Source organism: Equus caballus, chromosome 25 (genome assembly GCF_041296265.1).
Source record: "Equus caballus isolate H_3958 breed thoroughbred chromosome 25, TB-T2T, whole genome shotgun sequence".
Classification (NCBI taxonomy): Eukaryota; Metazoa; Chordata; class Mammalia; order Perissodactyla; family Equidae; genus Equus; species Equus caballus.
In genome coordinates, this window is record NC_091708.1 from 39,558,064 (window position 1) to 39,627,793 (window position 69,730).

The following is a 69,730-nucleotide window of genomic DNA, read 5'->3' on the forward strand; positions in this document are numbered from 1 at the left end:
GGCAGCCTGTGACCTGAGGGCCTACCTTCTCATGGCAGAACAGAGGAGCTGGAGTGGGAGAGACATGAAGGAGGAGAACGGGTCACCACAGACACCCAGAGAGCATGTGGGAAGGTGCATCCGGGGGAAGGTCACAGGCCAAATGTGGCAGAGGGGTCAAGGACACGTGCACCGGTGGTCTCAGTGGGTGCAGACTTCCTGGAGAGATGCTGAGCACAGCGGAGGTGAGAAGTGCAGGCAGCAGGTGTGGACGCCCTCCTTGGAAGTCCAGCTGTGAAGGGGACAGGGAGGGACTTGGGCAGAATTACTGGGCTGATGGAGGGTCCTTTATGTGGGAGCCTGGAGCATACTGGGAGAAGCAGCGGCTGTTCCCATGAGAGGGGCATCATCAGTGACATGAGGCGCCTGCTATAGCAGGGGAAGGACAGGACCCAGAGCCCAGGTGGGCAGCTCTGCGGGGTCTGGAGGACACGGAGAGGGTGGGGCAGGCGAGGGCAGGGCAGGTGTACCTGCAGTTGGCCTCTGTTCTCTGACGGAGACCCCTCTGCTAACTGGAGGCAGAGTGACCATCAAGCTGTGGCGGATGGAGGTGTACACTGGGCACTGTGAATGGGAGACCTGGCTGCCCAGAAGGGCACAGTGGGATTGCTGGGGGCTGGGGCCTGTGCCAGATCAGTAAACCCGAACACAGTGGAACCAGCCCTGCGCTGGCTCAGTGAGCAGCCCTCACTGCTCAGAGCCACGCCAAAGTGGGCTGCTGGGGACAAGAGATGGACAAGAGGTTTGCACTTTGGGGGCTGGCCTTTAGGTGTGTAAAATACTAGTGCCTGCTGGCTGGGCTGGCACGGGGGAGGCACGGGGGAGGCTAATGTGATGTCTGGCAGATCACCACGCCTCTACCCACTCCCCAGCCGTGAGCTGCACTGGGCCAGAACCATATCTGTCCTGGGCCCTGTTTTATCACGGGTCAAGCATAGGAATGATCCACGAGGCACCTCAGGCACCCTCACTCACTGCACGAACCAGGGTCTCCCAACCTGAGACCAATGCAGGGGCTGGCTCCCAGACCAGCTCCAGCCCCCGAGCGGCCCGGCTCCCCTGGTCAGGGATGACACAGAGACGAACACACCATCAATGTTTATTGTTCAGGCCTCCCCAGTAGGCCAGCACTGGGGCTAGGGGGCTGGCCTCCATGAGGAGCAGTTGGTTTGGGGGCCCGGTGTGGCCACCCTAATGCGCCCTGAGGCCTGGGGGTGGTCCTGGGGCCTGTCAGTCCTCCTCCTAGGCTCTCCAGGTCCAGAAGTCCTTGTGGGGTCTGGGGCTTGTTAGACCGGGAAAGCTGCCTTCGGGGAGGAGCAGGACATGTGGAGAGAGGTCAGCAGAACATGTGGGGATAGGTCACGTGCTGCCTCAGAACCTGCTAAGTCCAACATCAGCATGTGACAGGAGGGAAACTGAGGCAAGACGGGAGAACCCAGAGGAAAAAGTGACAGGGAGTCTGAAGGCGGGGTGGGAAGGACCAGCATCTTTCAGGCCCTGAGCCGGAGTGGGTGAGAGGGAGACTTCCATGTACTCGTCCCTCCTGGCTTCTGGCAGTGTGAGCAGGGGCTCTGGTGAGTCGGGGTGAGTCCTGAACAGCTCCAGCACACAGGGCTGTGTGCAGGGCAGCCAGGCTTGAGGGGGCTGCAGTACCTGGACCGGTCCTGCGGGGCCCCACCTTTGGGCCCTGCCCTGGAGGGGAGGCAGAGAGGGGGCTGCAGCCTCATCCCTGCTGGGCCTTCACTGAGTCTTTTTGGTCACCTTCTGGTTCTTCAGCAGCACATAAATGATGAACACTCCTGGAATAAACAGACCAGAAAGGCCAGGTCAGATTCGGGCTCGAGGCTGCCGGGAGGCTTGAGCAGGGCACAGCATGGTGGAGTGACCCACACGCAGGGCCAAGCACCTACCCAACCACCCTCCAGGCCACCTGGTCATCTCCCTGGTCATTCATCAAGCCACACATCCACCTACATTCATTCAATAAACACCTACTGAGTGCCTACCGCAGGCAATTTGCTGTATTTGGTGTTTCAGATTCTATGGGGAACAAGATCCACCCAACTACCCATCTACTCATCCACTACCTGTTCACCTCCCTACCTGCCCACCCAACACCCATCACCCCCCCACCCACCCCTCATCTAGTTATCGGATTGTTGACTCAGCACATACTTTCTTGAGCCACTCAGTGCCAGGAACCTCAGGCCAGGCCTGTGCTGGGAGCTGAGGACACGGTAATGATGAAGCCACAGTCCCCGCCCCGGGGAAGCCCACCCACTAAACCACGGGAGACAGAGAGGTGCAGCAATCATGAGCCAGGGTGACAAGGGGGTGAGAGGTGATTGAGGTGTGAGCAGTGAGGATGGCAGTGGTAGAGGGAGCAGGAAGAAAGGAGACATCCCGTTTGAGTCCAGTGAGCCTGAGGCATGGGAGACTGATTTGCAGCCCTGAGGGGGAACAAGAACACCCCAGGGGGTGAGTTGGGGACAAGGAGCCTCAAGCAGATGTACAGCAAGTGCCAAAGTGTGGCAGCACATTCAGGGGTGGGAGAGGGTCATGGGGACCCCCAGACACTCTGCCCAGGGTTAGGGGGGTGATGACTTACCCACAAACAGGAGCAGCAGGAGGCCGGCGGCCAGTGGGATGGCAACAGCATAGGCTCGGGGCAGGAAATACTTGTGGATAACATGCTGGCTGTCGATGAATGGCTGCCACCGAGGGCAGAGCTCTCATGAGCATCCTCGCCTTGCCAAGCCCCCAAGCCCAAACATCCCACCTCCTCCATCTCAGGGGCTGACCCCATTCAAAGCACGGGACAGCATTTGCTTTTCTTTAAGATGACGGCATTTTGGGTGCCCTGGTTTGCTTCCTTCCTTCATTTATTTAATAGTTGTTACTGAGCACTTGTCTGGTGCCCACCCTAAGTTGGTGCTGGGGACCTGGCAGTGAACAGAAGGCAAAGGACTTGCCCTAAGGCCCTTACAGCGTCGCAGGGGCAAAGGGTACCTGAGGAATCCTTGAGTGATTCCCAATCTGGGCTCCAAGGTTTTCTTTACTAATATTTTCTCCAAAGGATACCAAGTTCTGCAGGATTCTGCCTTCTGAGAACACTGCACTTCTTAAGCAGTAATCAACAAGTTTCCCCACAAGAAAAAAAGGCTACAGGCTCTCAACAAACTCCATTAGCACTCGTCATGCCCAGAAGCCAGCGGGATAACCAGAAGGACTAGAATTCCCATCAAAGGCAAAGCAAATCAGGAACAGGGCTTACAGTGTAGCGGTTAACGATGCCACCTTGGGCCCGACCCTCCTCCCTGAGCCTCAGCCTGATTTATAAAACGGGGACGCCACTAGCGTCTTCCCCATAGCGCTGGTCTGGAGCTTTCACGAGATATGCAGGCACTAGCACAGTTAAATGATGCCAGGAGTCGGCTTCAAGATCCAGGGTTGGGAGAAGCTGAGAGAGGGCGGGGCAAGCACACGTACCAAGAGAATCACCCAGGCGGTGTAGTAGGTGAAGATGATCAGGCTAACGGCGACGAGCCCGAGTCCCACCACCTGGTCTGTCCCCGTGGCCTGGAGAAAAGGGAGGGCTCAACTGACGAAGTGACTCTCCATCCAGGGGCACTAACAGAGGCGGGTGTCGCAGCCTGATTACGCTCTAAGCTTCCCGTTCACTCAACTGACGTGTCTGACGCGACTGACTAGGATCAGTTTCTCCGCTGGGAGAGAGAGTGCCGCCCCTCGGCGTTCTCATCCGTACGACGGACCGACGGGGGAACAATTCCGGTTCCGACTGCCTAAGCCCTGGCTCCTGAACAGACCCGGGACCCCACCCCTAAACGCCCCCGAACGCCAGCACTCGGCCCTAAGCTCACCATCTCACCCGCCCTCCAGCACCAGAGCGGCAAGCCACGTCCGGTTCTGGATCCGGGCCCTTCTGGCCTTGTGCCGCGGGGCACACTGGGAGTCGTAGTCCTTAGGCCGGCCCAGGACTACGTTACCCAAACAGGTAGGCACCGCCTTCGCCTTTGCATGTCGGGAAATGTAGTCTCCCAATGGAATTGTGGGACTTGATGTTTCCGAATCTCCGCAGGGAAGGGGACGGAGTTGGGAACCCAGACTGATTGGCACTCGTGGCTTCAGTCCTGTCTAACTCGCTCCAAAAAAACCCCACCGATCTTTAAATATTCCAGAGTCCAAAAGCCAGTGGCGGATGGAGGTGGGGGGTCGGAAGTCCCATTTGAAAATTGAGGCTCAGAGAGGGACCAGGACTTGCAGGAGATCACAACTCGAGTCAGTGGCGAAGCCGAAACCCTGATCCGGGGGTCCTACTTCCTCGTCCCGATGCCCTAATTTGTCTGTTGAGGGGAAAGTGGAGAGAACGTTCCTGGGGTGGAAGGAGGAGGGGTGCCCGAGCCCGCAGGGATGGGGAGGATTTCGATTGGCTGTGAGACGGCGCCCTCTTACCATCGCCTGGCTTCCCTGGCGACCCTTCCGGGTGTCCCCTCTTCACTGCACGGATGAGGCCGGAGTGACCCTCCCTCCCCTCACCGGCTGCCTCTGGGGTCCTGGGTGACGCGGCAGCCCAGGCAACAGCCTAGACAGATCTTGGGACTGGCCGCTTGTTCAGGCCCCTCCCCAGGCTTGGAGGCCCTTTCCTCTGAGAGCAAAGGGAGCTTGGGCCTGATCTCCTTTCGCGTCTCCTCCAGCTCCGGCGTCTGGAACGGTCTTCCCACAGCTCGCGGGGCTGGCTGCTCCTCACCCATCAGGTCTCACTGGGATGCCACCCATCCCAGGGAAGCGACCTTCGCAGCTGGGCCAGGGTTCCCTCGTCAGTGCTCCACAGCCCCAAGCATGTCTCCCTAAGGACACTTGTCCCCGCATTTTCGTTACCTGATTTACTTGCTGTTCTGGCCCACCTGACTGAGCTCCCTGAGGATAGGGTCTGTGGTCACTGCTGTGTCCCTCAGTGCCTAGAATGGGGCTTAGCACAAAGGAGCTTTCAATCACCCAACAAGCTTTAAGATTCTGTGATGTTTCTCGATCCTGGAATGCTAGAGTATAGCGTCCAGGGACTCCAGGCCTCCTGAGGGGTTGGGTGGAGGCTCAGCCTGCTCTCTCCACTTGGGGGGCAGGGGGAGGGGGGTCTGAACCTGGCATGGTTCGCTCTTGCTGGTAGCATCTGTCTCCTTGGGTCCTCTGAGTCCGTCTCTAACTATAGGGACTGCCCTCCTGAAGCTGACGGAAGCGACCATTTTTTCTCCCTACCATTTTGTATACTGATTTTTCACTTAGCATTACTGTGTTCCAAAGGAGCAACCCTTTTTGGCCTACAGGCCCATTCCTTCCCTGTTTCTCAGAACAGCCTTTGGCCTCAGCCGAGAGCCAACTTTTCCCTCCCCAGGTGTGCACGGAACAGACAGACAGACTGAGAAGCAGCCGCCAGGGTTCGCAGGGGCCAGGAGGAGCAGCAGCACCGAGAAAGGGGTTGGGGTACCACAGTGCTGCAGCAGGGACTAGGCCTGCAAGTCTGGTCCTTTCTGGCCTGTCCAAAGCCACAGAGGCTTCCTGCCACTCCTGGGCTCCTTAAACGCCCCGGGTGACAGGCTTTCCCAGAGCTTGGCTAAGCTGCTGGCTCCTCTAACTTGAGTCGGGGGCAGGGAGCGAGGGGCCTAGGCCTGGAGAAATGCCGGCGGGGGGCTCTAAAGAGGCTGGGGAAACCCTCGGCACCTCCCAAAGCTCAGGCTGTACCCACACTTTCTCATTTGACCCACCACCCCGTTTGCAGCTGCGAAAACTGAGGCACAGTCAGCTGCCCTAAGGCATGCTCCTCGGAGGCCACCTGACTGCTGGGGAGGTCCGCAGAGCAGCAGTTAGGACTTGGGCTCTGACGTCAGAGTTGCCACTTACTACGCGTGAGACTGGCGAGAAACTGCCCTTCTGGGCCTCAGTTTCCTCCCAAGAAATCTGGAGTAATAAAGGTAGTAGTAACTGTGACTGCACCCAGGACGTGGAGAACCTGGCCACCTACATCTTCCCACCCCCAGAATTGTCAGTTTATCCATCTGGATTCCTTCTGCCACAGTCCTTGACCCCGAAGTCAATTCAGTAAAACAAACAAAAAACCAACATGCCATAACAAACAAAAACTGCAACATTTAATTTCTTCCCCCAAACCAAGACACTGATACTAGGCTGATTTCCCCTTACAATGTTATTTTCTACAACAGAAGCAGACACAGATACACAAACACAGCCCACTGAATCGAGGGTAGGGTTGGTGGTGACAACATTCTGTTAGAAAGAAGGGGAATTTTAAAAAGAAAAACAAAGGACCTCCCCTCCCCCCCATCTCCCTACTCACCTCCCTAAAGAGAGGAAAACATGGACATTCTCCGTCCTGGCAGATCATGCCATGTGGTCAGTTTGTGGGGTGACCAGAAAAAAAAAAACCTAAAAATATTGTAGACATTTTTTTTTTTTAAATCTTCTAATAAAAACGTTAAACTGTCTTTCAGGAAGATTCCAAACGGGCATTGCATAGACCAATTCCTTTCCAAAAATATCTTTAATATATTCTCTCTCTCTATATATATAGAATTTCAAGTCCAGGAGCTGTGGGTGCCTGGTGGGAATTCACTGAGCTTGAGGGGACCAGAGAGCCAAAGAAAGGGCTCCCACGTGGGGATGAGGCCAAGACTCCGGGACTCCGGCTCCAGCCAGCATTAATTGGGTTGTGGCCGAACTCTCAGTCCAGTTACCCTGGCCCAGGGCCTGGCATGGGAGAATGTAGCAGGCTCTGTTTCCTTCTGGGTGACTGTCAAGTTCAGACCTCGCCTAGGGTGGGGCTGGGGTTCCTGGTTTCGGGGAGTCTCCCCAACACCAAAGCCAGCTGTTTTATGCCTAATGCCCCAGAACTTCGAACGCACCCCAAAGGCACCTCCCCAGTGGACTGAGGTCATGCAGACACAAAGGGAAGGGCAGCGCTCTCCCATCTTCCAGGGATCACTTTATCTGCATACAGTGCAGCCAGCTCCCTTTCAAAGTGCCAGGTGTCTGTGGGGCAGGAAGGGACCCGACGAGCTGACCAGAGGCTTCTCCAGCCGGGGCAAATGCTCCAACCTGCCTCAGTGGGCACCTCTAACATTCATTTTCTAAGAGTCAGGTGATTAAAAACGATGACGACAACAAAAATCCTACAAATGCTCTGGTCCCAATGCCAGGAGGTTCCAAGACCAAGACTCCAACTGCAAGCTAACGCAGAAGGGCAAGGACCGCTCCCAGCCTGGGGAGGACAGCCCCACCCCACTGCACCCCTACCAGAGAGAGAACCAGGATACTGGCCCCCCATCCAGATCCCCAGCCCTGCTGGGACCCAGCCAGCAGGTAGGGCAGAGAACAGAACTACCTCCCCTCATCCGGGGAAGGAGAAAATATCAAACTGTGAACGCTAAAAAAAAAAAAAAAAAAAAGGAGTAAAAGAGAGAAGAGAAAAAAAGGAAAGAAAGCAAAGTATAGGGCAAAGTAAACACCAGCCTGCTGGGTTTATACAAAATGAATGAAACTTAAGAGCAGCGGGGGGAGGTCTGTCCAGGGACCGGCTGGCTGGCAGCCAGGACCCACCTTCAAGCCAGTAATGAGGACCAGGGGGGAAAGTGCCGAGAGCAGAGGCTTTAGCGAGGGGTGAGGGGCAGGACAGGAGGCAGGGCCAGACTGCTCCCCGCTGGGAACACCCCCCTAAAGGACCCGCCTCTCCCTTGCCCAGAGAGAGGGATGCTTTCAGAGAAGGGCTGGGGCTTTTCTGGCCAGGAAGCCAGCTCCAGGCCAGTCCAGTCACAGCTCACCTGCCTCTCCAGCATCGGCCCTGGCCTGGCCAGATGACCCTGAGGGGGAGAAAGGGGGCTTGGCTTGCTAAGCCCAGCCCAACCAGGCCCCTGACCTCCAAGGGCTTGGGAGGCACCTTCCCTGGCTTCCTATGGGAAACCAGCTGCTCAGGACCCAGCCCTGGGCAGAGGAGCACCCCCTTTCTCAGCATGGGTCAGGCTTGAGCTGGAGCTAACAGGTGGGAGGAGAGGCAATGCCCGGGTCCAGCCGGGTGGCTAGAGCTGGGCCGCTGGCTGCACAGCAGGCAGCGCCCAGGAATTCTTGGGAAGGGCTCAGAGGAAGGGCAGGCGGGGCCAGTGGGGCTGTGCTGGAGACGAGCATGTGCAAAGTGCAGGCTGCCAGGGCAGCAGGAGAACATTCGTTGGGGGAGAGGGTCTCAGTCTGGAGTGTAGGTGGGGTCTGAGGTCTTGACTCCCAGGAAGAGGCCGCCAGCGGGTCCCCCAGGACACAGGGAAGGGACGGCTGAAACACTAAGCAGTCAGAGGGCCACGGTGGCAGGATTCTGAGGGTGGACTGGCCCCCCAAGGACAGGGGGCAGTGGAGCAAGGCCCTGCCAGGGCATCGTTGAGCCAGTGCTCCTGGAGTGGGCTGGGACACAGGGCAAGAGGCCCCTTGGCCACAAGCATGTTCGCGTGCGTAGGAGCTGCTGCAGGTCCTTGCCAAGGGGCCAGGGCAGTCTCCCTCGGGCCAGTCCTGGCCATCTTTCTTGCCCACCTGCCTCATGGGCCCATGTGTCCTGCCCTCTAGTGGTTCAGAGGAGAATATTCACAGTGGTGCCCGGGCCCTGGCAGGCCAGGAGGCTCCCGGCATGGATGAGAGGACAGTGGAATGATGCTGTGGGGCAGGAATGGGGCTGGAGTGCATGGAGGAGGCACAGATGAGATGCAGTGCGGATGGTGATCCGACGGGGAAGGTCCCTCGTGGAATGACACGGGTCTGGCCGCCCACAAGGCAGGGCCCTTCTCCAGCCTGAACACCTGCTCCTCAATGGCTTTCAATCACGACCGGCTCGTACACCCCAGAGGAGACCCTGTGGGAGAGAGACAGGTCAGCTCGTTCTCTCTGATGCTCTTTGGGCTAGGCCATTCCTAGTACTTCACAAGCAGGCACTGTTAACTGGCTCCATTATGCAGAGGGAGAAACTGAGGCTCAGAGAAGTTGAGTCACTTGCCCAGGGTGACAGAGATGGTAAGCACCAGAGTCTGTGCGATCGCAGAGCTGGCCTAAGCCATTCCTGGGCATCAGCGGCTTACACACCGGGCTGTGCTGCACCCATCCTCACAGCAACCCTGGCAGGGAGGGACTGTGCCCCACCCCACTTGACAGATGAAGAAACTGAGACTCACAGGGATTATTGGGCTTGCTAAGAGGCAGATGGTTGGGGAGCCTGATCAGCTTTTCTCCCAGCTGAGGCCATGCCCACCCAGGGGTACATGGACATTTGGGGCTTGGCTTGCTGCTCTGCTATGCCCTTGATGTCAAATAGATTGGCTCTTCCCTGCCCCGAACCCCAGTCTCCTCATCTTCAGAGAGGGCTAGAGAAGGGTGTTCAGAAACCTCCAAAGAGATCCCCTCTTTTCTTCTTGCCCACCTGACACAGGGGCAGCCCAGGAAGCTGCACTGAGATGGTGGCTGCAATTTCGAGTCCTGGCCAGCAGGGGTCAGCAGAGCAGCGCCAGAGGGCAGGTCCCAGGACCCTGGGCCCAGCTGTCTCCTCCCGCTCTGGCCCCAGGTGGCACCTTCCCACCCAGCCCACAGGAACCTGGGGCAAAGCCTTTGGCACAGCCCTGCACGTGGGAAGCTCCTCCGCTCACTCAGCAAGCCAGCCACACGGTAAGCGCGCTGTCGACAGACGACTGAGAGAGCACTCTACCAACCGCAGAGTTCAGGCCAAAGCTTGCTTCGACCGCCCCCCCCCCCGTGAATATCATTAGGGCAGAAATTTGTGTTGCTCACCGCTGTAGCCCAACTCAGTGCCTGGTGCTTAGCTGGTGCTCAATAAATATTTGTCCAATAAATAAATGAGTTACTGTCATCATTTTTTAGGGGTTCCCAGATCCAGGAGGAAGAGCAAGAAAAGTAGGGCCCAAAATAAAGATGTATGAAGCCCCTGCTGTGTGCCAGGCACTTTCCAAAGGTTACCCTGGAAATCCTCAGGACCAACCCTGGGGGGTCGTCTCGGGTGTCCAGGTGAGATGATGCGGTCCACACTATTTGACAGATGAGGGAACTGAGGCTCAGAGAGACGTGACTGGCCCCAATCACACTGTGGTGACAAGAACTGGCATTCAAAGCCAGGTCGGTGGGCTGCAGAGAACTTGCTCTCACCACTGTGTCCCCTACAGCCACCCTGGTGCCCACCCCCAAACCTTCACCCCTACCTGTTGGCCAACTGGATCCCACTCAGCGTGGTGGAGCCATCACGGCTCACGAACAGCCGGAGGTTGCTGTCTGTGGGGACACACGGGAGGATGGAGGCTGAGGGGGGGGCAGAGGCAGCCAGGGAGCCCCCGGAGCAGGCGGCACCGTCCCACGAGCCCACCCGGCGCGGGCAGCTCACCCTCACTGTTGCTGCCATCCGTGAAGTCCTGGCTCTGCATGATCTTCTCCACGATGTCATCCGCGTCGATCCGCGTGTCATCCACCCAGGTCGGGTGGCTCTCCATCGAGTCCTTCTTCCGCCTGGGGCAGGGTGGGGCAGAGTCACAACAGTCAGGGCAGTAACAGGGACAATGAGGACCACAGCGCACACCCACAGCACCCAGGATCTCCATGTGCACGTGAAGGCCCGGGCAGGCTGTGTGCACTTAACCCTTACATCAGCTGGCGGAGCACGCGCTGCTGTCAGCTGGGCCCGTAGATGAGGACACAGAGGTTCTGAGAGGCCAGGCGGTGCGTGAGCGGGGGACCTAGGGTACACTGAATCCCACACAGCAACCGCTAACTGGGCATGCACACCACCAGGCCGGGGCAATGCCCTTGAGGAGCATCAGCTGGTTGAACTGTCACCATCCAACCCTGTGAGGCAGGGACCCTGCTGTCCCCGTGTTACAGGTAAAAAAGTGGAGGTTCAGGAGCCATCGGGAGGGATCTGTTCTCCAGGAGCACTGAGCAGTGAGACTCACCGAAACGAGCGGTCGGACAGATGCGGGGGCCGGGGCGGCCTCGGCGGCTTCTCGGGGGGTCGGTGCTCACGCTCGCTGCCCTCGGGGCCCTCCACAGTCATGCTGAGGCCACCAGAGGCGCTGCTGCTGGTGGACGTGTTGCGGCGGTGTGTCAAGTCCGAGAGGCTGGAGGAGCGCGAGTGCTCCGTGCTGTAGCCTGTGGGTGGTCAGGGCGGTTCATGATGGGGGAGCCCGGGAAGGCGCAAGGCCAAGGGTGCAGGGCTGGGCGGGCACACTCACCCGAGATCTTGGACTGCTGGCTGGCGTAGCTGGAGTTGCGGGAGTGCCCGGAGTGGAACACCTCCTCGGGGCTGGACAGGTTCTGGTCCGGCTCCTCCGGCACCCCTGGAAGGCAGGGAGGGGGCAGGGGTTACCAGTGGTGCCTGGCCTCACCCTTCACACGTCCTCTCGCTGAATCTGGAGTTGGAGAGGACGATATGTATTTCCATTTAACAGACTGAAAAACTGAGGTTCAGAAGGGCAGCAACCTGCCCCAAGCCACCGTTCACCATCTGAACCCAGGTTCACTCACTTCACAAATATCTGGTGGGGACCAGCTCTGTGCAAGGCACTCGAGTGACTGCTGTGAACAAGAGACAGGGTGTCTCAGGCCAGTGGGGAAGAAGAATGCGGAACGAAAAATGACCCACAATTAACCACAATTCACTGAGTGGTGCAGAGCAGGGAGAAGTGCACGAGGGGTATCTGACCCAGTCTGGGGTCACGGAAGGCTGCTCTGAGGAGGCAGCCTTAATGCAAGATCTTCAGGAGGCAGGGGAGGAAGCAAGCTAGATAAGGCATCAGGGAAAAAACCTTCCAGACAACGGGAACAGCATAAGCAAAGGACCTGAGGCTTCAATGAGCTTGGGTCATTGTAGCTAGAGTAGAGCAAATAAGGGGAAGTGGAGTGGCTGACACCCTGGCCCAAGTCACCCCTAAGTCCAACTTTGAAACAACCTTTCCAGCACTCCCCAGCAGGAGGTGCAAGGGAAGCCAATGGGACCCCCCGGGGCCCTGTGAGTACCCCCAACCAGCCCTCCTGGTCAACACACCCATCCCCTCTTCAGAGAGGAGCAAAGCCAGGCCATAGGCTGGACCCCAGGCCTGCCCGTGTCCCCACCTAAAGCCATGTGGTCTTTCAAGTCCCCAACAGGTTCTCTGCACGTCGGGGGAGGGGGGAGCAGAAAGCCAGCTACACAGACATGTGGGGGTGCCCACTCTGCCAGGTGGGCACCTCTTCTACTCTGCATAAAGGCATCATCTGTGCTGGGGTGGCCTGGTCCCCAGATCACTCCTCTGGGGATCCCCACCCTGAAGCTGGAGAGAGCAATGGTGCTGGGAAGCCCCCATTCCCAAGTGTGGTCCCCAGGCTGAGGCAGGGAAGCACCCCAGCTTCTGCTCTGGCCCTCACCTGCTGGATCTCCAGGAAAAATGGGAGTGGAGTAAAGCTGGCCCTTGAGGGCAGAGGGTCCCTCACTGCTCCCAGCCCCCAGGGGCAGAATCACCCAGCAAACATCTGCTGAGCCGCCCGAGGCCCTGAGCCCTAATGGCTCTTGTGGCACAAATGAGGGCCCTCACGTGCCCTGCTGCTCACTAATTAGCTTGGGGCAGTCTGCCTCCCAGCTCTGAGCTCACCCCCTGGAGGGGGTGCAGGGGCCGAGGCTCACCTCAGGGGCCCTGCCTCACCCTGCATAGCACACCTGGAGCCTCCTCTCACGGCAGCACCTCCTCCTAACTGCCACACTGTCTCCTCTGGAGATTCAGGCTCATTCGAATTTTTTCTAACATTTAGTAATAAAGATACTTTAACAGAAACGTAGTGCTGGGAAATACACAGAGTATGTACTATGTGCCAGACCAGGCACACACGTTTGCCCAGTTAATCCCCAAACCCAGGATGTGGTTACTACTGCTGATTCCATTTGACAGAGGAGGACACTGAGATCCAGTGAGGCAAGATGGCCAGACAAGGTCCCCCAGCAGGAGGGAGAGCAAGAGCTCAGAGCATGTCCCCCTGCCAAGAACACTGCACCCCACACCCGAGATTCAGCTCAAATGCCACCTAGTCAGGGAGGCTTCCCTGGGCCCAGAAGGACGCCTTCTGTGCCTCTCTCAGCCAGCTCTTGTCACATCTGTAGGTGGACATGTGTTTGACTTATTTATTGTCTGACTTATGCCTATCTGTCCTGCTAGACCACGAGGACCATGAGGCCAAGGACACCACACCAGTCTGGACCCAGGGCACTGCTGCGATCCTGGGGCCAAGCACCGAGCCCAGCACACGGGAGGGGCTCAGACAGCATCTGCCTAACGGAAGCACAGACGGGGGCAAACACCACCCCACCACCTCTCTCTAGTCAGTAAGCGGGCCCCTGGGACCTGCGAAGCTAAAAGCCTTCTGCTTCGGGGAGGCAGGGCGGGCAGGTGGGGAATAGTACCTGAGCTGAGGATGGTGGGCCGGGCCTTGGTGGGCCGGGATCCCGTCAGGGAGTTGGTGCTGCTGCTGCCACTGCTGCTGGTCCCACCACCCTTACACGTCAGCTGCAGGGAGGAATCCTGGCCCGGGATGGAGATGGACTTAGCAGTGGACGGAGGCCTTAGGAGGACAGACAGCTTGTGACTGGGGTGCCCCATCCTTGGCATCAGATGAAGACAGGGGAGCCTTGAGTGAAGAGTCCCGTCCGCCCTCCCCCAGTGCCCAGGATGGAGCCCGCCCCTCAGACAGCCTGCACCAGCACTCACGTCTTGAAGCAGGGGTCTCCAGAGAGCAGGAACATTCCGATAGTGACCTGCATGAAGGGAGGAATCAGCCACACCCTGTCCACTCACCGGGCCCAGGCGCCCCACCTCCCTGCTCTGGCTTCAGATGGGCTTGGACTCTGGTCCCGACTCAGCCCCTTGCTGGCCCTGGTGAAGAGCCCCGTTTCCTCGTGCAGAAGACAGAACCAATCCTAACACGTGCCTCGGGGGACAGTGGAGCGGATGCAGTGAGATGAGGCTCCACCTGGTTGGCGCCTGGCGAGGAGTGAGTGAGCAGCAAAAGCTACCTGCTGTGACTTCACGACTACAGCTATTGGGGCGCCCTCTGTCTCAGGGCCCCGAGTGGGAGAGGGTGCAAGAGCTCCCCACGAAGGCAGGAGGGACGCCCTCAAAGCCCGCTCTGTGAGGAGGGGTCCACCGAGCCCGACATGGTTGGGAGCACTTGCATAGTTCACAACGGATGGCAGGCGCCTGGTGAAAGTTTGCTGAATTAAGTAAAGCAAGAAACCATTTGACATTTAACATCTACTTGGGCAAAGATTTTGGCAATGCCCCACACAAGGCAAGGTTTGGGTCCCCAAATCTGGGCTGAGATGGAGTGACAGGCAGAGGGTGATGGGGTAGGAAAGAAGTGCTCAGATCCCAGGACCCCACTGACAAAAATGGAGACCACTGATCTGAAACTGCCCCCGCCCCAGCATCCTTGATCTGGCCTGAGGGTGCAGGGGCCACTGGGGTGAGGCTGAAAGGCCTCAGGGCTCCCACCACAATTAGCCTGGAGCTTTTCCGGCACCCCCAGTTCCCTCTGCAAAGGGTCCAGGAGGACCCAGAGCCCCTGGCCACCACCTCCTGCCTGGGTCTGCCCCAGGCACGACACGCTCCCACTGGGTCAGCTCTCAGAAGTGTGGTTAGGGCAAGACTGTTTTCTCAGCCAGGTGGAAGCGGGTGGAAACAAGGAAGAGAGGGGCACTGGCAGCGGATGCTCAGATAGCTCTGTCCCAAGAGGCCAACAAGTCAGCTGCCTGGGGCGGGAGCTGCCCCGGCCCCCGGAAACCTGCATGTGGCTGGGCCCTCGGAGCAGCCACGCTCAGTCTGTCTAGGTCGAGAGACGCCAGGTTCTTCTGCTCACTGATGCTCCACTGGGTGCTCAGGCTGCCTTGTGTCACATGGTGCAACAGTTAGGAGCTGACTGTGGGGTCAAGTGCCAGGTCTGCTTGTGACCCCAGGCAAATGATCTAACCTCTGTGCCTCAATTCCCTCCTGTGCAAAACTGGGACAAATAACAGACACCACACCCATGGGGCTGTTGTCAGGCATCACAAGATAAGAGGAGGTAACACTCAGCAATGCTGATCTCACCGAAAGTGCTCACCAAACCCAGAGAGACTGTGCGTCTACTCTCCGACCCCTAATTATGGATGGGGAAACTGAGGCCACTGGCTAAGCCCAGGCCTCTATGGTGGTTTCCTGACCCAGGCCCGTATCTTCCCAGCGTCTCTCACCGCCTGTCCAGGGTGAGAACCCGTACCTTTAACAACTCTCCAGGGTACTCTAAGGAGGAATGGGTTTGCCCTCGCCCCTTGGCAGGAGCGGGAGGCAACAGGGCCCCAATACCTTGAGGATGGAGTTGTCCTGGCGAGTGTTCTTCGTGTCATATCCTTCCAGCAGGCAGCAGCGCACTGTAGAGCCTGAGCCCGCAAACTCGGCCAGGTTCAAGTCGGCAAAGCCCAGCTGGGAGGGATGGAGGAGAGTGTGGGAGGCTGCAGGCAGTGTGGGCACGGGGCTGGCAGCAAAAGGGTTAACTTGGCAGAGGCGGGAGGGGGAGGGGCAGGCAAAGCCCCTGGGGCCGACCCACAGCCCCACAGCCCAGACTGACTGTTGCATAACCAACACCCAAGGACAGAGGCCCCCCCCCAAGGACAGAGGCCTGGGTTGGCGGCTCCAATGGACGTGGCACAGCCAGGAGCTCACATCCCTGAGCAGCACAAAGCGCCCTTTGTGTCATGTCCCAGTGTGCACCGGGGCAGCGCCTGAGATGAAAGGACATTGTTGTCTGTGATACAGACACATTGTTCCCTGGGAAACAAGGCTGTGCTGTGGGAGCCTCCAGGCCAGTGGGCAGGGGGGAGGGAAGGCCCGTGGGAACTTGGTGTGGGGGTGGGTGGTTGGAGGGCACTCTGCATGGGGAGAAGGAGACCCTGGCCCAGGCTGGAGTGAGGGGCTGGTGGGCTACTCCTTGGATGCAGAGAGAGGAGCAAGGGATGGGGAGGGAAGCAGGAAAAAGTGTGAGAACAGGGTCTATGAGCTAAGAAGCCCTCTTAGATAGAAGCCAAGTCTGCCAGACCTGGAGGGGAAACAGGGTGAGGGGTGCTGGGATTAGCGACTTGGGGGACAACTAAACCAGCCAGGGACATTTATTGGGCACCTGCTGCATACAAGTCTCTACTGCAGAGTTTAGGGGCACATATGCCAGAATCAGGGACTCAGGTTCAGATCCCAGCCCTGCCATCAGCTCAGAGTGGCCCCCATTTTCAGAGAAGGAAACTAAGGTTCAGAGAGGGGAAGTGACTTGCCCAGGGCCCTATACTGCTCAACTGGCAGAGCCACGCTTGAAATTAGGTCTGAGGAGCGTCAAGTCTCACCACCTCTCTGGGCCTCAGTTTCCTCTTCTGTACAACGGGAGCTGAGCCCGTGCGGATGGCTCATGAGAGACCAGAAGGGCCTGGCAGGTCTGACGTGTGCTAGGTGTCCTAGAAATGTCTGCCGGGTGGAGGCGGGATGCTCTGGCTGTTTGCTGGCACTTTCTTTCCTGACTGGGCAGTTGTCCTCACCCACGTGAATCAATGGGAAGAGAAATTTCCACTCTGACGGCACCTTCCACAGCCCAGTTCTAGCCCCCCGCCCTCTGCTTCTGGAGAGGGACATCACGGCCCCTGGCCAGGGCAGAGCGCACAGCCCAGAATGCTGAGCTTCCTGAGCTCTGATCAGTGGGAAGGAACACGCCCCATGCAGCACCTCCCTCGGGCCTTCCACGAAGGGTGAGGTGAGGCAAAGGCATTTCCCCTCTGGACTGACGGAGCACATCCCCTGCCACTGGGCCACCTCCCGGGGGTCACAGAGGGTGGGCCACGAGTCCCCACAGAGAAGGGGGTTTAGGGCAGAGCAGGTTTATTCAAAGCCAAAGGTAACCGTTCCAGAGCCGTCTTCTGCCACTTTTCCCAGTGGAAAAGGTTTCAATGCATAGGGCTGAACTGTCTGTGGGTGCAGGGAAAACCTGGCAACAAGAGAGATGTACAACAGCGGGGACTGGCTGAGTCACTGGTCACCCAGCCATACAATGGGACACTGCCACTGTTAGAAAGCAAAAGAAAATTTGTGATGACATGAAAACATGCCCATGACGTATTGGCAAGTAAAACACCAAGCTGCAGAATCTGTTTAGAACAAATCCCTTTTGTGTATTTAAAAATCCTGTTGTCTACAGGCACACAAGTTCAGAGATGGGGGCTCATTTGACATCTCTCTAAACCACAGGCATACGTTTTATTCATTGCTCCATGTGTAGCACAGATTTAATAATATGTATTTTTTTCTTAAAAGGTATGGAAAGACCCTAACGAATCCCAACAGTGGGATCTGGGGAGGAGGCCTGGGGAGGGTGAGGGATGGAAACTGTCCTTGCCACTCCATGAACCTGTGTACCACTTGTGCTGCAACAAGCATATGCTGCCTTTATGTTAAGTGCAAAATGCAAAGACTGTCAGTAAAGATATTTCCAAAAAATTATACATCTCACGTAGGGCTGAGTATCTCCTGCTTGGGGCAGAGAGGGGCCTGGATGTTCTTCTGGAAGCTTCTCTCATGCCTGTCCCACTGCCTCATCACACAGGCCCATCACACAGCCCCACTCACCTTGGAATAAGCCTTCCCGCCTTTCAGCTCCTGCACAGGGAGACAGACACAAGCAGCAGGGTGACTAGGGAATCCAAGGGCCGTCACGCGTCTCCCCAACTCCCCCGAAATCTGACTGCTGGGGAGGAGGACAGGAAAAGGCGCAGAGCAACTCATCCCATTTTCCCTGGGAGGATAAGTCAGGGGATGGGCCTAAAGCCACTAGACCAATGGCCCCACCCCCATTCCTTGGCCTTGGCCTTGCAGCCCCAGCCGGAAGGCAGCTCACCTTGCGCACCGACACACGGAAGATGCACGGGTCCAGCAGGCCGGTGGCTGGGTTGGCGCTCATCTTACACACGAAGGTGAACCTCTTCCGCCACCGCACGCAGTTCTCCTGTACCTCTTCCCTGTAGGCCCAAGGGGACAGGGAGCACAAGCAGGCAGGTCAATGCCCAGGGAACCTGGGGACCCTATATCAGGGACAGGGTCTGCCGTCAGGGATGGGGGAGCTCTCACTTTTCACTGTGTATCACCAAGTGACTCTATTGTCATAACAAGAGTGTGGTTGCATTAAGTGTTATAAAAACAAAAAAAAATGTAACAAAAATGAGAAAAGACAAGGCAGGGTAAGGTCAGGCTGCGGGCAGCTGCCCACTCCCTCTGCTGCCAGCACTGCCCCCCACCTCCTCCCCGTAGCTTTGGGTGGAGCCTTCCATTGCCATTACCTCCCACCAGCCAGGCTCCCACTGGCCATCTCAAGTGACCCTCAAAACAGTTTTCCCAGGCTGGACTACCAGCCCATTTTACAGATGAAGAGACTGAGGCTAGGTAAACTGCCCAGGATCACCCAGCCAGGAAACAGCTGGCCCTAAGCCCAGTGCGGCGTAGCTCCAGAGCTTCCTTCTTCACTACTATTAACAACAACGATAATAATAACAGCCAAAGCTCACACGGCACTTCCATGTGCCAGGCACCACTCAGAGCACTTTACAAAACCAGCCGTCCCGGGAGCCTGCTCCAAGTGCCAGAGATCTGTGATCACGCCAACCCTTCCAACACCCGCCTGGGGCAGCTATGATCATTAGCCCAATCCTACATTCAAAGAAACCAGGAGCTCTGGGCTAAGACCCTGGCTTGAGGCCCACCATGGGCAGAGGGGACAGGGGCCTGAACCCAAGCAGCCTGGCTCTGGGTGCCACACACTCAGCCCTCTCCACTCCAGGGCTGAGACACCAACCTGGGGCCCTCAGCTTCCCAGACACTAACTGGGGGGCTGGCCTTCCAGTCCCTTGAGTTCCTCCTGGGCCCGGGGAGCACGACCAAGCCCCAAAATTTAGCACCCCCTTCACAGGGCTGCAGTTTGCACCCTGGGAGTGAGTGGGAGCCCGCGGGAGGAGCTCATCCAAGCCTCTCCCAGCCGCTGTGGGGGCCTCAGCAGACCTGTGGGTGGCAGCAGCACGTGGCAGAGATGAGCGCTGCACCCCTGCACAGCTCCCTGTCCCCCCACAGCCTGCCTGGCAGAACCACGGCTCAGGAAGGGGCAGCCAAGGAAGGGAGGGGCCGGCATGAGAGACATCATCTCCAGCCGCATCCCACCTAACAGGAACGGCCAAGCAGACAGCTGAGGAAGTGACCCCTCCACACTCTGGGGACGAGGAGCTCAGGTTAACTGCCAGACTGGGGCCTGGGCGTGGAGAGTCAGCGCAGGCTGAGCCTCTCCTGAACGTGGCTCGTGTGCTTCTTCCGCAACCTTGGAGGGTAGGCTCCGCATCACTCCCTCCTACAGCTGCGGCCCTTAGGTTCCAGGAGATGCCCAAGGCCACATCCCCAGTGACTGACACAGCAGGATTTGAATTCAGGACTGTCCAAATGGAGAGTCAGAGCACTCAGCCATCACCTTAGTCCCAGGGCCACACAGCCTGGAAAAGCCTGGCAGGCAGAATCTACCGGGGTTGTGGGGCCAGCAGTGCCCTGCTGTGGACCTGAGGCGCCCACCCATGTCTCTGAGTGCCAAGTATGTGCCAGGCACTGGGTAGTGCCATGGAGTTGATTCACAGACCGACATTTGACAGTCACTCCAGTGATGACTCCATGTCACCAGGAGAGGGTGGGGGAAGGGGTGAGTCACCACAGGGAGTTGACACTCAAGCTCAGATCCGAATGAAGAGTGGGGAGTAGCCAGTTCCAGCGGGGAGACAGTTCCAGGCAGAAGGACAAGCAGGAGCAAGGAGCGAATGTACTCTCATTTACTCAGCCGATGAAAGCCCCCAGCTGAGCATCCACGCGGAGCTCCCTCCTGGCTCCACAGGGCTTTGAGGACATGACCATGGCTTCTCCCATGTCCTGCCAAGGCTGTGACAAGGGGCAAGAGGACTTGGGTCAGGCAGACCTGGGCTCACAGCCCCACACTCACTGTGCCACTCAGGGCGCCTGGGAGCATTCAGTGAGGTGAGCCGACCAAGGGACTGGCCTGGCCTGGGGAGATCCCATGAGACATGTCTCATCTGATGAAGACACTGGGGATCTAGAAGGACTCAGCCACCACAATGTTCCGAGCTTGTCAGGAGGCTGAGCTCCAGCAATGTCCCACAGCCCCAAGACTGGCGACAAACAGAAAAGGTCACGGCTAGAGACAAGGGGGAGGAGTCTCCAACCCCCGGCAGATATGGGCAAGGACCCTCAGGAAGCAGATGCCACAGCAGGAGTGGAAGCTCTGGGCTGGGGCATCAACCGACCCAGCCATGCCAGCTCTATTCATTCATTCACTCATTCATTCATAGAATTGAGCACCAGCTGTGTGCCAGTCCCTGTTCTATGCCCTGGGGCCACAGTAGTGACCAGCTTACATTCTGTACGACAAGAAAGATGAAGTTCAAACAAACGAGAAAAATACATAGTAGTGGAAAGGAAGAAATAAAACAATCTCTATTGACAAATGACTTGATCTTGTATATAGAAACTCCTAAGGAATCCACTTAACAACTATTAGAATACACAGGCTCAACAAGGTTGCAGGATACAAGATCAATACACAAAAATCAATTACTACTATATAGTCATGCATGGCATCACAACGTTTGGTCAATGACGAACCGCATACACGACGGTGGTCCCATAACATTAATACTGAACAGCCTAGGTGTGCAGGAGGCTGTACCACCTAGGTTTGCGTAAGTACACTCCGTGATGTTCACATAAAGATGAAATCACCTAACAATGCATCTCTCAGAATGCGTCCCCATCGTTAACAGGGGGACTGTACTCGTGAACACCCACAACGAAATGAAGAAACTATTCCATTTACATTACTGTCAAAAAGAATAAAATATGTAGGAATAAAGTTGTTTTTTTTTTTTTGGAGGAAGATTAGCCCTGAGCTAACTGCTGCCAATCCTCCTCTTTTTGCTGGGGAAGACTGGCCCTGAGCTAACATCCATGCCCATCTTCCTCTACTTTATACGTGGGACGCCTGCCGCAGCATGGCTTTTGCCAAGCGGTGCCATGTCCGCACCCAGGATCCGAACCGGCGAACCCTGGGCCCCGAGAAGCGGAACGTGCAAACTTAACTGCTCCGCCACCTGGCCGGCCCCTGTAGGAATAAATTTAACAAAAGAAGTACAAAACATATGTTCTGGAAAACTACAGAACATTGTTGAAAGAAATTCAAGAAGATCTAAAGCAATGGAAAGACAGCCCATGGTCATGGATTGAAAGACTTAATATTGTTAAAATGACAATACTCTCAAATTGATCTAAAAATTCAACACAATCCCTATCAAAATCTCAGCTAGTTTCCTCACAAAAATTTGACAAGTTGATCCTAAACCTCAGAAACTCAAGGGGCCAGAACAGTCAAAACAATCTAGAAAAAGTAGAACATAATTAAAGGATTCACATGTCTCGATCGCAAAACTTCTACAAAGCCACAATAATCAAGAAAGTGTGGTTCTGGCATCAGGACAGACACACAGATCAGTGGTATAGAATTGAAAACCTGAAATAAACCTTTACATTTATGGTCAACTGATTTTCAACAAGGGTGCCAGTGGGGAAAGAAGAGTCTTTTTGACAAAAGTTGCTGGGATGACTAGATATTCACATGCAAAAGAATGAAGTAGGACCCATTTCTGATATCATATACAATAACTTAAAATGGATCAAAGACATAAGTTAAAGAGCTCAGACTATAAAATTCTTAGAAGAAAACAGAAGGTAACTCTTCATCATCTGGGACTAGGCAACCGGTTCATAGACACGGGACACTGTAAGTACAAACGCCAAAAGAACAACATAACTATACCGAACATCACCAAAACCAGAATTTTTTGTGATTCAGGGGCTGGCCCCGTGGCCGAGTGGTTAAGTTCGCGTGCTCCGCTGCAGGCGGCCCAGTGTTTCGTTGGTTCGAATCCTGGGTGTGGACATGGCACTGCTCATCAAACCACGCTGAGGCAGCGTCCCGCATGCCACAACTAGAAGAATCCACAACGAAGAATATACAACTATGCACCGGGGGGCTTTGGGGAGAAAAAGGAAAAAATAAAATCTTAAAAAAAAAAAAAATTTTTTTGTGATTCAGAGAACACACTCAAGAAAGTGAAAAGACAACCCACCGAACGAAGGAAAATATTTGCAAATCATATATAAGGAACTTGTAGTGATACTATATAAAGAGCACTTACAACTCAATAACAACACAATTAAAGAAGGGGTAAATGATCTTGAACAGACATTTCTCTAAAGAAAATATACGAATGGCCAATAAGCACATGAGAAGATGCTCAACATCATTAGCTATCAGGGAGACACATATCAAAACTATAATTCACACCCACGAGGATAGCTATAATCAAGACAGATAATAACAAGTGTTGGTGAGGATGGAGAGAAATTGGAACCCTCATGCACGGCTGGTAGGAATGTAAAACGGTGCGGCCGCTTTGGAAAACAGTCTAGCACTTCCTCAAAAGGTTAAACATAGAGCTACAGTATGACTCAGCAATTCTACTCCCAGGTATACATCTAAGAGAAATCAAACACAGGTCCACACAAAAACCTGTAGGCCAACGTACACAGCAGCATTATTCATAATAGCCAAAAAAGTGAAAGCAACTCAAATGTCCATCTACTGACGAATGGATACATAAAACGTGGTATATCCATACAATGCAATATTATTCGGCAATCCAAGAAAGTAAGCACTTACTGTATACAAGCTATGATGTGAATTTACTTTGAAAATACCATGCTAAGTGAAAGAAGCTAGGCACAAAGAACTACATGTTGTATGATTCCACATATATGAAATGTCCAACACAGCCAAATCTGTAAGAGACAGAAAGACTGGTGATTGCCAGGGGATGGGGGAGTTGGGAGAAAATGGGGAATGACTTGCTAATGGGTATGGAGTTTCTTTTTGGGGTGATGTTCAAAAATTGGTTGTGGTGATGGTTGCACCACTCTGTGAATATACGAAAAAACCCTGAATTGTACACTTTAAATGGGGGAATTGTGTGGTATGTGAATTACATCTCAATGAAACTGTTACCAAAAAAAAAAAAAAAAAAAAAAAACCAGAGTAAATCAGAGAAAGAGAAAAATGAAGAAAACAGAGCAAGGAAGGTGGGTAGGGAGTGCTAGGTAGAGATGAGAAGGTGGGGGCGGTCAGGGAAAGCTTTTATGGCAGTGACATCTGAGCAAGGCCTGGAATGAAGTAAGGATTCCAGCTGAGCAAAGACTGGGGGAGAGCTGTCCAGATGCAGGAACAGCAAATGCAAAGGCCCTGAGGTAGAAACATGCTTGGCAAGTGGAAAAGATGCATGGAGGCCAGAGGCTGAATGGGACTGGAGAGGCGAGCAGAGGGGATGTGGCTGATGAGGGAGTAAGGGGCTAGCTCATGCAGGACCTCAAGGGCCATGACGAGGACTTTGAATCTTATTCTGATAGTGGCTCTGTCTTGCCACTATGGATTCTGGCTTTAGGGAGATGCCAAGAGTAGTCCTGGAGGAGGTGAGTGGAAGGGCAAAAAAGGCCCAAGCTTGAAAGGGGGGAAGCTGGCGGTGGGGGGGAAGACACAGCTCCCACATGGACCTTCAGATCCCCGCCAGCCCCCGCTGGAGCTGGAGGGGGACGCTCACAGTGCTGGCGTGTTGAAACACCCAGAGGAATTAGGATCACTGTGTGGGAGTAAAAGCAGACAGTGGATTGTGGGCTCTCTCCCTTCCCCTTTGCAAGGCTGTCACGGACACTGCCAGGAAGCTGAGGCCCCCCACAGAGAGGCCTCCCTCCGGGCTCAGGTAACAGGCTCTTCCTCTCCCCCGAGGGAAGGGGGGCCTGGGCAGGGCTCATGGGATCAGCCCCGGGCTGCCCTCCTGTTTCCACAGGGCTCTAAACACACACTATCAAGTGCTACCACTCCCATGGGAAGAGGCTTACAGCCCCACCCCGGCCCACCCCAGATCACAACAAGGGTAAAATAAACACCCCAGCAGCAGCCATTTCCGAGGGCCTACTGTGTGCCTCCCAGACCACTCTAACACTGAAAGCAGGGCGTTACTGTTGCCTACTCCACAGAGGAGGGATGTGAGGCTCAGAAAGGCTGAAGCAACGTGCCCAAGTCACAGAGCTGTGAGGACCAGACCCCAGTCTCAACCCCAGGCCCATCTGTGCCCAGAGCCCATGTCACAGAGCCCGAGATGGCCCGGCCAGGACTCAGCCCCACGGCCCCTGCCTTCAAGGGGCTTACAGTCAGGCAGTGGGTAGGAGACAGAACACACATCAGATGCTGGTAAGTGCTATGGAGGAAAAAGGAACCAGGGAAGGAGGCAGGCAGTGCCCAGGTCGGGGAGCATAACAGAAAGACAGCCAGGGAAGGTGACATCTAAAGAGCTAAAGGAGGTGAGAGTGACCTATGCAGACACCTGGGGAAAGGTCAGTCCAGGCACGAGGAACAGTAAGTGCAAAGGCCCTGAGGTGGGAATGGGTCTGACCTGTTTAAGAAATGACAAGGAGGCCACTGTGGCTGGAGCAGAGTCAGTGAGGGGGAGAGTGGTGGGAAGTGAGATTAGAGAGGGAATCTTGGCCCCAAACTTACGAAGAGCTGCTGAGAATCACGGCATCCATGTGAGCACAGGTGGGTGGGGAAGAACAGAAGAAATAAGGGTATGGTGGGAAAGGGGTATTTTGTTCTTTTCTTTCTTTTTGAACTGGAAGTATCAGTTGTGGCTTTTTGGGTTTTCTTGGTAAGGAAGATGCCGCTGAGCTAACATCTGTGCCAATCTTCCTCTATTTTATGTGGGACAGCACCACAGCATGGCTTGACAAGCAGTGCTAGGTCCACACCTGGGATCTGAAACTGCAAACCCCGGGCCGCCAAAGCGGAGCATGCAAACTTAACCAATACACCACCGGGTGGGTCCCCTCATTTGTTTTTTTAAGCATGCCTGAGAGAAAAATGAATTCCTCTGTAACTCAAGATTGCAATGAGGTCAGAGGCCAAAAAGGGACTGTGGGGAACGACCCCCAGACACAGCAGAGGCCCACTGCAGCACTGCAAGACGCACAAAGGGTGACGAGGATCCTGAAACCTGAGCGCCACCTGACACCTGCTGTGACCTTGATGGACTGTGCACCCGGAGGGGGCAGCGGCCAGCCCGCTCGGGCACCATGGGCCTCTGCATACACCCCCCAATGACAGAAGGGCAGTAAGCCGCCTGTCTTAGCAACAGGGAGAGCATGAAAAATTAAAACAAATGAGCATCTATGAAGAAAACCCATAAAAGATGTTCATTAAGAAAACACAGGCCTGTGCACCCCCTGCTCACCCTGCTGATGAGGCTCAGGACGGCTGAAAACCGCAATGTAAAGATGATGGAACCAAGCCCCGAGAGGAGACAGCCCAGAAGCTTGCACGCCCGGCTCCCAGGCCAAGCGGCTTGTTCCCTCTGCACACTGGCAGGAGAGACAGCAGCTGAAGGAGGAGGGAGCTCAGAGCAGGTCTGGCTCAGGTCGGGTGAGCGACTACAGGGCCACCGCCTTCATTTCTGTCCAAGAATTCTTTCTGTAATTGAAATTTAAATTGAAAAATGAGAAAAGGAGGTGAGGTTAAAAGGGTTGGTCAAAAGCAGGAGGGATGTGAACCCCCATCGACCTGACTCCAGGCCTGGGCCACAAGGGCCCTCTTGGCAGGACTGGGAGCACCCTAGGTAAGAGATGAAGATGGTCTCTCGCACCCCTCGCCTGGGCTTTTAGGGCGTGAGTGCCCCGCTCCACGCTGTGGGGACAGGTAATTACAGAGACTTGGTTTTCAGGGCAGCTCAGGGGAATTTCATTTTTAGCATTAAGATATACAATTAGACGTCCAAGTCCCAGCAAGGCAGGGTGAGCCCTCCACCCACCACAGCCCGTGGCCATCATGGCGGCAGAAGGCAGCTATTTCTGGGCTGTCCTGAAATAGAGCGGCGCACCCCACCAGGCTGTGTCCTCAGCCCAGGAGAACTCCCTCGGACCTTCCCTGGCTCGGAATCCTGACCAGGGCCTCTATTACGCATCCACAAAGACTTACTGTGGCCACTCTCTCCATCATGCAGTGACAAGGGGTCAGTGCTGTGGGAGCCACCTCCTGGCCACAGGCTGCCCACAGCCCATGAGGTCCTTGCAGACAGGGACCAAACAGGCCATTAGGGGCCTCTCTGCAGAGTTGGAGCAAAGGCCCAGCTCGGCCTGCAGCAGTGGCAAGAGCAGGGAGCCCCACTGTCAGCAGGGCAGCCCATGAACAGGTTCCAGGGAGCCCCACGCCCACCCTCAGCACGCCACCTTCCCAGCCCCCAGCTGCAAGCACTTCTCTGCGTATCTGTCCCATCACCCACTGTGTGCGCAGCATGGACCGCGGCCCGGCAGGGACCAGCTCAGTCGTGGCCACAAGCAAGTGGGCGGGCGGCGGGGGGTGGCGAGGCCTGGCAGGACAGGGCTTCTCAGACTCAAGCCAACAGTGAAACTCTTCGGCTCATCACAAAAGAAGATTCCCAGGCCCTGCCACAACTACACGCTCTGTAGAGCAGGGTTTCCCAGCCTCAGCACTATTGACATTTTGAACTGGATAATTCCAGGTTTTTCGGGGGGTGTCCTGTGTATCCTAGGATGTTTAGCAGCATCCTCCCAGTAGCACAGCTCTAGCTGTGACAGCTAAAAATGTGTCTAGATATTGCCAGATGTCCCCTGTGGGGGGCAAAATCGCCCCCATTGAGAACCACTGCTTCAGGCCTTGGACTGGACTTTGTAAGCAGCTTCCCGGTGATTCTGAGGCACGGAGTTGGGCACTTGGCTGAGAGAGGCGCCCCAGGGACCTCCCAGGCCCAGCTGTGCTACTGGGTTCCTAAGAGGGCTGGTCCCCTGACTTCCTCCCATTTGGCCCCGATATTGAGGGGTAACCAGAGCGAGGCTCCATCATGAGTCCCTCCCCCACAGGGCATCCCGCCCGCACCTCTCAGCCAAGCCCACTCCGTGAGCTTCCAGTCCTTGGCCGGGTTCCTGGAGGAGCAGCGGCTGCCGTGATGCAATCCAGGTTCCCGGCTGATGAAACCCAGCCCAGGCCGGGGAGGAGAGAGTCTAATAAGGAAACAATTTAAATCGACAACATCTGCCTGTGCTTCCCCGAAGAGAAGTGAGTACAGCTGCCCGGGGAGGGGCCCACCCCAGGGATCAGCGGAGGCGGCCGTCCAGGGGCCGCGGGGCAGCAGAGCCTCCATCCCGGCGACGTGGCCAACGTGGCAGCCCAGCAGTGTCTGGCTGCTGCCAGAAACCCAGGGCGGCTTGCTGCAGTTCTGACACAGCCAGCCCCTCCTCCCATGTCGCGATGAGGCAGCAAGAAGTTCCTAGAAGCCAAGCCACTGTGTGCTCAACACTGGAGCACTCAGAGGAGCCACCCGGCCGCCCAAGACACCCTCCCTGTTCCCCTGCCAACATGAGCCCTGAGGGGGCTTGGGGATTTGGCAGGTGGGCTGGGAGTAAAGGCTGGCGTCAGCGAGTAACCCATGGAAGTACAGAGTGGACACACCGGGGCTTCAGAAACTCCAAACTGGAAAAGGAACAGGGGATCAGCCACGTCCCTCAGGCTTGGTGGGGAAGCCTCAGGGTTAGAAGTAAGGATTCTGGACTCACATGCACCTGGATTTGAATCCTGTCACTCACCAGCCCGGTAACCTTAAGATGGATCAAAAAACCCAAAGTGGGCAGGTGCCAGCTTCCCATTTCACAGGCACAGGCACACAGTCTCCCTTCTCTGCCTTCCACACCCCGAGTAAGGCTATGCAGACAGCTCGAGCTTCTGCACCACCCAGGCGAACGCCCATGGATGCTATTCTCAGGTGATGCCAATGGGCCACTCCCTCTTGCTCTTACAGCCCGAGAGGAGAGCAGGCTGTTAAAGGGATCCAAAGGAAACTGCTGGCTTTGACCAAGTGCTGATCCAACCCCACACCTGGTCGAGGGTGCCCCCACCACCCAGCGTGGCCCAGCCTGGCTCCTGTTTCCTGGGCACCCTCCTGTGTGCCAGGTACTGCTCAAGCATCAGCTCTCTGCAGGCACGACCACCACTGACTTCAAAGATAAGCAAACTGACACTCAGGGAGTCCAGAGGTCACACAGGAGGTGAGGGGTGATGTGCACCCCCAAGCCCCACCCCAGGGGACTGTGGCATCAGTCAATGCCCCTGCACTTTGTGGGCTGACCCTTCAGCACAAGTCTCAAAACAAGGGAAGTGGCGGCCCTGAGACCAGGCTTACCCAAAGGAGTGCTGGTCAGCGGGGCACAGAACTGGGCCAAACCTATCAAGCCCTGCTGGGGTCGGGGACCAAGCTAGGTCAATCCAGGGTCGGAGGGAGACGTGAAGATGTTCCTGTACAAGTTCGTAACATCAGCTTTCCACCTCCTGAGCACTTTCTACTGATCAGGCGCTGAACTGAGAGCCCTGCCTGCCCGACCTGGAATCTACACTCCAACCCCGGAAGGTGAGTACCACCATCTTCATGTCACAGGTGGGGAAACTGAGGCCCAGAGCACAGAATCCACCTACCCCACATCTGGCTAGGAGAGGGCTGTAATCTGAACCCCTGGCTGGCTGACCTCAGAATCTCTCCCCGGGCTCCCAGGCTAGGGCTGGGCCAAGCCGGTGGCTCCCGAAATCAAAGTAAGAAGACATGGCTGGGCTGTGGTAGCAACTTCCCCTTCCACAAGGACCCACAGCTGTAGAAAGGAGAGCTGCAGGGTGGGCTCTGCTCATGGACTTTCCCTTCCTGAGCCAGAGCCTCCCAGCAGGCCGCTCACAAATCACAGGCAGGAGGCAAAGAGGCCGGGGTTTAAGGCCAGACTCTGCCACCCACAGGACACTCAACCTCTCTGGGCCTCAGTCACTGCCCTGCTCCTGTCCCACAAGGTTTGGAGAGGCCTAATGAGAGAACAGCACCTGGCACACACCCAGAGGCACGCACGCTGAATGGGGGACATGGCTGTGAGCATCAGAAGTAACTCAGAGACACGTGGTCCAGTAGAAAGCCAGGAATGCAAGGCCCCTGGTAGAGCCTCCCCTTCCTGCCCCAGGACCACGGATCAGGACATTTCCCCAGGCCTCGAACCTGGTGGGGACGTCCCGGGAGCTGGGCTGGCAGGTGGCCCAGGCATGCCCAGGCCGCTCCTGGTTGACTCATGCCTGGGTGGTGTTTGAATCACCAAGAAGGGAAGAGACAGGAGGGAGGGATCCCTGGAGCTCGGTTCCTTGAACAGCTGGACTCAAGCGAGCCACAGGATGGCTGTCCTCTGAGCCCCTACTCAACCCCACAGTCTCTCCCAATAGCTCCTGCCCCCCAACTACTGCGGCTGGACAAATCCTGTCGTTTCCTGGGTCTGGGTCTTAGGTGTAATGAAACGGACGAGCCTCCCGTGTCCCAGAGCACAGAGGTCCTAGAGGCAGGGCCTTTGTTTCACCACTGCTGCTCTCTGTGGCCTGAGGACGGCACCTGGCACACAGAAGGTGCTCAGAAAGTATCTGATGATTAAATTGGTGACCTTCGCAGCCCTGCTCCCAAGAAGGGCCACCCTAGGCCTTCCTGCCTCTAGGAAAGGGGCCTCCCCACTGTGGTCGGTCTGTGTCCTCTAGTTCTCTTCAGAGTCCGAGAGGTCAGGGGTCACTGCCATCTCTGGATGTGCCCCCAGGCATTCCCACTGCTCCACACAGCACTCCCCATGGCTCCCTAGACTTCTGAAGTGACCGAGGAATAATCAGGGACGACTCAGCCAGGGTCACATCTCCTCACAGACCCAGACTCAGACCTGTTTTTCCAGCCATCTGCAGCAGCTCTCCAAGATTCCAATCACAGGACGAAGGGCTCGGGGTCAGGTGGGACCATGAGGCCCTGACTCACCATCTCCACTCCCCAAACACCCCATTCTCCTACAGACTCATAGACTGACCCTGGGCCCACTGCTGCCTCTGTCATTCACTTACTCCACACACACATTAACTGAGCACTTACTAAGAACCAGGCCTAAGCAGGACACTGGGGATATACCCACAAGAAGCCTGGGGCTCCCTCTTGCCTGCATCCAAAATGGGTGTGGCCTTCCTCACCCAGGTCCCTGTGATTCCTCTTTAGCCGACGAAACCCTTAGGAGGCACTGGAACCCAGGGTCAGGACTTCTCCTGGCATTCAAGGACAGCACATCAGTCAAAGGCCCATCCTCAAAGAGAGGGGTCAGGGCCCCACTCCCCCGCTGTCCTCAGCACTCCTCCAAGAGCGATGTGTCTGACGGTCTCCCCAGCTCATGGACCCCAGGGAAGGGACCATGGCTGTCTTGGCCATTGCTGGGCCGAGTGCCCAGCTCAGGGCCAGGCCAGCAGCCTGGCTCTAATCACAAATGTTTGCTGAATGGGTGAACCACAGGAAGAGAGAAGAGAAATAATTACAGTAAAAGGAGAGAGGGAAGAACATGGACCTTTCCTTTTTGCTCCTACCCTTGGGTCCCCTCCAATAACTGCCCTGGATTAAGACCAACCACTGCCAGTCTTCACTGAGCACGTACTCTGTGCCAGGGGCTATGCTGGGTACACAACAGGTGTTAACCCTTTTAATCCAAGCACCAAGAAGGAGCTTATCACCCCAGTTCACAGATGAGAAAGCAAGGCTCAGAGAAATCCCGCGGTCTAACAGCCTCGGGAGCCCACCCTCCCTCTGAACTGCCAAATCCCACAGCCCAGGAGCCCCTGCTGGGGTTTGCAACAGGCAGAAGGAAAATCCCCAGCCACAGAAGGCTGCTGGCAGCTGCCAAGCTGAGTTATGGCCTCATAAAGAGAAGTAATGCATATCAGGTCAGGATGGTTCAGGCTGCCCGGCCAGATGGCCCTGGAAAGACCCGAGGACCGCCTCTAGGCTTCCAGGCACCCAGGAGGCGCCTCGCTTTTGTCTAGAGGACTTTGGCGCCCAGCACCACCCAAGGGGTGGGGCGTCTCCAGGCTGTTTCTGACACAGACATGTGCACACACCGTGAGTGCACAGCTCGTAGATTCTCAGAAGAGGCCAGTGTAACCAGTGCCCAAGAAGCAGAACTTTACAGCCCCCAGAAGCCCCTTCCAGGCATGACCGCCACCGACAAAGATAACATCATAACATCATCCCGACTTGTACCAGGATGGGTTTTTTCATCAGAAAGCTCTTGAACTTTGCATAAACGGCATCAGACGGCACGCTCTTGTCTCCGGCTTCCTTCCCTGACGTTGTTTGTGACACTTCCTTGTTGTGAGGAGCAGCAGCTTGTTCATTCTCACTGCTGCCTCGAAGGCTTGAGTTTTGTTTTTAATCATTCCCTGATGAAAGGGTGGGACGCCGCCCCCCTCAGCTGACAGCCACCTTCCCTTCTGCAACCTGGAGCCCCAAGCAGTCAACTCCATGGCTGCCCTTGGTGGCTCTAAAACACAAATCTGACCAATTCACACCCTGTGGTGGCTTCCACCTCAGATAAGGTCCAAGCCCCTCCCCATGCGCCCCACTCCAAGCCCCCTGGCCGCTGGCTCTTCCCTGTCCAGCACTCTCGCCCTCGCCTCCCTCTGCCCTGGGCTGCTCTTCCCCCACCGCCCACTCGCTAACCTACTTGTCCCTGGGACCAAGTCCAGCACCACTTCCTGGGGAAGGGCCCTGAGGGGACAGGGCTGTGTTCCCAGGAACCAGCACAGGGCCCCACACACAGAAGGTGCTCAGGAAATTGCCCCAGAGGAACCGGGGGGTGGGGGAGTCACAGGTGTGCTGCCCCCACATGTCTGTGGAGAGTCCGGCCTCCCAGAGAGGAAGTGGTGGGAGGTGAGGGCGCCTTGCGTGCAAACAGGACCCAGACTTCCGCCCGCCCCAGCACAGGGCTGTGCACCTTCTCTCCTCTCAGCAGGTTTGGTCTGTTTTCAGCTGCCAGATGCCTGGCCCCGTGCTGGACAGGTAGCCCTGGTCTAGGTAGCCCTCCCACCTCTACACAAGCACCCCACCCCATTTGATGGAGGAGAAAACAGGCTGAGAGAACAAGACCATTCACCATGGTCACAGAACCAGCGAGCAGCTGCCAAGGTCCAACTGCAAAGCTGGGGGCAGGCCCCAGTCCCTCATCCTCCCCACCCCGCTAGGAGCATCCCCACTCCCCACAGAGGGTCCACCCAACCCATCAGTGCCCCCAGCTGCCTCTCAATTGCAGCTTCTGAGCCCATGGCGGTGCCCAGCTGCCCGGGATGCGGGTGAGGGCTGCTCCTGACACGGACTGATACCTCCAGCACCAGAGTGGGGAGGGGCTAGGCCCAAGCAGCTGGCAGTGGCCGGCACACCACACATCAGCACCCACATTGGTTCAACGCCAAGGGAGACAAGTCCCAGCCCTGTGCCAGCGCCCACCCAAGGCAGAAAGCCCCAGGACTAAGACTCAACGGAGGCCACTCCTGCCCAGTGTGGGGAAGGAGCTAAGAAGCGTGGACAGAGATTGTAGTGTCCTGAGACGAGGGCCCACAGAGGGTGTCCAAGGCCAAAATAGGCCAGGGAAGGCTTCCCGGAGGCAGCGGCTCCAGGGCTGAGCAGGAGTTCAGCAAGGTGAAGAAGTGGAGGAAGGGAGCTTGAGGACAAGGCAACTGCAGAAGCAAAAACCTGCAAGAGTGAGGTGCGGTGGAAGCCAGGGCAGTGCCAGGAGTGGCAGGGGCCTCCCACCCACTGCGGGGCCCCTGGCTTTCTCACCAGCTCCCCCATACCCTAGCAGAGTCTGACGCCCCTCGCAGAGCCCTCACCTCACATGTGGAGCTGTCTTCTGTCTACCAGAGTGGGTTCCAGAGCTGGCTATGCAGAGGGCCCCTTCCAGCAGGCAGAAGCCACCCCCAGCCCAGCCTCACCCAGGGGGAGCGCTCCAGCTCTCATTACCTCAGAGCCAAGCACCCCAAGGCAGGCCAGGTTCAAGCCAATGAGGGTAGGAAAACGCACAGACCCCCCTGGGGACCCTGAGCTCCAGCGTGAGCTGCCCCTTAGACACGAGGTGTGCTCCTTGCCCACTCCCACCCCTCCGGAGGTCAGAGAGCCCTGTGAGGGAAGCACTCTCTCCCCGCAGCACCCCACAGAATCTCGAGATAGAGACAGCACCCCAGTCAGCCCTGGCCCATAGGGAAGAGCCAGCTGCTGCGGAGGGGCAACTGAGGTGTGCCATCCAGCCCACCGCCATGACTCAGCCCAGAGGCTGGAGGACAGACTGCAGCGTGAACCATATTTCTACCATGTGCCAGGAGCCAAGCGGGACATTTGTCAGGCATTATCTCACTGCGTCCTCCCAAGAACACTGCGAGGCAGGCACCAGCAGCCCCACGTGGTAGGGAGGGCCACTGAGGCTTAGGGACTAAGGCCTTTGTCCAAGGTCACAAAGGCAGCAAGAGGCAGAGGCAGGATGGGAACGTCCTTCCCAGGTCTGTGTGCACAGCAAGGCACTAGCCTGACCAAACAGGGAGAAAGTCCTCCACCGGAGCTCCTTCCTCCCAACTGCTGGAACGAGTTGGCTGGAGGAGGCTGCAGGCTGGCCACTCCCAGTTGACATCTGGGCAGGGTCGAGGGCGGACGGTTCCAGGCCTGCGTGGAGAGCTGTTGTGAGCTTGGGTGCCAGGAGAGGCTCAGAGCAGAGACCAAGGGTTTGAAAACACAGCCCTAAGCAGACACCAAGGCCAGACACAGGCTGAGCAGCTTCAGGCCTCACCAAGACCACCCATGGACAGTGTGACCTCGGGGAGAGCCAGAAGGCCCAGGGGAGGCAGACCTCGGGTCACAGAGCACATCTGGGGTCCTGGGGGCAGGTCTGCTGTCCCCACAACCCAAAGCTCTTGCCAGACAAGGTGAAAAACGAGGAGAGCCACCCCTCACCCCCACCCCATGTTAGTTCCAGGTCTCTTTCTAAGCAAATCTGATGTCTCTTGCCTGCTCAGACCTTTCTGTGGCTGTCCAGTGAGATGAGGATAAATGAACACTGGTGCACAACCAGAGGACTTGCAACTAGAATATGCAGCTATGTACTGGGGGGTTTTGGGGAGAAGAAGAAGAAAAAAAAAAGACTGGCAACAGATGTTAGCTAAGGTGCCAATCTTTACCAAAAAAAAAATGTTTAAAAAAAATTCTACACTGGTTGCCACGGGTGTTACTGCCCATCCCCAGCAGCAGGCAAGTGACAGCAGGGTCATCATACGGCAGTCACGACTCCACACACTGAGTCCCCCAGCTCGTGATGCCATAAGCAGACACACCAGCAGCTACCATGAGGCCCAAGTAGGGCTTCCCAAATGCAAGTCCGGACTGCCAGGTACTGAACAAGCCAAGTTAAAAGGCACTCAGGGCCTCTGGCCACCCCCAGGCAAGCAGAGCCCACAGGCACGCAGTGTGATTGCTGCTAGGAACCCCTGGCCAGCGTGTCTCCCAGGACAGAGCTCAAAGTGAGGAACAGGCCTCAGGGAACAGCCTTGGCTCTACAAAGCCAGATCACCTCAGGTCAGGCCTCTGCTGGTGCCAGGCTGGCGGGCAGGTGGCAGGGCTGCCAGGGTGGCACCTGCCAACAGTATGGCCAGCTGGCGGCAAAGGTCAGGTCCAAGGAGCAGACACCAAGGCCAGGCACAGGCTGGGAAGCTTCAGGCCTCACCAAGGACACCAGCAGCACGGTCTGACCCCTCGGGGAGCCAGCAGCTGGCCTGGTGCCTCGGCCTGGCTGCCAGGGGGGTGGCCTCTGCAGCCTCCCAGCCTGGCCTCGCCCACTTCTCCTGCCAGCAGAATTTCTCTCCAGGGAGCCCCGCCTCCTCATGCCCCCAAGCCTGCACAGGGAAGGCCTTCCACAGGGGCCCTGGGGACCAGGCCGAGCCGAGTAAAATGAGGGCAGCAAACCACGGTCAGGGCTCCAAGGGCCTGCACTGGGGTCAGGAGGAGCCTTGAGCAGGCAGCCCATGGAGGAGGCAGCTGTAAAGCCCCTTGGGCCAAACACAGCCACACAGCACTGCTGCCAACTCTTCCAACTTAAGAGACACTCAAAGTCTGGACTTTCCTGCTGTCACGAACTATTACTGGCTACACTTGGCCACTGTGTGCCCTCAGAACTGCCATGTTCCAGCACCCAATAAGCACTAAGGTGTGAGGCCAGGCACTTCAGGACAAGGAAACCCACCTGCCTACTCTGCCTGACCTCCTTCTCTCCAGTCTTCCCACTCCTCTCCCTCTGCCTGCCACCACCCAGCCAGGCCAGCAGGCCCGCCCAGCCAACTCCAACTGTGCCTTCCTGGGTGCCAGCCAGGCCCTCTTGCATCTTCTCCACTCAGTAGCCAAGAGCCTTCATCCTAATGGACAAACCAGGCCACACTGCTCCCCTGCCCCTCAGCTGGACCCCCAAGGCCAGGAATGGTCTGGCCCAGCCAACCCCCACCCTCATTCACTCCTGCCCTTCCCAGCCGCTTCTGCACCCCAACCACGCCTGTGCCTCGCCTAGATGACTGACCAAGTGCTTTCCCACCACGGGCCTCTACCCCAAAGGCTCTTCCCATTCTCTTTCTAGTCCAATCTCCCTCGGCCTTCAAGGCTCCTGAGAAGGGTCACTTCCTCGGGGAAGCCCTCCCTATCGCCATGATGTGCCCCATCACAATATCACGAGTTCCATGAGGGTAAGGACCGTGGCCAGCCTGGGGAGGGTGCCCAATCAATACAAGGGACAGATGACTGAACAGAGATGCCTTCCCCCCAGTTGGTCCACTGGGATCTAATGGAACCTTGACGAGGACTCGTCCCAGATATGCCTGGCTCTGAAGTCTCCGTGATGCCCATCAGGCACACTGCCCACCCCACGGGGAGATCCAGGAGGGCAGGGCTGGCTAGTCCTGTTCATCTCCGAAAGCCCAGGACCAAGCCGGGGCTTGGCAAATGCAGAATAGGGACATGTGCCTGCCAGCCTTCTCCTCCCCGCCCCCCGAGCTCTCAGCCTCTAGAGCTCTGGCTCTGGGGAGGAAAGGGGATGCCTTTCCTGACTTGGGGTCCCACTGCACCTCCACATCCCCACCCCCCTCCACCCAAACGACGTGTCCATCTCCACACCACCCTCCCTCCACACCAAGATGTGCATGAGAGCAGGCCTCGCAGGGTAGCAGATTCCAGTGGCATTCTGCAGCCTTTTTCCAAGGAGGGAGGGAGAGGGCGTCAGGGAATCAGAGGCCTGGCCAAGCCTGTGTTGTGTGTGCAAAGACCTGGCCTCTCCAGGCTCAGGCCCAGGGCCTCCAGCTGCAGAGCTGACCTGTCCAAGGCCTTCTTCATGCCCCTAAGATCCCAAATATCCCTCCAAGGCTGCCATCCCGCCAGCACAAGGCCAGGCCCACGGAGGGAAGGCAATAGCTGTGCTGTGAGCAGGCGTGTACTCAGTCACAGATTGCCCAAATCAAAATCCCACTGAAGAGACAACTGCGGATCCAAAACTGCCAAAGAAGAAAGCACAGGGCGGGGGCCTCCCCACATAACACAGTCTGTTTCTTGGACAGCCTGGCACCCCTGGAGGGGTCCCTCCTCTCTCCTTGGCCTAAACTGCCCCCTTCATGCGGAGAGGGGTACTGAGGCACTGGGGACAGAGATCAGGGCCAGACCAGAGTCCACCCAGCTGTGCCATTAGTTCCTCCTACAAAGTGACCCTGAACAAGTGACTTCTCTGCCCCGGGCCTCAGTTTCCCCATGCGTTGGTGAGGAGGTGCTCTCTGCCTGTCTCCTGCAGACAGAACTTTCTGTAGGGTAAATGGATACCTCCCTCTCGCTCGCCCCCTGGCACCGCCAGCCACGTGCACCAGGCAGGCCACAGGACCAGTGCCAGCTGGAGGCACAGACCTCTCGGGATGTTTGGGATTCTTCCTGCCTGAAGAACAGACTGGTTCGAGGCTGGAAGCCTGCACCCAGCCCACCCTGGGGAGACCATGGCCCAGTGCACTGTTTTCCAACTCACCCAACTTGGCTGCGATCTCTGAATGCCTCCAGGGACCCCAGGGAAAGCCTCCCAGATGCCATTTGGATGCACCCGCCTGGAACACCTCCATGCAGGGACCTTGGCAAATGCCCACTGTGCCTCAGTGCCAGCCTGTGCCTGGTCCCAAATCTGAGGCAGTGGCTTTAGTCCCATCCCCACCTATGACCCTGGGACCCCTTTTCCTCAGAGCTCACAGGATCTGGCTTGGTACCTTAAAATCATTCAAATCTCGACTTTCCTGTACCACCTAACCCACTGAAAAAACCTTCAAAAGTCTGGGGACATCACATGGGGTTATCGCTGCTCCCAGCTGTCTGCCACCAAGGCAAGGTAGGGCTGTGCAGCTGGACCTGCCCAATCTAAATCAGAGCTCTGCCACTCCCTAGCTGAGCGACGGGCCCAGCACTTCAGGTCTCCTGACCCCCATCTCCTCATCAGCTCATGAGGCGGTTCAAGGACTCAACTGACCATGCATTCGAGGTGCTCAACAGGTCCCTGGCACACAGTAAGTGCACAATCAAAGGTGCCTTAAATCCTAATGATAAAAGGGTTACTTTCCCAATTGCATTACCAGCCGGCTGACCTCTGGCATGTAGCGTCACCTCTCTGGCCTTGTTGCCTCTCCGGACAACCAAGAGGATTAGAAGACATACGATTTGCAAAACACTCAGCACAGTGCTTGGCACGTGGCGTGGGCCCTCAGAACACGCTAGCTGTGAGGACTGTGGTTCATAAGAAGGCCTCAGAAAGATGAGCCTGGGGAACAGCGCAATGTACCACCTGTTCTACCTGCTCAAATTGGGTCAGGCTGGAGCTGTGTACCCAGCTGTTACCATGGCACCCAACAGGCAGGGAAACACTCCAGCTAGGAGGGCGGGTGCGGCAGGGGTGGGGCCTTGGGCCTGCTTCACTCAGACACCACCCATTCCACCACCACCAGTCTCTGGGCCATCTCAGGGGTACCTGGGGTTGTGGGGAGTGTGCTACTGGATCAGGGCCCAGGATCTAAGCAGGTCTCATTGCCCTTGACTCCACTCGAACTCCAAAACAATGGGGTCTTGGCCGTCTGGAGGGGTAGGCTGTGAGGTGGGGCCCACAGGCTGGAGACCAGGGTGGGCAGCACGGGAAGGGAGGGGTAGGAACCCAGAACCCTCATCCCCTGGGCAAAAGCCAAAGCAGCTCTAAAGCAGCCTCAAGTCCCAACATCGCAGTCTACCACCTCCAGCCACACCTGCCCAGCAGCAAACATACTCAGCCTGCTAAGTGCCAGCCTTGGGGGGCTTACAGTCAGCTCCTCCCTTCTCAGCCCCACTCAGGTTTCATCCAGGATGAGGGTTGGAAAAGGCTGTTTGGGCTCAGCTGGGTTCAGGGAATCCATGGCCCCTTGCCAGGAGGGAAGAAGGGGAGGCAGAGGTGAAATCCAGACGCTGTGGGCTGAGACCTGGAACTTTCCAGACTTTCCCGGATGAGAGGGCAGGTTTAGGGCAATGGAAAGGCTGACAGGTAGGGTGACAGTGGCCCCAGGGCCCGGGAGGCCAGGCAAAAGGTCAGCCTGGTGCTGAACACCAATTCCTCAGTGGGATCCAAGACCCTGCCCCCATCCCCAGCTCACATGTAGGCCCCTGCTGACTCCAGCTGGTCCCCCCAAGACCTGGGAGGGGCTGGGGCCAGGGCCTGGGCCCCTCTGCCATCGCAACCACAAGTGCCACAACAATTTGCCTGGGCCAGACATGGTATAAATATTATCCACTCCCCCTCACAACTCTAGGGGCGGGTATGACTTCTCCCATTTCACAGAAGAGAAAACCAAGGCTCAAAAGCAGAACAAGGTAGTAGTTAAAAAGCACATCCTGAGTTTGAATCTGGGCTCCGCTGTATTAACGCAGACAAATCACTTCCTCCTCTGTAAAATAGGCATAATAACCCTATTGGTACCCCCAACCTCCACCCCACTCCATGGCCTAATGAAGGGATTAAGTGAGAGGTGTTAGTAAAACCACCAATAATTGCTGGTTCCTGGAATCAGAGAGGTTAGGTAACTTGCCCAAGATCACCCAGCAAGTGACTGGCCGACCCCAAGCACTAGCTCTGAGCACAGCCCCTTCCCTAAAAACTTGGGCTGCCCATGTGGGTGGCCACGGGATCACAGGGATCACAGGCTTCCCAGGCAACCGAAGACAGCCCCGCCCCCGCAGCAAAGGGCAGCCCTTGTCTGAATTCCTCAGATAAGCAGTTCCTCGTAGATTGGGGAGCCTCTAGGCCTGAGCAGGCCCAAGTGCACAGAAAAGGCACCCCACCCTGTCCACACCGGAGATTCCTAAATCTGCGTTAGGCTGTATGGCTCACCTCCCCTCCTCCCAGCAGAACCCATTCGACCCCTAGATTCATTCAACAGGTCTCCAAATAGGACAAGATCAGTTGACAACTGTCTCCTGCGAGGTCCCTGGCAAGCCACTTACTTCCTCTTTCTGGGCCTCAGTTTCTCCACTTATAACAGGCACCCCCATCTCAGAAGCATGAGGCAGATCCAGCTAACTGGGCCCACAAGGAGGCCTGAGGGGCAAAGGGACAGACCAGGGAAGGGAACCAGCATGTCCTAGGCTCTGGGCCAGGCCCCTGCACCACATTGCATTTACTGAAACTTCTCCACACCTCTCCGACAGAGACCTGTAGCAGGCCGAGAGAGCGACTGAGCCAGGACTCCAACCCCCTCCCTCAGACTCCAAGGCACTCTCCTGGACAGGCCAGGACTATGTGACCCCAGGTGGGCCAGTCAGTGGGAGCAGCCTGGGCACTCAGTCGCCCTCAGCAATGAGCTGGGCAGAGAGACACGCAGGATGGGGAAGAACACAAAACCAAACTTGATGGAGCCTCTTTCAGTGAGGGTGGCAGCCTCCTTGAGAAGGGCATTTGCAATGCAAAGCACCCCAGCTCCAGCCAGAACAGTGCTGTCACTCTGAAGGGGGCTAGGCAGGCCAAAATCCAGCCACTGCCCTCCACCCAGACCGGGAGGGCCTAGGGCGGGCTGTCCCAGCAGCCAGGAGTGCCAGGGAACCTGTGGCTGGCCCGGGCTCTAAATCATATGACAGCCCGAGTGGCCAGCTGAGTGCAAAGTAGCCTGGAATGCTCTTCCCCTTCTTACCCCTCAAGGCACAAACCCTGCTGGGCTCTTCAAGTCTGCAGAATGGGCCCACCGCAAGCTGTGTGCAGGACCCCAAGAGAGGGCTGAAAGAAGAGATCCCCAGGTGTCCGGCTGGTCACCTGCTAACCAGTGCCCAGCACCTTGCCAGCTTCCTCAGGCCCAGACTTCCCAGATCACTCAGTCCTGCCTTGTGCAAACCTGCCCCAGACACACATAAATCCCCAGGACTCTCTGGGCCCCCAGGGGCGCTTCCACACTGGCCAAGTGGCTAGATCTATCTCGCTCCTTATCCCCCTCCCCTGCAGGCGCGACTGCCCCAGCTCCTACCTCGACGACAAGCTGACAAAATCCCCGCCATCCAGCAGCCGGACCTTGCAGAAGAGGACCCCGTTCACAAAGGGGACCGCAGTCAGCTCCTCCAGGGTGAAAGTGGTTTGAAATTTGAATTTCTTCTTCTTCATCAAGAAAGCCATGAGCGAGTTCCCTGAGTCTGAAGCCCCGAAGGCCAAAAAAAAAGGGGGGAGCCAGAAATCCCCAGGATTCCTTTCCCTACACCACACCCCCTCCTCAAAACACCAGAGCTGGATCCCGCCCAGATGGTGGCGGAGGCGGCAGAGAGGACGGGGATCTAGGTCCGGAGAGCACAGGTCGGAGCGACCAGTCCAGTTCGCGGGCCGGCTGGTTTCACCCTCGGGGAGCCGGGGCTCGGAAGGGCTCGGAGTGGCCGGGGGCTTCACCGGCATGTAAACAGCGGAGCATGGCCCAGGAGACAAGGGCAGGGGCGGCGGGCGCCGCGCGAGCAGCCGCGCTGGCGGGCAGCATCCCGAGCCGCGGTACCCGGGGAGCTCACGCCGCGCGGCCGGGCGCGGCAGGCGGACCGGTGAGACTGAGGGCGCCGAGCGGACCGGTGAGGCCGGGGGCGGCCCCGCCTCCGCCCCCGCCCCGCCGGCGACCGGGGGAGGTGCCCTCGCGGCGCACACGCCCCCGCACCTGGGTGCCTGGCGGCCGGAGCAGGTGAGTCCGGGGAGGCTGAGGCCCCCCAGGGGGCGGCCGGGAGCTCTGGGGGGCCTCTCCAGGAGGCGCGTCCGGGACGCTCCGGGCCGGGGACGTCCGGCCGCGGCCCCTCTGGGCGGGCACCGGGCCCGGCCCCGGGCAGCGGGGGCGCCGCCTCCTCCTCTGTCCTGGGTCCCGCACCGCGGGCCCCGGTGGAGCTGAGGCGCCTCTCCGGCCGGCCGGTGGCGCCCGCCTCACCCGCCGCCACGGCCCAGCACCCCGCGAGCAGCAGCGCCGCCGCCTGCGCTCCCAACGCCGCCGCCCGAGCCCGACGCTGCGCGGCACCGCTGCGAGAATGCCGAGGCCCAGCACGGCCGCCGCCGAGCCGCCGCCGAGCGCGAGAGGGGCGGGGCGCCGGCGGCCCAGCCCGCCCGCGATTGGGCGGCCCGGCGAGCCGAGCGCGGAGCGCGATTGGCGAACAGCGGCGTTGGGCGGGACTCGCAGGAGGCAGAGGCGGCTCGGGACGCTCGGATTGGTGCGCCGTGCGGTTGGGCCCGCCTCCTCGGTCGGGGCGGAGCGCGAGGGGGGAAAGGGAGAGGGGCCCCGGGAAGGCAGTGGGAGGTCGCGGGGCGGGAAGCCGGGGCTGGCAGGGCGAGGAGGAGGGCGCGAGCAGAAGAAAAGGAGAAACAATGAAGAGAAGAAACAATATGAACACTGTGGCTGGAATGGCCTCCCGTGTTCCCCGAGACTTGAGCTCGTTGACCACTAAATCAGGCCCAGAAGGTGGCGAGTCCCATTTTTCAGAAAACACTCAGAAATGGTCAGGTATCTAGACCAAGCAGGTATCTCACCTCCCAGTTTTTAGTTCTCAGCCCTGAGGAGGGAAGTGTCTGCAAAGACGTCGCCAAGGGGGTGAATTGGAGCATTTCGTTACGCAACCTTGTGCTAGACCCATCTTCTCCTGTCCGAAGCGCTATCTTTTGTTGTCGGTTAGTTTCTTACCTAGTTGAGGCTGGTCTTCCTGACTAGATTAACGGCCCTGGCCACAGAGACTGCTTCGGGAGCTTCCCAGGTCCTGGACACATTGTTGTTCTTTCATTTAGTCCCCAGATGTTAAAGGGCAATCTGCTCTGAGCCAGGCTCAGACCCAGCAGGGAGCCTGGTGGGCCCGCCCTCTCCAACGTCTTCAAGCCAAAGACGAGCTGGAGAAGCAGACGGCGGACACAGGCAGTGACAAATCTGGTGGATGAGAACTGTACACAGGCAGTGACAAATCTGGTGGATGAGAACTGTAATGGGGGATGTGACGTACAGAGGACTGAGGAAGTTCCGTGGAGATGGGGGCTGGGGAAGGGGACTCAGAAAGAAGGCTTCTCACACAGTGACCCAAGCCACCAGCAGGATTCACCCCTCAGTTAGGCAGGGTCTAGGCAGAGGAAGGGGTCCTGGAGAGGCCTGGCACCCAGAGAGTGCAGTGCCCACAGAAAGCTGGGAGGACCCTACTGTCTGGCTACATTGTGGTGATTTGAGAGAGAGGGACCAGAGCTGGGGCTAGAAGGCCTGTGGTGGCTGGATGTTGCAGTCTTGTTGTAGAGCAGAGTAAGGAGGGGAGCCACGCACGCATTTTGAACAGGAGAGTGACCCAGACAGATTTGCTCTGTTGTAAGAAGCTTGCTCTGGCTGCAGGTCGTGTGGAGGGGAGAAGATGGGAAACAGAAGTGAGGAGTCTGTTGAGGTGATCCAGGCAAGATAAGATGACAGCAGAACCTCAGCACAGGGGGAAAACGAGAGGATGGGTCTGAGAGGATTTCAAGAGACAGATTCAGCTGGACTCGAGGGGGAGTTAGGTCCGGACGTGTAACTGAGGATTCAGATTTCTGATTTCTTCCTGCCTCCCAGCCATAAAATGGCTGGCAACCTGCACTTTTCTCCGGCTTGTCCCATAATTTAGAAAACACAGCCGGATAGGAGAAAGATGATAATAGCAGCTCCCAGTGCTGTTACATATCTCTGTTTACAGCCAGGGGAGTTGAGGCCTGGAGAGTTTGAATCACTTGACCCTGGAGCCCAGGCTCTAGAGTGCTGAGCTGTGCTGCCCACGCGGTGGGGTGTGTTCTCTCACTAATCCTGGTGGGCCTGCTCCAGGGGGAAGAGCCTGTGGCTACCTGACCCCAGGAGGGAATTTCGGAGGAGGGAGCCAGCCAAGGTTGTCCCAAGTCCTGGCTAGCTCCTCAGCTGTGACCGTGAGTAACCCCAGGCCACTCCGACAGGAAGCAGGGTGGGCCTAGCTGCCAGACTTAGCTCGGGTGGGGTATTTGTCTCTCTGCAGCCTCAGGGCTGGGAACCCAGGAAGTTTCCCTCCCCTCATTTCCCAGATGGTGCCTGGGGAAGGGACAGAGCTTGGTGCCAGGATACGATGCTCCATTTGGAGTGAGACAAGCCCGGTTAGAATCCTGACTCTGCTGAACATTGGCATTGTGGCCTTGGTTCAGGACACTGAGGCTCTGGGGCTCCAAATAGAGAGGGGAATCAGTATGGTATGGCTGGGACCGCTTGCCTTGGAGCCAGCAGAGCTGGGTTTGAAATCTGGCTGGCACAACATTGACCCCCTGTGTCACACAAACTTGGGGTGTAGTTTTGCATGCATAGAAAGGAATGCATACACCCTAAACTTTTCCATTTCTGATCCACAGTTCCTTTACTGGTAAAATGGGAACGAGGATACCATCCTTTCCAGATGTTGTAAGAGCTTCAAGAGGCTTAGGCAAAAGAGGAAAAAGGCTTAGGCCTGAAGTGACATGGGGATCTGAGCAAGTGGTGCGCAGGGGGTTCCAGGCCAGCACTTCCACTTCTCCAGCCCCAAAATTCCCCAGCATAGGCTGTCCTACCTCCCTGAAGCCCTGACCAGACGTATAAGGAAACCAGTACCTAGCAAGATAATTCAGACAAGTGGTCTGGAGAAGGAAGCCCATGTGAGAGAGGATGATTGGACTGGGGGTCCTGATTTAGGTGGGGTAGTCAAGGAAGGTCTCTGTGAGGTGCTGTCTCAGCCCAGACCTAAATAATAAGGGAGACCCAAGCACAGGAAGCTCTGGGGGCAGAGGCAGGAGTTGGATGTTTCAGGGGCTCTGTTTGACAGGAGTGGAGTAAGTAGAGGGAGGAGAGAGAGGCGTGGGGTCAGGAGGAGCCTGCTCGCATGGGCCTTGTGGACCTGGGAGGGGTTTAGATTTTAGTCCAAACCCAAAGGGATACCACTGGAGGATGTAAGCAGGTTAGTGACAAGATCCAAAATACCTTTTTAAAAGTTCCTTCTGGCTTCTATGTGGAGAGTGGATTGATTGTCAGGGGGCAAGAGCAGAGCAGAGCAGACAGCTGAGGAGGCTATGACAGGCATCCCGACAGAAGACTGGTGGCTCAGACCACAGTGGAATGAGAGCAATGGGAGGAGAAAGGGGACACATTTCAGAGGAAGAGCTCAGCACTTGCTGAGCAATGATAGCAGTTACTCAATTAGCGCTTTTTGAGCATTGCCAGGATTTTTAATTTGACTGAATGCCACGAGGTTCTTGAAGTGGGGAGGTAAGTGAGCAGAGCACTGGGAGAGGTGTGGGGAAGGAGTGGAGCGGGACAGAGGGATTCAGTGGGACTGCAGCCTCTAAACGGGAACCACAACTGCGAACATGGGACAGCCTTAGAGAATCTTTCCCCTTATCTGGCCCTGGACAAACTCTTGTGATGCTGTTTACTTATCTCTCTCTCCCATTAGATCACAAGTTTAATAGGGTCAGACATCTCATCCTGCTGTCCCCACGTCCAGTGCTGCCACATGATAGACGCTCTATAAGTCGTTGTCAAAGGAATGGATACATGGATGGATGCATGTATGCATGATTGAATAGATACATGGATGGATAGGTGCATGGATGGATAGGTGCATGGATGGTTGGATAGATGCATGGATGGATAGGTGCATGGATGGATGGATAGATGCATGGATGGATAGGTGCATGGATGGATGGGTAGATGCATGGATGGATAGGTGCATGGATGGATAGGTGCATGGATGGATGGATAGGTGCATGGATGGATGGGTAGATGCATGGATGGATAGATGCATGGATGGATGGATGAATAGATGCATAGATGGATAGGTGCATGGATGGATGGATAGGTGCATGGATGGATAGGTGCATGGATGGATAGGTGCATGGATGGATGGATAGGTGCATGGATGGATAGGTGCATGGATGGATGGATAGATGCATGGATGGATAGGTGCATGGATGGATGAATGGATGGATGGATGGGTAGATAGCTATAGATTTAACTGTGTCACTCGTACTTTAGCACTCCTCAGTATTGCCAATAACTATCAAAATTCAGTGTGCACAATTCGTTTTAAAGTAAATTACACAATAGTAATACTGACACATGTACAAAGATACATGTGCAAGATGGCCCCTGCACTGTTGTGTATTATACAAAAATATTGGAGCAGCCTGATGTCTGGCAGTAGGAAGAGGGAGGCCTTGAGGGCAAGGACTGTGTTTTGTTCGCTGCTCAATCCTTAGCACCTGGACAGTGCCTGGTACATAATAGAGGTCAATAAATGTTTGTCGCATGAAGGGAAGCGTCATCACTGAGATGCCATGCAGCTGTTGAGAAGGATGCTGGAGATGTGTGTGTGCTAAGGTGAGAGATGTCCACCCTATCGTGGCAAAGCAAGTCATAGAACAGTGTGTAAGGGAAGAGCTGACTTTTGTGAAAAAAAAAATAGATGTTTTTATATATACATAGGATCTTGAGGGGCTGGCCCCGTGGCGCAGCGGTTGGGTTCCCACATTCTGCTTCTCGGCTGCATGGGGTTTGCCGGTTTGGCTCCCAGGTGTGGACATGGCACCGCTTGGCACACCATACTGTGGTAGGCGTCCCACGTATAAAGTAGAGGAAGATGGGCACGGATGTGAGCTCAGGGCCAGTCTTCCTCAGCAAAAAGAGGAGGATTGGCAGCAGATGTTAGCTCAAGGCTAATCTTCCTCAAAAAAAAAAAAACAAAAGAAGAAGAAGAAGAATCTTGAGGGATACACCCTAAACTGTTACCAGGGGGTTCCATCTGAGGAGAAGGTTTGGAGGGAAATTTTTACTTTATTTTAATGAATATTCTTGAGTATTGTTTGGCTTTTGTAATATGATCAATTAGTTTTATAATTCAATAGTATATAATTATAAGGATATTATCAGCAAAAGCCCTTCCGTGCTTCTCTATCACCCTCTGCATAAAATCCAAGGTCCTTAGCCTGGCATTCAGGTGCCTCTGGAAGCAACTGCTGAGCCCCTCCCTGCCTGCCTCCTTCAGGCCTCTGCGGCCCTGCCCACAGGTCCTGGCCTTGTCCCCCTGCCCGCCCGGTGACACCTTCTAAGGGTCAAGCTTCCTCTCCCACCCTGCTCCCCCACATCAGACACAGTGCTCACTCCCTGCTCTGTGCCCCAAGTTACCAACCATCTGTGTGTGGAGAAAATGAGGGCCTGGCTTTCTGATTTCTGTCCCACTACCTGGTGCATACTCGGCACTCACTGGAAAGGAGGGATAGAGGGTGGGAGGAGAGAAGGGAGGAAAAAAGGAAAGAGAGGAAGAGAAAGGGAAAGAAACAGAGAAAGAAAGGGGAAACTGAGGTAGGAGTGGAGAATTGTCACTTGCCCAAATCACGCTGTGGGCAGCTACCCAGCTGGCCCGCTGTCTCAGTCACCTGACACCCAGCACAGAGTGCCACACCAAGCCGCCTTCCCAGCCCTGCTTGCCAAGGGCGGTCGGTGCTGATTCACCGGTGACTAGGCTCCAATTATTTGCAGAACTGGAATGGCAGCTGAGCCACCCCAGCAGCTGACCAAGGGCGTATCGATTTGTGCTGGGCTCCTCGCTAATATCGGAGCCAGTCACACAAGAAGATAAAGGCTCCAAAGAATTTGCCGCCAGTGTTCTCTCCTGCTTAAACCTCCCACAGCCAAGTCCACAAGTCTCTCGTGATCAGCCAACTCTGCCCTTTCCAACCCAAGCCTGACCATCACTCACGGAGGGTAGTCATGGTTCAGGACATGAGATCTGGAGGCAGGCAGCCCTGGGTTCCAGCCCAGAGGTTACTGAGTCAAAGGGTATTTACATATTTACTATTGAGAGATGCTGCCAAACTGCCTTCTGAAAAAGTTGGACTCAATTATACTCCCACCAACAGTATAAGACAGCACCCATTCCCACACTTTCTCCATCTTTAGCAGTCTGTTTGACTAAAGGAAAAAAAAGGTATACTGCTATGCCTGTGTTTCTTTCACTAGCATCTTTTCATATTTTTTGGCAATTTGAATTTCTTCTTCTGTAAATTGCCTGGCCATTTTAAAAATTGGAGTAGTCATCTTTTTTTTGTTATTTATTTGTAGTAGCTTATTACATATTATGGATATCAACCTCTGTTATATATGTTAAAGTATTGCTTCCACTCAATCAGTTGTCTTTGGACTTGGTGGTATCTTTTTGTTATTTATTTGTAGTAGCTTATTACATATTATGGATATCAACCTCTGTTATATATGTTAAAGTATTGCTTCCACTCAATCAGTTGTCTTTGGACTTGGTGGTATCTTTTTGCCTCACAGAAGCCCCTTACCTAGCCCCAGCTAAGAGATAGGAGTCAACCTACTTCAATGGAGAGAGCACTAGATGGGGAGTCAGGAGACCAGGTTTTGAGTTCCACCACTGTCACTGACTTGCCATGTGACATTGAGCCAGACTTTGAACCAGTCCCTGACCTCTCTTTCTCTAGCTGTTAAATAAGAACGTTGAATTAAATGGTCTCTGAGGACCTGTTCACCTCCATGGTCTAGACCAGCACTGTTGTTAGAACTTTCTGCAGTGATGGGAGTGTTCCATATCTGCTCTGTCCAATATGGTAACCACGAGCCACATGTGGCTGTTGAGCGCTTAAAATGTGGCTGGTACGACTGAGGAATTGAAATTTGAATTCCATTCAATTTAAATTTAAAATTTAAATAGCCACACATGGCTAATGACTACCATATTGGACAGCCCAGGTCTGGCTGGTCTGCATCCCCCCACCTCTGAGTGAGCTGCGATACAGAGTTTGATTAAGGCAGGGCTGGAGAGTCCCTGTGTGACTTGGGGCAGGTCACTCTGCCTCTCTGAGCCTCAGTTTCCCCATCTGTCCAGTGGGGCCCACAGCCATCCCTGCCTCCTGGGGCTGTTGGGCAGATTTGATTAATGAGTGTGTGTGCAGGCCAAGGCCCAATGCCTGACCCAACACTGTGCAACACCAGGCCCGGTTCCTGGGCTGAAACACGAGGGTGTGTTTACCACACTTCCACATGTCCAGAGACCCATGGGTGGCTCTCCCCAGAGCCGCCCATGTCCCACTACGGCTTTGAGGCCAGCTCTACCTTCTTAACCAGGGCTTCAGTTCCAGCACGCCTTCAGCCCAGGACTCCTGGCTGGGCTGACAGGACAAAGTTCAAAGCTGAGCCTGCGTTCCACTCGGAGAGCTGGCCCTCCCCCGGAGTACCGTCATCAGTACAACCTGAGAGCCAGCCCCGCAGCCGCGCCGTCTGCGCCCTGTGTCTGCCTCCCTGCCCAGCCTCCTGAGTTCTGCTACGCGCTTCATACGTTCCCTGCATTCAGTCATTTTTCATATACAGGCGTTCGTCAGGCCGTCTGCTGTGGGACTGGGGCTATAGTGGTGGGTGCGCAGATGTGGCCCAAGCACTGAGAGCTGAGATACACCTAGGGGACAGGGGGAGTTGAAGGAATGGTGGGAACACAAGGGGGCCTGACCTGATGTGTGTGATCAAGGGAGGCTCTCCTGAGGAAGTGACGTGTAAGCCCGAACCTGACGAATGAGTAGAAGTCAGCCAGGAGAGAGGGGAGTTGTTGGAGAGGAAAGTCTGAGCTGAGAGAGTGTAGGAATCCAGGATCTGTGAGAGGCAAGGGGAAAGCTAGGAAGGTAGGCAGACCCCATCCCACAGGAGGGCCTGGCAGGTCATGCTAAAGATGTGGTGTTTTATCCTAAAGGTAACGGGGAGCCATGGAAGGTATTAGAGAGAGGACAATGTGATTATTGCAGGCCAGCTCCCTACGTGGCCTTTACCTCCCTGTAAGAGTCAAGAATTTAGCCCCTTCACCTTTCCCTTCCCCACCTGCCGCCTTGGTCTCAAGATACTTGATGAGGACACAGTTTGTAGGGCCTGCCTTCTACCTAATACGACCTGGGTTCAAATCCCAGCCCTGCCACTCCTTGGCCCTATTGCTTCAAGCAAGTCATTAACCTCTTTCACCTCAGTGTCCTCTGCCATAAAATGGAGATAATGACACCTCTTTGCACAGTTACACAAATTACAAAGGAAAAGTGTATGGCACGGAGCCACGTAGGAGAGGAAATCCAGTTGGATTCCTTCCGTGCAGAGTCAAACCAAAGCCGTGGAGAGGGCTGAGGGGGCTTCCCGGAGGGCAGGCAGGAGTCCCAGTTCTGGGAGGTGTCCCTATGGCCCTGCTGGCCCCGAGCAAGGTGGAGGGAAGCGTTGGCCGAGGCCCTTCTCGGGCAGCCTGACCGCGTGCTAGGTGAGCTCAGACGAGACCTCCTGAGCTAGACCTGGTGTTCTGGACCTTCTCGGACCCCCACCCGGTGGGCCAGGAGCCGGCAGGCAGACGCAGAGCTTACGTAACCGGGCAGGAGACTGACACCCTTCACCCAGTCATCACGGCCGTGTTTACTGAGAAGAGGTGTTCCCAGGTCACCTTCCTGTCCTCTGAGGTACTTCTTACGCACACACAGCCCTTTAGCCCTTGCTGAGCTCTGCTTATTTTCTGAATTCCTAGTCACAGGCCCTGGTGTTACTGTCAGCAACAGCTATTATTGCTAAACGGTACAACCGTCAGTGGTGCCATTTAGTGGTGAGGCACTGGAGGACAGTAGGGGACAGTGGGGGATAGTGGGAGACAGGGGCTGCTGCAGGGCCTGGTGATCAGACCAGGGTATGAGTCCCAGACTCCTCCGCCTGTTAGCTCAATGCCCTGGAGTCAGTCACTTGGAGTCTCTGAGCCTCAGTTTTTACAGCTGTAAAATGGGTTTAGTGGCCACACTTACCTCATGAAATTCTTTTGAGGATTCACTGAGGTAGTAATGTATATAAAGGGCTTTGTAAGTTACCTGGCACATAGGAAGCACCTGTCAAATGATAGCTATTAATGTCACACCGTGTTTGTAACCTGCCTGTTCCACTTACCTCATTATGAACCTCTTTCCAGTGACAGTAAGGAATTTAACCCTGGGGGTTTTCTGACGCATCCCAAACTCCCAACCGCACGGGATCACGGGACTGTGAGCCCTGTTTGGCCTTGGGGTCCTGCCCTCTCAGTCCTCAGTCCCCACTTTGCACTTGTGGAACCACGGTGGGGTGAGGGTAGAGGCTGATGCTTTTTAAGGGCCCTGCTCTCTGATTCTCCTTTCAGACCTCAAGACCTCAGACCCTGCTCCTCACCTTTTCCTTCCTTCTTTCTTTCAATAAACATCACCCAGGGTTCGAATTCCAACTCTGCCACTTCTTGGCTGTGTGACCTCGGACAGGTTATGTAACCTCTCTGTGCCTAAGTCTCCTGATCTCTAAAATGGGAATATATTACCTATTTCCCAGGGTTGTTATGAATGGTGAAGGAGTGGATATTTGTAAAGTATCTGTGCCTGTTTGACTAAAATAAAAACTGAGTGCCCACCATGAGTCAGGCAGTGTTGTAAGCAGTGGGATACAAGTGTGAACAATCAGACAGGAGGACTGAGCTCGGTGAGGTTTAGAAATCCCCACCAGTGATGCAGCCCTGAGGCAGGGGATTCAAGACGGCCTTGATGCTGTCACTTCTCTTTCTCTAAGCCACAACAGCTTATGTGTGCTGACCTCGCCCTGGGCCAGGCTCAGGCTCAGCACTGTGCTCCTAAGTTCTCCTCAAATGCCAGCAGCCTGCAGGGAGATTCCCGCTATGCACTGAATGTTTGTGTCCCCCCAAAATTCATATGTTGAAACCCTAACCCCCAATGTGATGGAATTTAGAGGTAAGGCCTTTCAGAGGTGATTCAGTCATGAGGGTGCAGCCTTCATGAATGGGATTAGTGCCCTTATAAAAGAGACCCCAGGGGCCGGCCTGGTGGCGTAGCGGTTACGTGCGCACATTCCACTTCTGCAGCCTGGGGTTCACCGGTTCAGAGCCTGGGTGCGGACATGGCTCTGCTTGTCAAGCCATGCTGTGGCAGGCATCCCTCATATAAAGCAGAGGAAGATGGGCACAGATGTTGGCTCAGGGCCAGTCTTCCTCAGCAAAAAGAAGAGGATTGGCAGCAGATGTTAGCTCAGGGCTAATCTTCCTCAAAAAAAAAAAAGGGAGACCCCAGAGAGCTACGTTCTCCCTTCTGCCACGTGAGGACACAGTGAGAAGACAGCCGTCTGTGAACAGGGAAGCGAGCCCTCATCGGACACCAAATCTGCCAGTGCCTTGATCTTGGACTTCCCAGCCTCCAGAACTGTGAGAAATAAATTTCTGTTGTTTATAAACCACCCAGTCTGTGGTGTTTGGTTACAGCAGTCTGAGTGGACTAAGGCGGTCATTACCTTCATTTCATGGAAGAGTTTATATCTGTCCCACTTGCCCCGCCCAGGGCCTAGCGCATAACAGGGGGCCAGTGAGTGAGTGTTGAAGAAAGGAAGAAAGGAAGAAACGAACAACAGAACACTTCTGACACTAACCCTTCCACGGGGTAAGGGTCACATCAGGAGTCAGGAGCCCTTTTGCTCCTGGAGGGCAGGGAACTCAATTGTATGTGCTTGTGGCCGCCACACTGGGCCCAGTGGAGACATCCCCCAGGCTTGGCAGTTGCCGCTGTCCCATCCTCTCCTTCCTTCTCCTCCCCCTCCTCCCCCCCTCCTCCTCACCATCACCACAGCTGACGCTCCACCACTGCTTACCGTGTGCCTCAGGCACTGATCTGAGGCTTTCTGTGCATCAACTCTTAATCCTCAGAACAATGCCATGAGCGATGTCCCATTTCACAGGTAAGGAAACAGTCACAGAGAGCTGATGTCATGCCCGGGGTCACATGGGCAGTCAACGATGGAGCCAACTGAAAATCCAGGCGGTCTGGATCCCCAGCCCCTGCCCTTACCCACCGTGCTATCAAGACAGCTCCTCTTTTCATCACTGCTTTTCTGATTTCAAATGTATCACGTGCTCCACAGTGGAATGAAACTAGAAATCAATAGCAGAAGGAAAACTGGAAAATTCACAAATATGCGGAAATTAAACAACACATTCTTGAGCAACCAATGTGATTTCAAAGAAGAAATCACAACAGAAATTAGAAAATATCTTGACAACAGGGGCTGGCCCTGTGGCCAAGTGGTTAAGTTCGTGCGCTCCGCTGCAGGCGGCCCAGTGTTTCGTTGGTTCGAATCCTGGGCGTGGACATGGCACTGCTCATCAAACCACGCTGAGGCAGCGTCCCACATGCCACAACTAGAAGGACCCACAACGAAGAATATACAACCCCGTACCGGGGGCTTTGGGGAGAAAAAGGAAAAACATAAAAATCTTTAAAAAAAAAAAAATATCTTGACAACAAATAAGAACACCGCCACAACATACCAAAACGTGAGATTCAGCAAAAGCAAGACTAAGAGGGAAGTTTATGGTGGTAGATGCTTACATTTAAGAAGAAGAAAGATCTGAAAGCAAAAAAACATGTGCTCATCATTTAAAAATTCAAGGGGCTGGCCCCGTGGCCGAGTGGTTAAGTTCACATGCCCCACTTCAGCAGCCTGGGGTTCGCCGGTTCAGATCCTCAGCAGGGACCTACACACCACTCATCAAGCCACGCTGTGGTCGCATCCCACAGAGAGGAACTAGAACGACTTACAACTAGGATATATAACTATGTACTGGGGCTTTGGGAGGAAAAAAAAAGAGGAAGATTGGCAACACATGTTAGCTCAGGGCCAATCTTCCTCACCAAAAAGCATACATTAAAAAAAAAATTCAAGCATTGCACAATTTTACACTCTAAAAGCAAAAGTTTAAAAAGCAAAAGGCCCTCGTGATGCCCCTCCATAGGGATAAGCTCTGTTAACACCGTGGTATAGATATTTCAGATGGTTTTTCAAAGCTTGTGGTAATAGAATCTTTAAAAAAAAAACAAAAATTAATACAATATACGTTGTGTTGTCTCTTTTATGCTGTTTTGTTTTGTTTTACTTAAGAGTGATTCTTAGAGGCTGCTGCTTGCTGGAACATTCTCTTCAAGGGCCACACAGTTGTCCATGGGGAGGACATCCACACTGGATTTAGCCAGTTCCATTAGGATATGCTTGGGCTATTTTCAGTTTTTAACTATTTCAAGTCACTCTAAAGTGAGCACCCTTGTAAATGCCCCCTGTGTGCTGGTGGGAGGCTCTCTGGGGAGTAATTTCCGGAAGTAGAATCTCTGGGCCAAAGGTCAGGAATGTTTTTAACATTCTCCCCAGGAAGGCAAAACCAACTCTGGCTAGAGAGTGAGGGTCGGTTCCCCTCTCCTCGCCATCCTTGCTATCATCTTTGCCGAGATGGTCAGTATGAGGTGAACTCTTGTCGTGTCCTGCTGAGCGGTGCCTGACCCTCGAGAGCGACCCAGCCTCCTGTGGTGACATCCCTGCTGCTGCCATTGGGATCCAGAAATGGACCGTTCTTCTCAAGAATACCCATCAGATGGCTGAGACCAAAGCGCTTCTCAAAAACCCCAGTGTTTGCTTTTTAACTCATTTAGGAAAGCCGGCAGTGTCCAAAACAAGCCCTTGGAGAGAGGCCAGGGCTGCTCTGCGTAAACCGCCAGGGCCCCACTTTCGAGGTGAGCGGCGCCCAGGCTGGCAGCTGATTAGCATCTCCACACATGGGCAGCTGGGCCGGCTGAATTCCCTTCCAGAATTCAGCGAGGAGCTTTTTCCCTGAATCATCGTGACTCCCGCAAAGCGGGCACTAAAGTGATTAGCGTCCTTCCGGGCCACTTGGTAGCAAACACATCCGTGGGTTTGTCCTACTGCCACCTCAGAGTTCACACACTGACATTTAACTGTGATTGCCAGTGGGGAGGTGGGGCAGGGTCACAGAGAGCGGCCAGTCACCTGTAGGCCAGGGTGAGGTCCTTATCATGCTCGGTCACCTTTGCCCAGAGTGACTTTCAGCACAGCGCTTATCTGGGGCGAGCTGTACATGCTATTCCGTCTCACCTGGACCTCTTCCTACCACACACTCTGCCCTCACTGCTTTGCCTGGCCGACCCCTTGTCACACTTTAGACCTCAGCATGTGTCACTTTTGCAGGGAAGCCCTCCCTGACCCCTCCAGACAAGGACGATCCCTTTCCAGACACTTTTAGAATACCAAGCTTGCCGCACTTAAAACCATAGTGACAGCTCATGATGTGGGTCATTGCTATTTACAGCTATCTCCCCCAGGTGGCGAGGCCCGTGAAGTAGGATGTGTGTCTTGGTCTGTATCCCAGTGCCTGGAACAGTGTCAGGCACGTGCCAGTGCCTAGGGGGCAGTGGTTACGAGCATGATGTCAGAGCCAGGCTGCCCAGGTTTGAGTCCTGCCTCTGTAAACGAGGGCAAGTTACTCTTTGTGTCTCAGTTTTCCCATCTGTAAAATGGGGATAATAGTACCTACCTCTTAGAGTTGTTAGGAGAGTTACATGTGTGGATATATGTGAGGTGCTTGGAATGGGTGCCTGGCCTGTAGAAGGTGCTGGATCAGTGCTAATGTTAGCATTAAATGCTAGTAGACAAGGTTCTCCAAGTTTCCATCTGTAGCAGGCACTGGTGTCTGCCTAACCAGCATCCTGCTGCCTGGAAATTGCTTAGCACGTTGAGACCATGCTTTATTGGGGCTTGTGGTGGTGGTTGTGTCAGCGTTGCAGCCATGGCACTGTAGCTCAGGTGATGGTGATGAAAAGCCCCTCGGCATCATCGTTATTCTGACCCCTCCGCTGGCTCTGTGCGTGTCTTTCCACCCCTGATCCTACCAACAAAGCCTCACCATCCCCCCCATAACCTAGTGCACGTTCCTCAGAGGAATTGTGCCTTAGCCCTGTGGGGGCAGAGCTTTGTTGCCCTGCGGCAGGTGCTATAGCTCAGACCTGGGTGGGGAACCACTCCCTGGCAGGGGCTTGGACCAGGCTGGCTTTCTAATGCTTGGGCCCCTCTGGACAGCTGCCACATAGGGAGGCAGCATGCTGTCTGGGAGCTACACCAGCCAGTCAGATTTTCTCTGCTCGCAGAGTGTAGTGGCCAGCCTTTAGAGAGCGTCCAGCCCCGCCTGCCCCTCTCTGAGAACCCCCTGAGAGCTCCTTAGAAGGCATCTTAGTATACTTGACCCCACCCCATTGGGTGACTGCGTGCCACATGACCCAAGAGGGGCCAATCAGCTTGTACTTGGGCATCTGGCTCAGAACTAGTCTTCATCAGCACATGTACTACCTGCCAGGGGCAGCCCCTTGCCCAGAGAAGCAGCAATGGAGCAGGTAGCCCACGGCACTAAGAACTCAGGAGGGTCCTGCTGGGTTTCCAGGTCCCTGTTCCAGTCCCTTGGGAGCTGGGCTGCACCACCTCCTTTTCTCAATTCCCTGCCCCCTTATAGCCAAGCGTGAGGGGGCTTCCCCTACTTCATCCACCCACAATCCACTTCCCCCTCGTCGGCCCAGCCTCTACAAAGGAAACCCTCCGGCCCTTTCTGCGGGTGATTTACTGGTCTAGCCCAGGCTGACCCTCCGGCCTTCCGGGAAGCATCTGCAGGGCTGCTCTCGTCACTGCCCGGGGGGCTGCCGAGCGTGGGGACCAGCTCACAGGAAGCCCTTGAGTCTGGGTCATCTCCCACCTCCGGCTGAAGAGGACCAGGCATGGGGAGGAACGAGGCCCTGCCTAGGGCATTTGTTTTCCCATCGCAAAATGGAAATTGTTTTACGCAAACGCAGAAAAATTTAAAGAAAAAAGTCCGCTTAACCTTTGATCCCATCACTCAGAAAAATACAAACACATGCAGACACGTTTTTTTCCCCGGAAAAGAAATCAGACTGTATATACCATTGGAACTTGCCTTTTTTTAAAAATTTAATTTAGCAGTGTATCATGTGGGCATTTTTCTGGAAAAAAAAAAGCTTTATTGAGGTATAACTGACATGCAATAAACTGCACATATTTAAAGTGTGTAAGTTTCCACATGTGCATACACCCATGAGCCCATCACCATATTCAAGATGACTTATGTGTCCATCACCCCCAAAAGTTTCCTTATGCCACTTTGTAATCCCTCCTTCCACCCCCCCACACTCAGCACCACTATCTTGCTTTTTGTCACTCTAGATTAGTTTGCATTTCCTAATATTTTATATAAGTGGAATCATCAGTATATCCTTTTTTTTTTTTTTTTGAGGAAGATTAGCCCTGAGCTAACATCTGCTGCCAATTCTCCTCTTTTTGCTGAGGAAGACTGGCCCTGAGCTAACATCCATGCCCATCTTCCTGTACTTTATACGTGGGACGCCTACCACAGCATGGCTTGCCAAGCGGTGCCATGTCCGCACCTGGGATCCAAACCGGCAAACCCCGGGCTGCCAAAGCAGAATGTGTGCACTTAACCGCTGCCGGCCCCAGTATATCCTATTTTATGTCTGGCTTCTCTAACTTAGCATAATTATTTTGAGATTCATCCTGTTGTGTGGATTGATAGTTTGTTTCTTTTTATTTATTTATTTTTCTTTAAAGCTTCAGTGCATGGTTGTGAATCCTAGTTGTTACTTTTTTTTTAAGATTGGCCCTCAGCTAACATCTGTTACCAATCTTCTTTCTTTTTTTTTTTCTCTCCAAAGCCCCAGTACATCGTTGTATATCCTGGTTGTAAGTCATTCTAGTTCCTCCATGTGGGAGGCAGCCACAGCGTGGCTTGATGAGCAGTGTGCAGGTCCAAGGCCAGGATGCTAACCCCGGGCCGCCAAAGCGGAGCGTGAACTTAACACTCAGCCACGGGGCCGGCCCCTAGTTGTTACTTTTAATTCTTTATGTGAGCTGCCACCACAGTATGACAACTGACATATGGGTGGTGTGGTTCCACACCTGGGAAACGAACCCAGGCCACGGCAGTGAGAGCACCGAATCTTAACCACGAGACCACTAGGGCTGGCTCCTTCATTGCTTTTTATTGCTAAGGAGTGTTCCATTGTGTGAGTAGACCACGGTTTTTCTATTCACCTGTTCATAGACATTTGAGGTGTTATCAGTTTCCGGTTTATTTATTACAAATAAAGCTACTATAAACATTTATATACAAGTTTTGTGTGGATCTATGCTATTATTTTTCTGGGGTAAATACCTCAGGGTGGAATGGCTGAATCATATGGTAAGCATATGTTTAACTTTTTAAGAAACTACCAAACTGTTTTCTAAAATGGTCATACCATTTTACACGACCACCAGCAGTATATGCGATGGCCAGCAACTCTATAACTTTGCCAATATTTGGTTTGGTCAGCCTTTTTCATTTTAGCTATTCTAATAGATGTGTAGTGGTATCTCATTGTGGCTCAAGTTTGTGTTCCCCCAGTGACTATGGAGAAGAGCATCCTTTCATGTGCTTATTCAAGGCTATCTTTGTACATCACTAAATGGAGATCCACATTATCATTTTTTAAAAGATTTTATTTTCCCTTTTTCTCCCAAAGCCCCCAGTTCATCATTGTGTATTTTTAGTTGTGGGTCCTTCTAGTTGTGGCATGTGGGATGCCGCCTCAGCGTGGCCTGATGAGCGGTGCCATGTCCACGCCCAGGATTTGAACTGGCGAAACCCTGGGCCGCCAAAGCAGAGGATGCGAACTTAATCTCTCGGCCACGGGGTGGTCCCCACATTATCATTTTGAATGGCTGTGTAGCACTACAACATTGGATCCATCTTTTTATTTCATCAAGACCCTGTTGATGGGCATCTTGGGCGGCTTTGATATTTGCTGTGCTACAGAATGCTGTGGTGCACAACTTTGTAGGTACATTTCTGCATATCTGTTTGTTTCCTTCATGTGGTATTGACAGGTAAAAGGGATGCATGTTTTTAAGGCTTTCAAAACGCATTGACAAATGGCTCCCCTGAAACCTGCCCCCATTACAGCCCCATTGGTAGCGTGTAGGGAAACAGTCCCTGCTTCTAATTCAGGCAGAAACCTCCAGAGTGATGACTTGCAGGGTTTGAGGAAGTCTTTCAAGTGTGACCCCATGACTTTTGGCCAGAAGCCAGACATAAGGGCAAATTGGCCACAGGACTCTCTTGGAGTGGCCTTGGAAAATCACTACGATGGTCTGGGGGAGGGGAGGCCTTTCAGGGAGGGTTGGGGAAAGAGAGCAGGAGCTAGGGTTCAGCCTGGGGATGAGCCCAGCCAGAGTCACTCCAGACTGCGACGCTGGGCCGGCCACTTGATCTTTCTTACCATAGTTTTCTCAGACGTACACGTAGCGTCGAACAAATAAGACTAACCCCCCAGTACGTGAAAGCCCTGTACAAACTCGAAAACATTCCATGGAGGTGTGTTGTGAGGAGCCTTTGTCTCCTCTCCAGAGGTGTGGGCGGCAGGCACGTCCTCCTGAACTCCTACTTGAGGGCGCTGCCTGATGAGGATGGGGAGGAAGGGCAGGACCTGGTAGGGGGGAGGGGAGGTGTGGTTAAGGAATAATGGCCCCCAAAGGGGTCTATATCCTAATCCTGTGACTGGTACAAATATGTTAGGTTACGTGGCAAAGGGGGATTATGGTAGCCGATGGAATTAAGGTTGCTAATCAGCTGACCTTAATAGTGGGAGATTATCCTGGATTATCTAAGTAGCCCAACGTAATCACGAGGGTCCTTCAACATCAAAGAGGGAGGCTGAAGCAAAAACAGAGAGATGGCAGCTTGAGAAGGACTACGTTGTTGGCTTTGAAGATGGACGAAGGGACCACAAACCAAGGAAAGCAGGAAGCTTCCAGAAGCTGGAGAAGACAAGGAAATGGATTCTCTCCCAGAGCCTGAGGAGAATGCAGCCCTGCCCACACCTTAATTTTAGCGTAGTGAGACTCATTGTGGATTTCTAACCTCTAGAATTGTAAGATAACAAATTTGCATTGTTTTAAGTTACTAAGTTACTAAGTTGTGGTAATTTCTTACAGCAGCGTGAGAAACTAACACAGGAGGGCAGGCGGGTCCCACCGGCTGCAGGAACGACTGGGGAAGGGATTAGAGTGCCTCCACCCACCCAAAGTCCTGGTGGGAGGAGCAGCACCGGCAGATGTGTGGCAGCAGACTTCCCTGTGTCCTCTGGGTGACCTTGAACAGTGCTCTTTGCTCTTTGCTATGGGCTCATGCCAAGGAAGAGAGAGAAACAACCTGAGCAGGGGGTCTTGCCCGTCAGGGCTGTGGGCATTCTGGAGGCAGCGGGGAGCCATTGAGGATTTCAAGCTTTCAACAGCAGGGGAAGGGTGAAAGACCACTGGACCTGGAGGCAGAGAACTGAGTTCAAATCTCAGCATTGGGGCCGGCCCAGTGGCGCAGCAGTTAAGTTCGCATGTTCCGCTTCTTGGTGGCCTGGGATTTGCCAGTTTGGATCCCGGGTGCGGACATGGCACCGCTTGTCAAGCCATGCTGTGGTGGGCATCCCACATATAAAGTAGAGGAAGATGGGCACGGATGTGAGCTCAGGGCCAGGCTTCCTCAGCAAAAAGAGGAGGACTGGCAGCAGTTAGCTCAGGGCTAATCTTCCTCAAAAAGAAAAAAAAAAATCTCAGCATTGCCTCCCTGGGTGACCTATGGGCAAGTTACTGATGCTCTCTGGATTTGGACTCCATTTCCTGAAAACATTGAGGCTATTTCTGGGGTCCTTCCCAGTCAAGGAACACAGCTGACCCAGACTGGTCAGGGCCTTGTGGGATCAAAGGGAGTTCTCTGGCCTGACACCCAGAGGGTGGAGAAAGTTAAGTAAATAAATAAAATAATAATAGTAACATTTATTGAGCACTAATCCTGGGTTAAGAACTTTGCATGATGTATCTCATTTTATCTTATCACTATCACATCAATAGCTCCCTAGTGCTCTTAGTTTAAAGGTGAACAGTGTGGCCTACAAGGCCTTGCATGGTGTGGTCTGCTAACCCCTCAGCCTCACTTCAGACCTCTCTCCCCTTTGCTCTCTGCACTCAGTTTCTTCCAGTCTCAGAAATGAATGTAACATACCGCTCCCCCCCAACCTCTGGACCTTTGCACAAGCCATTTCACCCACTGGGAATGCAGTTACCTTGCTCTCCACTCCCTCAGCATCTCCATCCTCCAGTTTCAACTCAGTGGCTGTCTAGTTGCCCCACTCTCCAGCTGAATCAGATTCTTGTGTACTTGCACTTGATTTCAGATGACCTATATAAGTACATAAAAATACATACCTATGTGGTTACCTGATCTGTCTCTGCCTCCCACCCACTAGACCATGGAGGCCAAGATGCCAGGATGGTTAATGTTTGCAGAAGGAAGGAAGGAAGAAAGAAATAAAGGAAGGGAAAGGAGGAATAAATAACTGTTTGCTGAAGGAATAAACAACAGAGCCCAAAGGTTGGTACTGTTATCATCTGCATTTTTTTCAAAAGCAGCTATGGGCACAGAGAAGATCAGAGGTTTGTCCAAAGTTGCAAGGTGAACCTGTATGGCTCCTCTCTTTGCAGGAGGTGGGGGCTGAGGCTGGGGCCTGTCTGAGCCAAAGGGTCACTGCGAGCGGGCAGTCAAGGCTGGAGGAAGTTGGGCCTGTCCAGGAGGCAGGTCTGCTGGGGAAGCGCCTTCAAGGGCAGCGCCGAAAGAGGATGTGCTGAGCACAGCTGCCCCGGCAGAAGAGGAAGGAACCGAGGGGGGGCGGGCTGGGGCCCCGGACCCTGCTCCCTGCGGCAGCAGCCAATCTTCCCCACAGTCCAGGCCCTCACCCCACACCCAGCCATGCTCTGTAACACTTTCACACGCTCACTCTGGTTCTCCAAGCTGGGTCACACAGGGTGTGGACAAGCGCTGGGGGCCTGGCCCACATATCTACTGCAGGTGGGAGCACAAATTAACACAACCACGTGACAGGGATTTGGCAATATCTGTGGAAACTTTTACAGTGTGTACCCTTTGATCCAGCAAGTCTGCTTCTCAAAATGCATCCTAAAGACATTCTCATGTCAGTTGGCAATGACATTCACACAAGGAGATAGCACTGTTTGTCATGGCAAAGAATCAAAAAGCCACCTAATAATGTCCATCAGTAGGAGACAGATAATTAAATTATGCTTCCTTGATCCTATGGAAAACTATGCAACCGTTAAAAAGAATGAACGGATTGATATGAACTGACATAGGATGTTCATGATACGTGTATGTATTGTTAAGATTTTTTTAAAAGTTGCAAAACAATCTACGTTTCTATTATCTATTGCTAAGTAACATACCACCCAAAACTGGCAAGTTCTTTGGCTCCACGAGGCATCAGCAGTGCTCACTCATGTGGTGGCATTCACCTGGGAGCTTGGCTGGAACTTCCAAGGTGGGCTCTCATCCTCCACAGCCTCTCTCCACGTGGCCTCTGCTCATTCTGTGGTCCAGCCTGAGCTTCCTTACAGCATGGCAGCTGGATCCCAAGAGTGCGAATTTTAAGAGGCCAAGCCTCAACATGCAAGCCCTTATGGAGCCTCTGCTTGCATGGTACTTGCTAATGTCCCCTTGGCCAAGGCGAGTCACATGGCCAGGCCCAAATTCAACACGAGAGGGTCCTACACCAGGGCGCGGATGTGGGGAGGCAAGATGCATCGGAGGCTGTTACAGTAACAATCTAGCACAGTATACATAATAAGATAATATTATATTAAGAAACTATGTACTTTCTTAAAATATCATATTACATACATGTATGATACACATATATCATATATATGTTTATATGTTTGAATACACATTGATTTAAGTCTGAAAGATTATTTAACAAACTGCTAAAGGTGGTTAACTTTCAAGAGTAGAAATAAGTAGGTAAAACAGGACTTTCAGCTTTGAACTTTATACTTTTCTTTAGGGTTGGAATATTTTAAAAGCGAGATGTACAGTCACGTGTTGCTTAACGACAGGGATACGTTCTGAGAAATGCTTCCTTAGGCAATTTCGTCATTGTGCGAACATCACAGAGTGTACTTACACAAACCTAGCCGACAACACACCTAGGCTACCTGGTGCTAATCTGATGGGACCACAGCCGTATATGCGGTCTGTTATTGACTAGAACATCGTTATGTGGCCCATGACTGTATTAAATTTGCAACAAAAATTTTTTAAATATACTGTGGAAACCTTTGCATGCCATTAGATAAAAATTTTCAGCACAACTTTGATATGCAGCCTTCATTCCCATAATGCTGGACATTTTGTCTGTTTCAAACTGTCTTGCCATTTCAGGCCATATTCTTTTTTTTTTTTTTATTTTAAAAATTGGCACCTGAGCTAACAAGCATTGCCAATCTTCTTTTTATTTATTTATTTTTTCTTTCTGATTTTTCTCCCCAAACTCCCCCAGTACACAGTTGTATATTTTAGTCGTGGGTCCTTCTAGCTGTGGCATGTGGGATGCCGCCTCAGTGTGGCCTGACGAGTGGTGCCATGTCCGGGCCCAGGATCCGAACCAGTGAAACCCTGGACCGCCAAAGCGGAGCGTGGGAACTTAACCACTCGTCCACGGAGCCGACCCCCTCAGGCCATATTCTGATGAACCAGCTCTGGGCCAAATCTTCTTACAAGTGCTAAATTACTCTGTCAGGATAAATTCTAAGCAAAGGAACTGCTCAGTTGAAGTTTAGGTAATACATTCTGCCAGATTGTCCTGCCAACTGGCAGACAGTCTCCTGGCCCACTAGCAGGCTACTGGAGCTCACACTGTGGTCCAGTCTGGTGTCCGCTCTTTTAACAACCCAGTGCCCATTTCACAGATGAAAGAACCGAGACTCAGAAAGAGGAAGCAACTTGCTCAAGGCCAACACAGTAGTATGCGGCCCAGGGGCCACCAACTCAGCCAGGGCTCCTTTTCTCCTGTCTGGCCACTGATGCCCCATCCTGGGCCCTGTCTCCTCTCCTGCTCAGGGCAAAGTCTCACCTCCTCCTGACAGTGAGTGATCTGAGCCTTGCTCACCTCCCAACCTCACCCTCTGACTTCCATCCAGATTAATCTGCTTTCAGGTCCCCGAAGGAATAGAATGCTCTCTGGTCTCCAAACCTTTGTACATGCTGTCCTTTCTGCCTAGAACACCCCCCTTGCCACGACCCCACACACACTTCCTCCTGGAAGCCCTCCCTGATCACCCGAGGGGAGGTTCAGTACCATAGTCACATGTACACTGCCAGATTTTCCATTCATTCATGCCGGCTTGCATTCATTTATTCACCAAATACTTACTGAATGCTAGTTTGTGCCAGGCACCAGGCTGGACAGCAGGGACACCAGGGTGAACGGATCTCCCTGCCCTGCAGAGCTCACATCTCAGTATCTCAGTCTGGCTCGGGAGAGGGGAGGGAGGCAGGGAGAGGGCAGACAATGCCGGTCCATGTGTGAACAGCACTGGGCTAGGCATGGGCGCCCAAAGTTCCTCCAGCTCCAATAACATACACACTCATTGAAAAGGGAAAAATCTCTCAGAGCCCAAGAAGTGACATAGATTATTTCAATACTCTGTCCCCTAAACCATACCAGCTCACATTTATTGAGCACCTGCTCTGTGCTCCTGACATGTATTAACTCATTGAATCCTTTCCACCACCTATGAGGTAGGGATGTTTATTGTCCCCATTTTACAGAAGAGGAAACTGAGGCTCAGAGAGATGAGTCATTTGCCCATGGTCACTCGGCTGGGAAGTGGTGGAGCCGAGATTTGGAGACACACAGTCAGGCTCCTGAGTCCTGTATTCTTGGCCGCTATACCATACAGCTACAGATTAAGCACAAAGCGAACTACAGGAACAGCATTCAAACTACCGCACAAATTGAACGTGACAGACGATGATGTTTTGCGGGAACCAGGTTGCCCCGGCATCACGTTGAGTTCAGCCCATGAGTCTCTCAGGGGCCCTGGCCTGTCTACTATATTTCTTTTTCCAAACCACAGGGAAATTGTCAACTTTTGTCCATGACTTGGCATAGCAGTAACTTTTTAAATTTTTAATTTAATTTTTGGAAAGGATAACAGTTCACATTGTTCCAAAATTTTTTAAATTATACGTACATAGATAGATACAGATAGATAGATGACAGATGCAGTTCCCATCCGTCCCCCTGAGAAGTCAGTCTTATGGGCTTCTTGTGTGTCTTTCCAAAGGTAGTTTATGCAATACAAATAATATATCCTGTTTTTTCTCTCATTGAAAAAAGAAAAGTCTTATACCATATCCGTGGCTCTGCTCCATGCTAATTGCACTTAACAGAGGATCTTGGAGATCGTCACACATCAGGAGGGGAAGGGCTTCCTCATTCCTGTTTACCATTGCCTCCTGTTCCTGCCTGTCCCCTGCTGATGCACATGAGGGTTGTTCCTGATAACTGCCCCGGTTTGGTTTAAGTCATGCGGTAAGCAGCTTTTAAGATGACCCCTAGTGATCCCCACATCCTGTATTCACGCCTCTGTGTGAGCCCCTCTCCCTGAGAGTGGGCTGGGTCTGGGGACCGGCTTTTAATGAGTAGATGCAGAAAATATCATGGGATGGCAGAGAGGGCCCAAGTGACACCCTAGTGGCAACAGGCTACTAGGACCTAGTGCCCAGATCTTGGTTTCTCAATTCCATTGTCCAATGAAAGCAATGAGGGCTCCTTCAAGAAATGGCTGATGCTAAGGCTAAGACAGGGAAAACGTAAGATGAGCCTGCAGCATCTTGTAGCGCAGAAAGCAGGGAAATGCTCAAAAAACAAGGGCACGAGGGCATCTCAAAGGGACACAGGCGCCAACCTGAAAGCACGTGATAGCCACAGCTGAAACAATTTGAATAATAAAGTAAGTAACGTAATATTGGATTACAACTCAAAGTATAAAATAAATATACTTGAATCCATACTGATATAAGCATATGACTGAATAAATAAATAAATGGGAGATTAGGGACAAATCGTCCTTATAGAAGAACTCCAAATAATTTACGATACTCTTCCCAGCAGGTGGAGTTCAATTCACTGCTCCTTGAGTGTGGGCTTGACGTGACCAACTCCCAAAGAATACAATATGGTAAAGGAAAAAATCGTAATCTTATGGTGGGGAAACCTATCAGACACCACCTTAACCAAGAGATGAAGGCTAATCTCATAGGTGACGTCACATGGGTATCATGCGCCCCCTAATATAATGTAACGAGGAGGGCACTTCATCCACTTCTGTGGTGTCTGTGGAAATTAAAGAAACCTTAACTAAATTGGAGTCAGGAAGCCCTGTAGGGGGAGCTCTCATGCGCTATCACACCTCATCAGTTACACTAAACTGGAAGAGATGGAGACCCTTGTCTTGGAGAGGAAGTAAAACTATTTTACTACTGAAGGAGGATTTCTCTTCCCACCCAGCAACACCCCAGCCAATGAGAAATAGCACAGCTCAGCCAATGAGAAATGCCACAGCTCAGCCAATGAGAAGCCATTGCCTCCTTGACCTGTTACTTCCCCAATGGACCTTCTTTCAGAACAACCCCTCCCTACACCCCCTTTTACTCTAAAAGCAGCTCCTCTCCTTTGTTGGATTTGCCTATGACTTGCCATAGCATGCACTTCCTGAACTGCAATTCTATTTGGCTATTCCCGAATAAACTCATTTTGAGGTTTTTCAGGTTAACATATCCTACCCCCAAATTCATAACCCCAGTATAATCCTGAGGAAAACAAAGACAAATCCAAATTGAGGGATATTCTACAAAACATGTGGCCAGTACTCCTCAAAACTCAAGGTCATGAAAAGCAAGAAAAAACTGAGAAGCTGTCAGAGACCAGAAGATGTCAAGGAGACATGACAAATGCAATGTGGGATCCTCGATTGGATCCTGGAACAGATAAAGGACGTTAGTGTAGCAATAAGTGAAATCTGAATAAAGACTGAAGTTTAGTTTAGGTGCCCAAGTTGTTTCTCTTGACAAATATTCCGTGGTGAAGTAACATGATAACATTAGAGGAGACTGGCTGAGGCAGGTAGAGAGAAACTCTCCACAGTGTCCTTGCAATTTTTTGGTAAATCCAACACTATTCCAAAATTTAAACATTTATTAAGAAAAAAAGTGATGAGCTGTCACTTCTGAGATTAGGTTACAAATATGATGCTGGCTTCTATCTTGCGTGCCCTCTCTTGCTCTCTTACTTGCTGGCTTGGATGAAGCCACCTGCCGTGTTGTGGGCCACCCTGTAGAGAGGTCCACGTGGCAAGGGACTGAGGAAGGCCTCTGGCCGACAGCCGTGGAGGAACTGAGATCCTTGGTCCAATGGGCCACGAGGAACTGAACGCTGCCAGCAATCAGGTAAGTGAGATTGGAAGCCAATCCTCCCCCATTTGAGCCTTGAGATGGGGCCTCTGCCAATACGATGATTACAGTTCTGGGAGAGACCTTGAGCCAAAGACTCCTGACCCACAGAAACAGTGGGGTAGTAAATGTCTGTTGTTTTAAGGTGCTGAGTTTTGGAGAGTATATCGTACGCAGCAATAGATAACCAATCCAGTTCCTCTCTCTTCTCTGTTAATTTCTCACTGGCCGGGTCCCTTGACACAGCCCTACTTGGCTCAGACACAAGCAGACATGCTAAGGCAGGCCAGGCTCCAGCCTCCCCATGGTCCAGTATGGAGGCTGGCAATTTTACTAGATTATTGAAATAAAAACTCAAAACTTGAAAATCTTCAGGGACCACAGTTTGAAAATATCACTCCCCTGTTTCAATCCTCCAATAGTATCTCACTCTTCTTCAAATAGAATCCAAAATCCTTACTGTGGCCTGCAAAGCCCTCAGGGTGCCCCCCACCCACTTTCTGAGCTCACTTTCCATGTTTCCCCTCTCCCTTGTTTTCTAGACCCCTGATCACACTGGCCTCCCTGTCCCTGCCTACACCTGCCTCAGGACATTTGCTCATGCCGTGTTTCTGCCCAGTATGTCTTTCTTCACACCTTCCTGTGGCTGCCAGCTCTTTATCATTTAAACCTCAGTTCAAATGTCACCCACTGGGAGAGACTAACTCTGATCATCCACGCCTCTACCCTCTATGTCCCCTGGTGCTCTCGACCATGTCTCCCTACTTTATTTTCTTTGTAGCACTGATCACTCCCTGAAATTATCTTGTTTATTTACATGTGTGCTCTTTTTGTTTTGTTTTGTTGAGCATGGTGGTTGAGAGCCCTGGACTCTGGTTCAGAACCTGCCTCTACCATATCCCAGCTCTGCCCTCGAACAGGTTACGTAGCCTCTCTGAGTCTCAGCCTCCTCCTCTGGGAGGTAGGCATAATAACAATACTCTGTGTCATAGGATTGGGGGGGGAGGGTGCCGCCTTTAAAGAATATATCAAGTGCCTGGCATGCTGTGAGGGCCCTGCATATATGTATATGTTTTCCGTTACCATTATTATTATTACTCTCTGTCTCCCCCACCCCTGAACCTAAGCTGTATGAGGGAAAGGACTTGGTCGGTTTGGGGTTTTGCTCACTACTCGACCCTCAGCACAGAGCCTGGCACACAGTAGGGGTCAATCAACACTTGCTGAATGAAGGAAGGGATGAATGAATGACGTGGAGTAAGGATTAGGAAGGCTGACTCTGCAGTCAGGCAGACCTACTTGCACTCTCTTCCCAGCCTTAACCCTTAGGAACTGTGTGGCTCTGGGTGAGTGATGTCACCTCTCTGAGCCTCAGTTTCCCCATCTGGGGCCTCCTCAGAGAGTAGCTGGGAGGGTCCCGCACACTCCCGTGGGGCGGGCCCTCAGCACGGTGCCTGGCGTGCGGCAGGGCACAGGGAGCAGGAGCCAGCACGCTCCTCGACCTTGGCAAGTCTGGCGCTGCCGGCCTGCGGGTACACGCGGATGTTCACGGCAGTGTGCAAACAGTTCTTAGGGCTCCATGACCCCGGGTTCCTCTTCAAACAGCCCCACCCTAGGTGATGGGTCCTGTCCCCGGGAGGCGGAGGCAGGAGGGGACGCCACGGCTGTGTTCTTGACTGACCACACGGAATAGGCTGGGCCTCCCTCCGCGGAGAGTTAACGCTTCTAGCATGTGCGGCATCAGCTCTTCCGTCCTCTGGGTGTCCAGCAGCATCTGGGAGCCCCAGGAGGCCTTGCCCTAATATTCCTGTGGCTGAGATTCTGGGAGAAGAGAGGGGCGATGAGAATGGACAGTCAACTCAAAGGGGCCAAGGGACAGATGGCCCAGAGATCATGGAGCAGGAGCCATGCCAGAGGGTGACCGAGTTCTGGCCAAATAAATTGTGGGCAGAAGTGACTGGGTGTCATTTCCACACCTGACCCATGAAAATCTCCCACTTCACCCTCTACCCCTCCGAGTCCCCCATCTGCCAGCTGGATGTCTACGCCCAAGGCTGCCTGGGAAGACACATGTGACAACAGCAGAGCCCCCGTCAGCCAGATCCCTGGAGGGTCAGCTCTGTGGAGCAAAGCCCTTCCCACCCACCCCTCCCTGCTGACTGGACTTTACAAGACTGAGAAATTAACTCGTAATCTGTTAAACACTGAGATTTCAAGGTTTATCGGTTATTGGAGCCAGTTTATTATGTTTTTCTACCAGGCAAACCTTTTAAAAATTATTGTTTTTTGCCACCAGTTTTACCAAATTAAGACACATACATCATAAAAAGTTCAAACATCACAGAAATGAATGGAGGTCCCTGCGCTCCTTTCCTGCTTCAGCAATGAGAGAGAATCTCTATTAATAGATTGGATATATTCTTACAGGTTTTTTTTACTGTGCAATGACAGCATATTTTTATACCAAAAGCATCATGAGATACATATTCTTCCCCAAGATTTCCTTTCACTTAGCACCATCCCTTGGGTATCTTTCCATGCTTGGGCACAGGGACCTACCTCTTTCTTTTTAACATTGGTCTGGCACTGGCATACTAAATGTAGTTCACACGGCCCTGTATTAGTCATTTACTGCTGGGTAATACATTACTCCAAAACTTAGCACCTTAGAACAACACACATTTATCATCTGAGAGATTCTGAAGG

At 54.1% G+C, this 69,730-nt stretch overlaps 2 protein-coding genes across 7 annotated transcripts; both read right to left on the bottom strand.

Moving 5' to 3' along the window:
* Window positions 1–1,122: 1,122 nt before the first annotated feature.
* LOC100070352 (dolichol phosphate-mannose biosynthesis regulatory protein) lies at window positions 1,123–4,396 on the bottom strand. The gene is made up of 4 exons (XM_005605810.3): window positions 3,921–4,396; window positions 3,529–3,618; window positions 2,648–2,750; window positions 1,123–1,838 (listed from the first exon to the last, which is right to left on the bottom strand). Exons 1-4 carry the CDS (start codon window positions 3,921–3,923, stop codon window positions 1,780–1,782), a joined length of 255 nt encoding a protein of 84 aa, XP_005605867.1. The 5' UTR covers window positions 3,924–4,396; the 3' UTR covers window positions 1,123–1,779.
* Window positions 4,397–6,181: 1,785 nt separating this feature from the next.
* EEIG1 (estrogen-induced osteoclastogenesis regulator 1) lies at window positions 6,182–42,699 on the bottom strand. 6 transcript variants are annotated; one of them, XM_070251088.1, is made up of 13 exons: window positions 27,936–28,028; window positions 27,229–27,353; window positions 25,571–25,806; window positions 18,034–18,154; window positions 17,766–17,795; window positions 15,468–15,584; window positions 13,836–13,882; window positions 13,532–13,689; window positions 11,334–11,438; window positions 11,055–11,250; window positions 10,490–10,611; window positions 10,311–10,380; window positions 6,182–8,959 (listed from the first exon to the last, which is right to left on the bottom strand). In XM_070251088.1, the coding sequence occupies exons 4-13, from the start codon at window positions 18,094–18,096 to the stop codon at window positions 8,914–8,916; spliced, it is 954 nt and encodes a 317-aa protein (XP_070107189.1). In that variant the 5' UTR covers window positions 18,097–18,154; window positions 25,571–25,806; window positions 27,229–27,353; window positions 27,936–28,028; the 3' UTR covers window positions 6,182–8,913. The 6 variants fall into 6 exon arrangements, with proteins under 6 accessions (XP_070107189.1, XP_070107187.1, XP_070107186.1 ...); XM_070251086.1 differs by lacking the exons at window positions 25,571–25,806; window positions 27,936–28,028 and adding an exon at window positions 40,738–41,298; XM_070251085.1 differs by lacking the exon at window positions 25,571–25,806 and having other exon boundaries at window positions 27,936–28,068.
* Between the last annotated feature and the right edge of the window lie 27,031 nt (window positions 42,700–69,730).

Coding starts and splice junctions, on each gene's coding strand:
- EEIG1 (XM_001501240.4), bottom strand. CDS start 41,153: ATGCCGGTGAAGCCCCCGGCCACTCCGAGCCCTTCCGAGCCCCGGCTC. Junction 15,585..17,765: donor GCGGGAAGGCTTATTCCAAG/GTGAGTGGGGCT, acceptor CATCCCTCCCAG/CTGGGCTTTGCCGACTTGAA. Junction 10,381..10,489: donor GGATGGCAGCAACAGTGAGG/GTGAGCTGCCCG, acceptor GTGTCCCCACAG/ACAGCAACCTCCGGCTGTTC.
- LOC100070352 (XM_005605810.3), bottom strand. Junction 2,751..3,528: donor CCGCCTGGGTGATTCTCTTG/GTACGTGTGCTT, acceptor CCTCGGTGGCAG/CCATTCATCGACAGCCAGCA. Junction 1,839..2,647: donor CCTGCTGCTCCTGTTTGTGG/GTAAGTCATCAC, acceptor TGTTTATTCCAG/GAGTGTTCATCATTTATGTG.